Source organism: Bos indicus, chromosome 28 (assembly GCF_029378745.1).
Source record: "Bos indicus isolate NIAB-ARS_2022 breed Sahiwal x Tharparkar chromosome 28, NIAB-ARS_B.indTharparkar_mat_pri_1.0, whole genome shotgun sequence".
In the NCBI taxonomy this organism is placed as follows: domain Eukaryota; kingdom Metazoa; phylum Chordata; class Mammalia; order Artiodactyla; family Bovidae; genus Bos; species Bos indicus.
In genome coordinates, this window is record NC_091787.1 from 26,146,534 (window position 1) to 26,217,590 (window position 71,057).

Below are 71,057 nucleotides of genomic sequence, written 5' to 3' on the forward strand. Positions count from 1 at the left end.
CAAAGGACTTGGAATCCGAGGGAAAGAGGGTAGAAAACACTCTCTCTCAATTTGTTCATTGTAGATGAACAAATGTGACACCTGCCTTTTGTTGTGTTTGGAAAGAGACAGCAAAGGGATAGGCTCAGGGAAGAACTGGCTGGTTGATGAGCAGGAATAAGAGGGAATTAGATGTCTACTCATTAGTACTTGTAGGGGTAGAAGAGACAACTGCTTCTTAACCCTAAATGCTGCTGCTGCTGCTAAGTCGCTTCAGTCATGTCCGACTCTGTGCGACCCCATTGACGGCAGCCCACCAGGCTCCCCCATCCCTGGGATTCTCCAGGCAAGAACACTGGAGTGGGTTGCCATTTCCTTCTCCAATGCATGAAAGTGAAAAGTGAAAGTGAAGTCACTTAGTCGTGTCCGACTCTTTGCAACCCCATGGACTGCAGCCCACCAGGCTCCTCCGTCCATGGTATTTTCCTGGCAAAAGTACTGGAGTGGGGTGCCATTGCCTTCTCCATAGCCCTAAATAGTAAAAGGTTAAACTGAAAACTACTTTGAGTGAGAAAGGCTGATGAAAACTTACCCTGTGTGGATTTCTGCTTTGGGCTATGGGGGAGTAACAGATATTGGATGAACCCCCACCTACCATAAACAAAGAGAAAAGTGGGGAAATTATATGAAACATCTGTTTTCAGACACTGGATAACCAGCAGAACAAGATTGTGTTCCCCGAGAGAAGGAAAACAAATGAGATGAATTCTATGATCAACCTGACTTTTTGCCTAGAGGCATTTACCAGACCATAGCCTGGGAAAGGGGGACCCAAGCCCCACAGAAGTCTCACTGTTTTGAAGAGACAGAGATCAGAATTCAGAGAACTGAGGCAGCTGGAATTGGCAAAGAATGATACTGGAGAAGAGGGAGTTATGCAGAAAAAGAGCTTCAGAAAATCACATAGAAATCCTTGTGAGCTCTTTTGGCTAAATACTAAACTGTGCATGTGTATAGCGGGGCTCCCTGAGGTTGGCCAAAGAACAAATAGTGGAGAAAGAATAATCACTGGGAGTTGTAAACTGAATGACTCTCTGAGCTCAAGCAGTTGGGAAATGTTCAAGTTCAGGACAACCAAGGTGGAGAGACCTCACTGAGCTCCCAGCGTATTTAGTGGAAACTTCAGAAAGGTCACACCTTAAGAGCAGAGCTAAGCTAGTCTACTAACTAGTCTATCAACTACTCGCTCAACTAGTTTAACTAGCCCTGGGGTGAAAGCTATTATAGACTCATCATAACAAAGCATAAAGACAAGCCTTGAAATGATCTAACTGATCTCCAAGTAACTTGCCAGAACAAAAGTTGATACTCTTTAAAGAATGATAACAAAACAAACAAAAAAGAATGATAACAAAATCCAGGGCTCAGTAAAATAGTATTCAAAATGACTGTCTTTCAGTCAAAAATGGCTGGATATGAGAAGCCAAGTAATGACACTCATAATTAAGAGGAAAAAAAATCAATCAATAGAAACTGAGACATGACAGATGTGACGGAATTAGCAGATGTGAATTTTAAACAGTTTCTCCCAAAGCAAGCGATCCAAGAGAGAGAATGAGAGGAAGGCCAATACAGAAGCCACGCTGTCTGACAACCTAACCTCGAAGTGATATTCCCTCACTTCGGCCATACTCTGCTGACCACACTGTCCCACCCTAGCACAGTGTGGGAAATGCTTATGCAACGTAAACTCTAGGAGGTGGGAATCTGGCCACCACAAAGCCCGTGAAGGAAACAGAGAAGAAGACATCAAGAGAGATGGGCTGATATCACAAAGGCCAAGGCAGAGAGTTCCAGAAGAGAAATGTTTAATGGTTTTCCAACAGTGAGAACCGGTAGCTAAGGACCGAGAAATGTCCACTGAATTTGTCAAAGTCATTAAGAACATTAACAGCAATTAAGAGCAGCTTCAGTTAACCAGTTTGCCGTGGACTGAAGTTTAAATAGGTGGTGAGCAATTGGAAAAGAGACGATGTGGACTACTGTTTTGAGAAGGTTGGATGAAAAGGAGAGAAGGGAGATGTGGGCAGAAGCCAGAAGAGGACGTGGAGAATTTTGTTTCGGGGGATGTAAGGGCCTGAGAAGATTTTTACGCTAGAAGAAACAGCCAGTGGACTGAGAGAGGTGAAGATCCAGGAGAGGGAAGGATGATGGATGGAGTAGCCTCTCGGAGGAGGCAGGAGAATTGGAGGTCAAAGACACAGGTGGGATGCTTGGCTTTGAACAGAGAGACACCTCATCCTCTGAGGCTGCAGTGAAGAAGGCAGGATGTCTGGCTAGGGCAAGACCTGAGGGCGCAGATGCCTGGGAATTGAGAACTCGTACCTGATGGCCTCAATTTTCTCAGGAAGAGTAGGAGGCAAGGTCGCAGTGAGCAGAGAGTGAACAATGATGTCAATTACCATGATGATTGCTTACATATGAAGAAAGTCTCAGAAACAGTCTGTTCTCATAGGCAGGGCAAGCCCTTCCCGTGTAATCTAATTTCACTTTATATCTCTCAGCAAACTCATTTTTCATAGTTGGTGATGTCTTCGGACAGCACCTGTCTGAGTTACCACAAGGTATGGATTAATGGGGTTGAAATGTATGAGGGTGGGAAATACTTCTACTCAGTGAGTGTGAAAAATCATGACATCTAAGTAGGGCAGGGACCTCCAAGGTCTCATTGAACGTTCCACACAAAGGTCTGTCTTGTCATCAAGCATTTGTCCACCTTCTGCTTGATCATCCCACCGACAGGGAACTTACTACCTCTAGGGAGAGTCTTCCCACTTTCAGATGAATCCTTAGGTCTTTTCCTTCAGCAGGGCTGAAGTCTGACTCCCAGTGTCCCTCAGGTCCTATAGGAAGTCCCAGATCAAGCTTGTCTCCCACTTGACAGCCTTCAGTGATATTTCTCCCCTAGAATAAATCTCCACTGTTTCTTCACCCTCCCTTATATGGCAGGGTTTTCTGACCCTCTCCTCAGACCCACCTTCTCCAGATTTCCTTCAACAAAAACAATCGTTCTCAAGATTCAGCTATGACCTGGCCCTGCAGCTTTCTTCTGAGTGCCCAAAGTTCATCTAAGAATGATATGTCAGGCAACTCACAACCACCCAGTGCTTGTGGGTGATGGAAACTTCTTCAGTTCTTGCTCTCCCAGGATGGTGGTCTACGGCTTTCTCACCATGGATAAGCATGACTGAATCCTTCATCTGGCCTGCAGAAAGAGGTTCCAGATTTTCCTTTTGGATCTATGGCTGGAATGGCTTTATGTTTATAGGTCACTTAAATCTCTCTGAGTTTCAGGGGAGCCTTGGCAACACCTTAGGTTAGTGTTTTGAGATGTTAAGTAATGTTTCATTTCTGTGGTATTTCCCCCTTCCATACTTGGCTCCTCTCCTCTCGTCCCAATCCAACTTCTGTCCTGTGCTCTTGTCTCGGGGGAGGACTGTGGCCTCAGGAGGCAGGGGAAGAGGTCTCCTGTTTCGAGTTGCAGATGCCTGGCCCATAAGACAGCAGAAAGGGCTCACACCAGCAAAATGTGGAAGAAAACTTGAGCCATGTTTCCACTCCTCAGATTTGCAGAAATTTCCTGCATACCAGGGTGGCCCCACAGAATAAGAATGACCCAAGAGTGGCAGGGAACTAGATGAGAGAGACTGGCTAAGTGGTCTTGTGAGGGGACAAAGGCCATCTCCATGGCAACTTGCAGGGACCATTGAGCCAGGACAAGCATAGTGATGGGCTTCACAAATGATCGTGAAGCCCTGGATGACTGGATACCACTTAAACTTCCGGGAAATTAAAAAGGTGAGGACTCCAGCTTGGCTGGGATGACACAGCTACTGTGTGTGTGTGCTCAGTTGCTCAGCTGTGTCCGACTCTGCCACCCTATGGACTGTAGCCCGCCAGGCTCCTCTGTCCATGGGTTTTCCCAGGCAAGAATACTGAAGTGGGTTGCCATTCCCTTCTCCAGGGGATCTCCCCGACTCAGGAATCAAACCTGCATCTCTTGCTTTGCAGGTGGGTTCTTTACTGCTGAGCCACCAAGGAAGTCCCAACACAGCTACTACTGTGGCATAACAAGGCTTTGAAATAGAAACGGAGTAGTGAAGACTATGGGCTTCCCTAGTAGCTCAGCTGGTAAAGAATCCACCTGCAATGCAGGAGTCCAGGGTTCGAACCCTGGGTTGGGAAGATCCCCTAGAGGAGAGAATGGCAACCCACTCAAGTATTCATCCCTGGAGAATCCCCATGGACAGAGGAGCCTGGTGGGCTACAGGCCATGGGGTCGCAAAGAGTCAAACACGACTGAGTGACTACGTACAGCAAAGACTAGGGACAGTTCTTTCTCTGTCACACCTGACCCTAGGATTCATACTCACTGCTTCATGTCCTTCCCAGTGCTTCACTCTCCCCACTCTCCTTTGCGGTCCTCTCCCCCATGCAAAGGAGCATGTCATCCACTCTAAGAGGTTCCAATATTTTTCTCTCTCCTGAATGAAGCACAGAGAGGTTGAATGATGACTCCAAACCATAGAGCTACCGTGATTCCAGTATTTAGTGTCTACACTCCCAGAGCTCCTGTATCGGCTCCAGTCCTCTTAGCCTTGCCTGTCTTTCCTGGGCCATATCTCTGTTTAGCCTAAGCTCCCATCCCCTACCCATCATCACATCTTTTAAAAACTGACTCATTCCTCTGCTCTTCTCAAATCCTTTGTGCTCAAAACACCAAACGCTTACAATGTGGAAATGGCAACAACCAGGGCTCATGATCTAATGCAGTCAATTTGTGACAGATGAAGTTTGTAGTTATAATATTTGCCTGTGGGTTCTCATGTAGTAGTAGTAGGTAGTTTAGAAACCACCGTAATGCTGCAAGATGTAATTCTTGGCTTTGCTTTCAGCTTGTCAGATTGGTTCAAAGAAAGAAAAGTCCTGGCCAAAAAAGCAAAAAGCTAATTAAGGATGAAGTCGTTATGTGACCATGAAGGCTCAGGTCCTACGGTTAACCCCTTGAATATAATATGATGCTTTCATAAAGCCCTTTGAGTTTTAGATGAAGAGACACAGATTAAGGAAGATGGCAGCAAAGATGAACATGTGGCCTGTATAGTTCTGCGTCTCTGCCCTACTCTTCCCTGGACCCAGACATCCTCCCCCTCTCTCTGGAGTCAGGTTCCCCTTCCCCTTCCGCTGAGGGGTACGTGCCAAGGCTGGCCCAGTGAGTCCTGCCATGCCTGCCTGTGCCCCTCCTCCCCCATTTCTCAAAACACACAGTTCCAACTCCACCTCTCATTCGCCCTTATTTCCTTCAGCCTGTAGAATAGCCTGCCTTCTCACATCCTACCTCCCCCAGCTGAGGTCCCTGAAGAGCAGGGTTGCATCTCATGCACATCAGTGCTTATTGAGCGGCCAGCTGAACCTGGCCCTGGCAGACACTCAGTGATATCTACTGAACTGGACACGATCAAAGCTACACAGTAGGGCAGTGGACACGTGGTCCCACGAGTTATGAGATTCTGTTGACTTGAATTCCACAAGAACGTCTCAGTTGGGTTAAACTTAGCTGCCTGGGACAGACGGGCTGAGCAAATAATATGTGGAATGAAAAATACACAGCAAAGCTCTTCAAATTACTTAGCCATTTGAGGAAGGGCTTGAGTAGGAATTTGTAGCAAACCATGCGCATTCTCTCAGAAACATTCCCACCAGCCAGGCTTCATTTCCCTGGGGAGTGACCCATACCCCGCCTTCCCACCCCTGCCCCATGATGCCTCTGTAGGGGTGTCTTTCTCTTCTCTCTTTGGAGCACCTCTTTCTCCAATCTCATGGTAATGATATCACTAATGATGGCCTGACACTGTGACTTTGACCCATTATAGACAAATGCTTTATCTTCTTAATAGGCTCCATGTTTCAATACCCTCAAGCAGAAGCAGCTAACAGGGAAGGAGTGTCCTCATGGAAAGCCTGGGTTCTGCCCAAGATGAATCAGGCGCTTTTATCCTAGGGTGAGTGGGGGTGGGGCTAAGTTAAACATGCACTCTCTCAGTCAGGACACATTGGGGTGCCAGTGACAGAAAACCCAATTCACCGGGCTTGAACAACAACAATGAAAAGGAATTATTAGGACGTTTTCCTGAAAAATCCAGCGTAGGTCTAGCTTCAGGTGCAACATATTCCAGGGTTTCAAATTGTCACCAGGAAGCAATCTTGGTTCATTTCTCCATCCTATTCTTTTCTGGTAGTCATCATAATTGGGCTCCAACTTGTGGTTAGATGGCCATCAGCAGCTCCAGGCTTTTCCCTCCCAGATTCAAGCTCAGTAAAAAATAGAAGAGATTTTTTTCCTTCTCTAATTAAGAAAAACAAGTGCTTAGATCTGGCTGTCATTGGCCCAGATCCAGTCACGTGTCTATCTCTGAGCCAACCACTGAAGCCAAGAGGGTGGAACTGCGCCTGACTGGCTAATCCCGGGTCACGTGGTACCACCAGGTCAACTTAGGTTGCATGGTCCCATTCAAATCACATGGACAGGGAGTAATAAGGACAAATTATTCCCCCAAGAAAATTTGGGGTGCTAGTTCCATGAGGAAGGTAAGGTGCATCCATGTAGCATGGATTATGGGCTGCTAATAATGTGGTTCTAGGCTGTAATAAAAACAAATATCCACTACACGACTAAAGAGAGAACCACATTATTAGCAGCCCATAACCCATGTTACATGGATGCATAGTTGAGGTCCTAGGAATACCTCCATCTATATGTGTGTGATCAGTTGCTCCTGTCGTGTCCAACTCTGCAATGATATGGGCTGTAGCCCACCAGGCTCCTCGGTCCATGGAATTCTCTAGGCAAGAATACTGGAGTGGGTTGACACGCCCTCCTCCAGGGGATCTTCCCAACCCAGGGATCAAACCTGCATTTCCTGCAGCTCCTGTATTGCAGGCAGATTCTTTACCATGTGAGGAATCACAACGCTTTTTGTGCTAATAAAACATTTTAATGTGTTTTTACTGATAAAGACATTGTGGGGTCCACAGCACCATGAACCATGTGGGCATTTATTGGTTACCTCTCAGGCCCCAGTTGCACCTCCCAGGAGCCCTGTTTTCTGTGTGAAGATAATATTCAGGAGGGTGGACCCTACCCTCACTCCATATCAGGGGTGAAACCACTTAGCACATTCCGTCCTCCTGCCCACCAGGATTGGTCCACAGTGAGCACGTGACCCGAGCCAGTCCAATCAGAATGAATCTTATTACCAGGACTTTTGCCGGCAATGCTAGGATAAGATGCACTTTCTCTTTCACAGGATATGAATGAGAAAGCGTGGATCTGGGAGCTGTGGGCAGCCATCTTGGGACCACAGGGAAGAGAAGCTGAAGCGGGGAGAATGGAGGGAGAGAGGAATAGAAAGTGAAATAAAGAGAGGAAGATAAGGGAAGGAGGGAGGGAAGGAAGGAAGAAAAAACTGAGTCTCAGTGACCCTGAAACTCTATAGCAAACATCACCTGAAGCCAGACCTGCCTATGGGTTTTTCACTCATTGAGTCAATATCTTCACTTTATTATTCCAGCCAGTTTAAATCAGACTTTCTATGACTGGCCATCCAGAACATTCTAAACATTTTTGAGCTTCTTCCAGGTCTGGGCAGTCTGTGAAAGTGGTTGTATACAGGCGTGTCTACCCTGAGTGTCACAAGAAAAGATGGAGGGCAGCTCCCCTCAGAGTCCCTGGCAGACTTCCCTTCAGAGATCCAGTGCTCCTGGGTATCTGGGAGGATGCTTGACATACAGAGCTATTTCAGAGTTCTGTGGCCTGGCAAGAGGGCTAGAATTCCATCGCTGGGCAGCTGTGTGCCTGCACCTCCAGGCAGCCCATGGATGGAGCTCTGGACTCAGAGTGGGGCCGAGGGAGAAGAGAGGAGCTCAGATGCAACCACTGAAATGCCCGTCCTGAATTTCCCTGTCTTGGGGGCCACGTGGATGATGGCAAGGAGTCAGGTGTGTGCTAAGTTACGAGTTCAGAGAGGGACTTGGGTCTTTTCATCAAGAGTCTCCCTCCTACTATACAGCTTTTAACCTTGTATAGTTAATGCTGGGACCACCCTGATCTCCTCCAGGACAGAGCCACGGGTTCCCCAGTAACAGGAGTGTTGCTACTGATGGCTCACACATGGCTAAAGGGAACAGCCCCACCCCAAATTACCCTCCCTCCCTGGGGAGCAGTACTGAGCTAGTGAAATCCCAGGACTAGAGCAGGAGTGGAGGTACAGAGACCAGTCCCCCTCAATCCAGGACTCTCTGCAGGGCATCCCCACTCCCAGCTCTCCATGGAGTTGACAAAGACCTCTTACTACAGCACTTACACTTCTGCCTCTGTCCCTCTGCCCTGGGTCTCTGGTATAACCCCTGCATGCAAATCTCTTTCTCAAAGCCTGTCTCCTTGGGGATCCCACCCAACAAACGACACTAGTGGAGACAGGTAGCTGTCTATATGACAGGGTATTAGAAGCCTGATCCCAATTGCTTCTTTTCCTGAGTGTATGTTAATAGTGCTGAAAAGGAAAAGGAGAGTAAAGGCACAGACAACTGGTTTGTGTTTTGTTTAAACGAATAATTATTTTTCTTGTTAGGGAAGCAATGATGATTTCTTGTGATTTGAGTTTAGAAATATACTTTGAGTCCTTTCTATGTACTAGGTAGCTCATGCCCTCCAAGACCCCATGTGGTAGCCTCAGTCCTCCTTTCTGCAGATCAGACAAGGGAGCCTTTGAGTGGTGTAGTGACTTATTGGGCAAAGAGCGGGTAGATAGTGCTCATGGCTTCTGACTTCAGATTCACAGCCTTCCTCATTGTGTCCCAGACCAACGAATTCATGTCAGAGATTCTGGAGCACATACTTGAATGGGGCAGAGTGGCTGATATGGAAGGAAGTCCCTAGGCCAGGAAACAGAAGACTTCCTTCTAGTCCTGGCTCTGCCGTTTACTTTCTGAGTGGCCTTGGGCCAGTACTTTTACCTGGCACATCCTCAGTATGGGGTCACCAAAGTGCTTCTTCAGATGCTGAGTCCGACTCTATTGCCCTTTCCTTCCCCAGGGGATGTTCCCAACCCAGGGATCAAGCCCATGTCTTCTGCTCCCACTGAGCCATTTTGGAAGCCCTACCAATGTGCTTAAAGTTCTCAACATTCAGAAAACTAAGATCATGGCATCTGGCCCCATCACTTCATGGGAAATAGATGGGGAAACGGTGGAAACAGAGTCAGACTTTATTTTTCTGGGCTCCAAAATCACTGCAGAGGGTAATTGCAGCCATGAAATTAAAAGATGCTTACTCCTTGGAAGGAAAGTTATGACCAACCTAGATAGCATATTCAAAAGCAGAGACATTACTTTGCCAACAAAGGTCCGTCTAGTCAAGGCTATGGTTTTCCCAGTAGTCATGTATGGACGTGAGAGGTGGACTGTGAAGAAAGCTGAACGCCAAAGAATTGATGCTTTTGAACTGTGGTGTTGGAGAAGACTCTTGAGAGTCCCTCAGACTAAGGAGATCCAACCAGTCCATTCTAAAGGAGATCAGTCCTGGGTGTTCTTTGGAAGGACTGATGCTGAAGCTCCAATACTTTGGCTACCTCATGCAAAGAGTTGACTCATTGGAAAAGACCCTGATGCTGGGAGGGATTGGGGGCAGGAGGAGAAGGGGATGACAGAGGATGAGATGGCTGGATGGCATCACCGACTCGATGGACATGAGTTTGGGTAAGCTCTGGGAGTTGGTGATGGACAGGGAGGCCTGGCATGCTGCGATTCATGGGGTCGCAAAGAGTTGGACATGACTGAGCGACAGAACTGAACTGACCAACTGACCAATCTCTGCTGCTGCTGCTGCTGCTGCTGCTGCTGCTGCTGCCGCCAAGTCGCTTCAGTCGTGTCCGACTCTGTGCGACCCCATAGACGGCAGCCCGCCAGGCTCCCCTGTCCCTGGGATTCTCCAGGCATGAACACTGGAGTGGGTTGCCATTTCCTTCTCCAATGCATTAGAGTGAAAAGTGAAAGTGAAGTCGCTCAGTCATGTCCAACTCTCAGCGACCCTATGGACTGTAGCCCACCAGGCTCCTCCATCCATGGGATTTTCCAGGCAAGAGTACTGGAGTGGGGTGCCATTGCCTTCTCCGAGCCTACTATAGATACTGGTTAGCAGGTGCAGTGGTGCTGGCAGCCTGCAGGGGGCACCACCGAGAAGGACAAAAAACACGGGAGGAGTGGGCTACCCCTCCCAAAGCCCACATTCCCTCTGTTGAACACCCCCATTCGGCATCCCCCTTAGGCTCTCAGGGGCACTGGAATGGATGCTCCTGAAGCCTTGGGAGCCTCCAACAAAACAAAAACCACCACATCAGGGTGGAGCCCAGAGCTGGAAACTTCTGGGTCTTGTAAAAGGCTTCGTTTATCTTTTTTAGTTCTCTTTGGCCCAGGGAGACGACAGGAGACTGTTTTACTTTCTTTCTTTTTTTTAAGGAAAATTTTCCATTATGGAAGTGGCACGTGTTTATTTTTAGAAATCCAGCCACTGGGATCTATAACTTCTGTGGGAAGGAGGCGGAAGCGCAGGGGCCAATGCTGACCCTCCTATATTAAAGATGGGTCTGAGTTTCTTTAGACCCTGGGTTCCTCCCTCCTAGGCCTCTTTCATTTTGTCAGCAGAGCAGGAATCTTGCTCATAGACAAGAAAGAGAATGACAAAGATTGAAGTCCAGGGATTACAATAGCGATAGCATCAAAAAAACTGGCTGACATTCATTGAACGCTTACTGTATGCCAGGCACTGGGCTATGTGCTTCATACCTTGAATAATTCATTCCCCATAACACTGAGAAATAGGAACTATTACCTGTACTTTACATGGGAGAAAAAATCTAGTCTCAGAGAAGTAGTAACCAGCACAGAATGGTGAAGTAAGAATCACACACAGGTTTGTCTGACCCCAACACTACTCTGACAGTCTGTCTGAACAAAAGCAGAGGGCTGCATGCTCACTACTACAGGTAAGGGCTCTCTGTTGGGGAAAAGGAGTTGAACCCCAAGGAAGAGGCAGGCAGCTCCAAATAACCCAGCTCACCTCGATCAGGGCTCCACCCTCAATGGGGGTGGCAGGACCAGGCAGCTCCCTAAAACACGTGGCTTCTTCCATGGGACCCACAGAAGTTCACTGCCTCTCCAACTGGCCCCAGGCCCTCCTTCTGGAAAACGCTTTCATGAGTAGAAGGGGATGGAAGAGGAGGACTTCAGGGAAAGGACTGGATCAGAGGCATTGCTGAGGATGGAGTTCACCCTGATCACACTTCCCATTGTGCTATGATAAGTTAGAGGGTGGGACCTGGTGCCAGGCTGCCTGGCTTCCCACTCTGACTACCGTGGGAGGTTTTTTGGCCGTACTTTGAGGCTTATGGGATTTTGGTTCCTCAACCAGGGATTGAACCCAAGCCGTAGTAAGAGCAGGCAGTCTTAACTACTGGACTGCCAGGAAATTCCTCCACCCTGCCTTTGTAATGGTGCAACTTTGGGTGAGTCATATAACCTCTTCTCTCTGAGTTTTCTTCTTTGTTTAATGGGGAGTAGGAATACCTGGGCTTCCTTGGTAGCTCAGCTGGTAAAGAATCTGCCTACAATGCAAGAGACCCCAGTTCAATTCCTGGGTCAGGAAGATCCCCTGGAGAAGGGATGGGCTGCTACCCACTTCAGTATTCTTGGGCTTTCCTGATGGCTCAGATGGTAGAGAATCTGCCTGCAATGTGGGAGACCTGGGTTCAATCCCTGGGTTGGAAAGACTGCCTGGAGGAGGGCATGGCAACCCACTCCAATATTCTTGTCTGGAGAATCCCCATGGACAGAGAAGCCTGGTGGGCTACAGTCCATGGGGTCACAAAGAGTCAGACACAACTGAGCGACTAAGAACAGCACAGCACAGAAATGCCTATAGTTGCAATGATTTCATCATGTGAGGTGAGGTATGGAAAACACTTAAAATGGTCCCTGGCACACAGTCAGTGCTTAACAAAAATTAGCTGCTATTATTCTCCAAAAGTAACTCACTTTCACCAAGTAGATCACAATGAATAAATAGTCACATATAAACAAGGTATAAATGATCAGACAGGAGATAAAGTCCTTTTCTGTTTGTTGTCCCACCTCAGGTTCATCTTGCCTGAACTCCGGAGACACTTGGAATTCTCCAAAGGACCTGATGTGGTTGGAGACCCTGGGGTTTCTGTTCCAGGAGGTTCTAATGCACTTCTGAAGTCCAAGGTGGTACCATCTGGGACTCTTCTATTCAGGTTCAACAAGGATTTATTTAGCTAAGGAAAACCATCTAATGTTCTGGAAGAATTTGTTCTTCCTCCCACCCTAATCCTTTCTTGGGTCTTTTGGGTCCATGCCTTTAAGGTATGTACCCAGATTAGATCGGTAACACCTTAGCATCTTGAGTGACTTAGCATTCAGCACAGCATCCTCAGCAGCAGCACCATGATGGATACTGCCATCATTACCTGTGTCATTCCCATTCAAGTCCCCATCAAATCTGAACCATCCTCGCCACCACCCCCATTTCTGGCAGCACCACTGCACCGCTATAACCACTCCATCACCGCTGCTGTCTTTACAGTCTTCGTTTTCATCTCATCACTGTCAGGCTTCTTCTCACGTGATCATCTTTACTCTTCCATGATCACCTTCTGCTCGGGGGCAGTCAGAACCCTTTGGTAGCAAAAACTCAAGTCAACTAACTTAACCAGAAAGGGCAAAGCCTTCTTCTAGGTGACTATTCCCAAGGGACTCAAAAAAACCGAAGGATGCTCCATCTCTTATCTCCACTTCTTCCTGCTCTTCATTTAATTTTCTTCTGGAGACAGACCTCTGTCCATGTGATCCAGGGATTTGCATCCTGGCTTCTCAGTGACCCTGAAGCAAAATAATATTCATTGCTAAAGCTCAGATTGAATATTCCCATGGAAGGTCCATGATTGGTTCAGTTTGGTTACCTTTTGGGCCAATTACAATGGCTAGAACTGTGTGTTCTTGTGATTAGCCCAGATTGGTCACATGCCAAACACAAATATGGCAACGGGGAGAGATGTGGGGAGCAGGTGGGTAATTTAGTTTGCAGCCACATTCACCTGCCCCACCTACCACCACACCCCTGTCGTCTCTACCACAGCCTTCACCACCACCATCACTACCATTCCTACCAAATCACCCTCGTCCTGAGAATTATAATGTGCAAGTCCTAAACTTCAAATTCCTGAATTTGGAATTTCAACAAATTGGAATTTGATGAAGTCTCCAGCCCTTCAGGAATTTTCCATCTCTGGAAAACAAGAAAGCTGACATGTTCAAGGAGCTGGACTCCTAGTCCTTGGCCATGGGATGGAGCAAAGAGGAGAGTTGTGGGGACAAGTTCCAGCACCTCCGCAGCACTGGCGCTAATCCCTGGGCAGGCCCAGCATAGCAGCAGCGTGTGTCCATCCCAGAGAGGGCACCATTCCTTCAAATGCACAAAATTCCCAGCCCAGAAGCTGTGCTTGCAGGAGCTCTCAGCACGTCTGCCCCCCTTCTCTGGGGGGATGGGGCTTGCTTTTGGATCCAGGCCTCCTGCTCCTGCTCCATCTCCAAGCAAACATCTGTTTCCAGATGTTGTCCCCGAGCCATATAAAGCCAAAGGAAGACTCAAGTTAATATATCTACAGCAGACCCGACTGTCAGCGGCTAGCTAGTGTCGGGAATGGATCACTCAAGGAAAGCAAGAGCCCTCATTTCCTGGTGGGACATATAGGAAAGACAAACAGGGCATTTCCCCCGCAATGTTTAGAAATGACCTTAACAAAGCAACAGACTTCAGGAAAAGGAGAAAGAAAAAGAAGGCCTTTGTAATGAAGTTTACAGGAACAAATGTTCCAGGTGGTTCTGCTTTCACAGCTACTGCTGGCCAAGGAACAAGAGGGAGTGAAGCTCTGTGGGGAGGGCAAAACGTCCTCCGGATTTACCGGCCACCGACTGCGGTCCAGACTCTGGGCCAAACTTGAACCTGGGGGCTGTGCTATACCTGGTGGGGAAGAGACCTGGCCCAGATCCAGTGCCCCCACTGTCTGCTGTGTGACCTTGAACCGCATTCTGACCTCTCTGTGCTCACTTTCTGCAGGAGTCATATACCAGTGGAGCCTTGGGGGATTTATAAAGGTTCTTCTGGTCTAGGGATGGCGATACTCTCCACTTCCCACCAGGAGAGCCGCTCCTAAGACGAGGCTCAGAGACAGAGGTCCGTGGTCAGGGCAAAGAGTTCCGCAGCAGTGGGGGTGGGCAGCGAGCTGGGGATATGAGAGCAGAGACACAACACCCTAACTTGCAGTTCCCAGATGCTGGTAAACAGGGATCTGCTTCAGTAAACGAATTGTGCTCTTCATTACTCGTCTGTCATCAACCAAAAACATCTGTCTCTTAACCCACAGTTGCCTGCTTTTCTGACAGCTTCCCCACCCCTCACCCCATCAGGGAGAGCTCAAGTCCTGGGCTTCTTCTCCAAGCACATGCTTGGGGCGCCCTTCCACCATCCCCACGCTGAGGCCCAGATTCCAATCCCTGTTTCTATGGGCTGACAGCTCAGAGGGGCTGCGTCTCACTCTCACCCCTCAGCTGATTGTTCTTCCTCCAAAAAGCAGCAAATAGAGCCCTAATGGATGCATTTGCTCGAGCCTTCTGACGTCTGGCTGCAGCGTGATCATTCACCATCATCTCATTCGGATTTTGTGCTTTATTAGAGTTTTGCGCACATGATCTCATTTGAGTCTCTCGGTGCTCCTCTGAGTAGGAATTAATATTCTCTTACCCCAGGCAGGAGGCTGAGATCCAGAACAGTGAAGATACTTACTGAAAGGCGCACAGTTTGCAGATGGAGAAGCCAGGACACAGCATTTCTGGATTTCAAAGATGGTGCTTTGTTTCAGCTCAAACCTGAGTCAGCAAATTGGTTTCACCACCCCCCCCCCCCCCGACGCACTAACCTTATTAGATTGATAATAGCTTTCTGCTTTGAGAAGCATAAGCAGAGTGGTTGTGTGTGTGTGAGTGTGTGTGTGAGTGTGTGTGTGTGTCTGTGTGTGTGTGTTAGGAGTGGTGTTCTATAGTTGATTAGTCATGTCTTCTGGTGATGTGGGAATGGGAATGTTGGTGTGTATGCCAAACATGACCAGACCATGCCACCTGAGAAAAAAGGAATGGAAGGGACAGATGATTAGGGTCAGGTGGTCACATGATGTATCTCTGGCAAGATACAAGGGCTTACCACAGAAGTTTGGAACGTGTGCTCTGTTACCCCAGTCCTCTCCTCTGTCTGGATCTTACCATGTTTGAGGCACCTGTTCAGTACTCACCTCTTCCAGGAAGGCTTCCTGCACCCTCACCCAACTCTGACTCCCCACCTTTCTTTCCTTCTCCAAGTCCTGAGTCATCTGCATTTGTTTGGTCTTCAGTTCATTCTGCTGGGCCCTGCTGTTCTCTTTCCTATGTATGTAGCTTCCTACAAAGGCCCCATGGGACTGCACGCCCTGTGAGTACCTGACACAGAGCCCTGTTTTTACCAGGAGCTCAGCAGTAGATGCGGACTATTGATGGATCAGTGACCCATACCATCCCTCCTCTCAGCTGCAGGAAGCCAGGGCTTGGGAAGAGGTGTGAACTCTTGTTTGGTCTTTGTCATACGTCCTGAGTCTCTGCAGCTATTCTCATGGCATTGATGGGCTGTGTTGAGTACTGACAAGGCACTCAACACGTACCATCTCATCCAATCCTCACAACAGGAGATAGGAATTTTTCTCCCCATAGTTCAGATTTTAAAAGCAGGTTCGGAGTGGCTACACAATGTGCCCAAGATCACACAGCCAGTTAACAGTGGAGCCAGCACCTGAAACCACTCAGAACAGCCTCCAAGTGACAGGAAATGAGTCTCAGAGCTGTCCATGCCTGACCTTGAAATGAGGCCAGGTAGAATTCTGCTGAATTATCCTTGATCCTCCTGAGACCAGAGGGATGGGGGCTATTTGGAGCCTCCAGATGTTCCTGCAAGAGGTCATCAGGAGAAAGCTGGGAAGGATCTGGGCAGTAGAGTGGATAGTTGGTCATGGCCCTGGCTAACCACAGTATTCCCCAAATCTGACTTTTTAGAGTCAAGTGATCCTATGGACAGGTCCACTAGGCCACCATACTAGGCATTCTTCTCAGGTTGGGGTAGATAGCTACATTTGTGGATTTCATCTGGAACCAGGTTCATAGGTAAGTCCCTCCCCCACAAAAATCTGGGCTTCCCTCTGTGACTTGTTTTGGCCAGTGAAACATTAGCAAGTGTCACACAAGGGGAGGTGTCATAAGCACTTGCCACCAGGACTGGGTGTCTTGGAATTTCCCTTTGAAAGCCGGCCACCATGCTGAAAAAAGCTCAAGATGTACCATGAGATGTTGAGAGGCCACTCTAGGTGGGGGACAGGGGGACAAGAGGCCATCTTGAACGTTCCACTCTCAGCTGAGCCCCCAGCCAAGTTTCCCCAATGCAGCCTCACGTGTGACCTCAGCCATGTTACTTGGAACAGAAGAACCACTCCACTGAGCCCTGTCAACTCACAGTATTATGAGAAATAATCGATCATTCTGTTAAGAAACTAAGAGTTGGGTCCATCTGTGATACTGCTACAGACGCCTGAAATACTGTCCTTGGTTGCTGCCTGATGACTCCTAGACACAGTTGGGGTCTGGATCACTTAGAAGCACGCACCTGATCTCATATACACATCTTGACCAAAGCAGATTGCTCATGGGCAATTTAGCACACACCCATTCTTGGCACAAGTATGAGTGCACATCCTCATGCACACACTCACTGGAGGTACCTTAGAGACAGCCCAGCCGTACTGTGGGCAGCTCCATTCATCCACTACATTTGCAGTCCTCTGCATGTCCATGCTTATACGTGTGTGCTGAAATGTGCATGATCTATGTACCAAAGCACAAGAGTAGATACACACAGTGAGACCCTAGGTTGAGGGAGCTGGGGGGAGGGGTCACACCCACACACACATGCACACAATCACTCATGGCCTGAAACTGTGAGTCTCTGAACTCCTCTAAGAACCTGCAGCCTGCTGAACAGGGTCCCCCAGCGTTTTCATCAGTGTAGCCTCCACACTTGGCTCTGCTCTCTTCTTAATGAGAGAGTTTGTTTTGGCCCCAGTTAACAAGGCTCCCAGGGCCTCCTGGGCAGGCTGACCCTCCCCCGCACATCTGCAGTCCCTGCTCCTCGACCCCCATCCCCAGCTCTGCAGAGTCACAGCCAGAGAGCTGATTGGCGTGGTTGCGTGGGAAGGAAGTGGGGACTCAGGAAAAGGCATTTCCAAATGTTCGATCTTCAGCTCCAAACAGGGGCTTCAGACTGAACCCCAAAACACTCTTCCCCAAGACATGGCATGCTACTGTCCTCTAACCTGGGGCAAACTAATTTAATCTCAGAGCCTGTAGAAGGGCAAGACTGAGGGCTTGAGCCCGAGGGAATGCCTGCAGTTCTCACCTTATTTCTACCCTGGGACTGGCCTTGGTGCATTCTCTTTGGGATCCCTATCTGGTGCAGGTCAGTACCTCCCGACACCCTGCACAGGGGTACAGCTCTTCCACTGGCTCCCCTTTGTCTTTAGGGGACTATCCTGCTCAGCCCCTGACCACCTCTCCAGCACTTTACACTCCACTCCACTCTTCCCCTTTACACTCCACATTTCAGCCACAATGAACACTGACAACTGCCCCAATCCGCCAATTTCTCCACCATGCTGTTTTTCCACTCCAGGCTTTTGCACAGACAGCTTCCCCCATTTGGCATGCCCTCTCTGCACCCCTTGATCTGACTAACTACGCTCATCCTTCAGGCCTCATCTCCCAGGCATCCTCTCTGTCCTGCTTGGTAGCACTGATCCCTGTTGGCCTCCACCACTAGTCTGCTGTGCTCACCACTGTGTCCTCAACTCCAGCAGGGCCTGGCACTAGAAAGTGCTCCATACATTTTTACTGAATGGATGAATGTTTGAGCTAGGAAGGCCCTTATACATCCCAGTTTTCCTTTCCCTTCTTTGCCCATCAATTTCTAAATCTTACATAAAAGGAACATGTACAGGTTAATATAGCTGGGAGAGAGCCAGAAGTAGAATCCATCCATCCATCCATCCATGCTTCCATTCGCCCATTCATTCATTCAGACCACCATTTCTTGGACATCTACATGGTGCTTAGTGCAGAGCATACAGAGATGAGTATAGTCATCCTGCTTTCTAGAAACTCACAGCCTAGGGGAGGGGACAGAGAGGCACAGGTCATAGTTAGGACATAGTTTAAGCTACACAAGACAGGCCAGTGGCTCAAATGGGGTAAGTTACTTCAATCATGCGAGAGTCTAGGCTTCTCTGACAACTCAACTCCACAAAGTCACAAGGGGCCCAGATTCCTTCTGTCTTGTTGTTCACTACATGCAGGAGTTGGAAGCAGAGCTGAGAAACAGGGCTGTGATGCCAGTGACCATAAAGCCTAGGAGAGAAATAAGGAAGAGTCTATGATGCCTGGAGGAGATTCTGGTAGGTCCCCAGACCTGGCCTCCTTGGGTGAGGTTTCCCAGCTGGGGCTACTATGTGGGAGAGTCGGACCTGTGTAAAGGACTAGGCATGGAGAAGGCAATGGAGCAGAGAAATCCAAAAGGAAGAGCAGATTGGAAAGAAACTCAGCAGGTGCAATCTACAGGACCTGATCCCAACTGGATGGAGCGGGTGAGGGTCAGGAAGGAGACACACATCCAGCCTGAGCCTCAGGACAATGCCTGTGCCCTCCACCAAGGGACTGAAAGGCGGTGTGCTAGGGGAGCTGACTGTGAGGTGAGGTGGAGGGGAGTGCCAGAGGGAGCGCCAGAGCAGCTGGACGTGGGTGAGAGATGCTGGGGGGTGTGGGCTGTGGGTTCTCATGGGGAAGGCATCACCAGAGACGGAAACGAGCTTCAGAGGACAAGTTTTCCCAACTGCCCCGTGGGCAGTGCAGTCACCTTGAATATATATCCCCATCCCTTGGGGAGCTTCTATAAACTGGATGGGAACCTTGGCTTACCTGTGCCCCTACTCCCACCACAAAGAGATTCTGACTTGGTAAAATGGAGTGAACCCCTCTCTGTGGCTCTAGGTTCTTTTATTTGCAAGAGAAGAAACCCAACTCAAATAGGTTTGAGAAAAAATGAGTCCTGTAACTGAAGAGTGCAGACACAGATGAGCTTAAGCACAGTTTGATCACAGAGTTTAAATAACGTTTAAATAAATAGCAGCCTGTCTCCACCTCTGCTTGCCTCCTGTGTTGGTTTCATTCTCAGGCAAGATCTTTAAGAACATAGGCAAGATACCCCCTGTGGTTCAGTTCAGTTCAGTCATTCAGTCATGTCCAGCTCCTTGTGACCCCATGGACTTCAGCATGCCAGGCTTCCCTGTCCATCACCAACTCCCGGAGCTCACTCAAACACATGTCCATCAAGTTGGTGATGCCATCCAACCATCTCATCCTCTGTCATCACCGTCTTCTCCTGCCCTCAATCTTTCCCAGCATCAGGGTCTTTTCCAATGAGTCAGTTCTTCACATCAAGTGGCCAAAGTACTGGAGTTTCAGCTTCAGCATCAGTCCTTCCAATGAATATTCAGGATTGATTTCCTTTAGGATGGACTGGTTGGATCTCCTTGCAGTCCAAAGGACTCTCAAGAGTCTTCTCCAACACCATAGTCCAGAAGCATCAATTCTTCGGCACTCAGCTTTCTTTATGGTCCAACTTTCACATCCATACATGACTACTGGAAAAACCATATCTTTGACCAGATGGACCTTTGTCGGCAAAGTAATGTCTCTGCTTTTTAATGTGCTGTCTAGGTTGGTCAGCCCGCTGTGGTAGCTGATACTCTTTCAGAAAGCCTTTTACAAAGAAATAGCATTCCTTTCCCAATCATTCCAGCCTGATTCTCCTTAGTCTGAGCTTGGCCACAAGCCCATCTCAGGCCCAAACACTGTAGCCAAGGGAGATGGAGATGCTAATTGGTTAGATTAGCTCACATACCCTAGAGAAAGGAATGGGGTCAACGCTGCCAGAGCCACAGGGACTCAGCTTGGCATCACTGGCAGGATTTTAAGGTACAGAAAACGGGTGAAGGATGGACTTCTTGGCAGAGGGAACAGCAAGAGCTAATATGTGGAAGCAGAAAAACACAGAAAATACTTTAGGAACAGTGAAGCTTGTATGCACAGGGACATTTTTTTCTTAGCTCTCCAGAGTATCTGTTTTTATCTCGGAGTGTAATCATGACCACAGATTAAACTCAAACTTTTGCGCTAGCACTGAAAGTCTATCTTCTTGCTCCAAACAAGAAATCCTGTTTTCTAGAGAGGTTGATTAACTCCAACATTGACAGAACATTGATCCAATGTCGACAGAGAATTCCCAAGTTTCTCTGACACCAGAGTGCCCCTGGATGCCTCAGGGTTCATACAGGTCATTTCTGAATGCAGGGGTCAGGCTAGGACTGCTGCACCCTCCCCCTTCAGCTCCCAATCACAGAGGATGCCCCCAAATCTTTTCGATTTCACTGCCTTGGCATTCCTGAGGGCCCCTAAAGTGTTGAAAGGGAAAACATCAGCTTGTGGAATAAGAAAGGGAAGAAACTACTTTCCTAGTTCCCTTCCTCCATGTTCCTTCCCTTGTAGAGGGTTTGGAGGTTGGGGGATGTGAACTACATCCCTGGATCCCCTCCCTGGCATATACCTCTTAGTGCAGAAATTCTCTAGCGCCCCCTGGTGGTCACCAACACTGATGGTTTCTCTCAGGGTTTATTCTGAGCAGCCCAATTGAGACATCCATCACAGGGTAAGGAAACAGGCACACTTACCCCATATCCCATATTAAGGAAATGCTAGAGCTGGAACGGACCCAGAGCTCCTGGCCACCAGTCTTTTCTGCAGCATCACTTTCTATCTGCGGCATCACTTTCTATCCCTGTAGTCCTCCCTAGTGGCTAACTGACCTGGCAGGCAATGTTATAACACTTATTATTTATGATGTAAGTACTTTATTACTATGTTGCTCTATCAAATACACCTGCCACACTTTGAGGTGTGCCATGATACTGGATTATATGTTAACATTGATCAGGTCAATATATAAAATGTGCAGTTGGCAATGCTGTTACTCTAAAATGGAATCACAGAAATGCTCCTGTCACCATACCCACTACCCACCTTTGTTTTACATTTCAGGAACCTGTCTTTTATCCCCCCATCCCTTCTCGATTTTCCTGGGAAGTAAGCTTTCTCCATAAACTCAATCCCACCTCCTCCTCATTTGCAGGAATGTCAAGAGGTGCAAGGAGATAAAGTCTCTCTGGGATACAAATGTTACTTAAAATGGGAGAGGTGGCAAGAGAAGAGAGGAAACTACAAAATAGCCTTCAGGCAGCTTTCTCTACTGGACCGTAGGAAATGATAGCGGAAGGGAGCCAAGGAGAGAATGGCTTACCTTTAATGGCTGCAATGGTTGGGGGAGGCTGGTCTGTTAGCGGAGGGCTGGAATGAGTCTCAGATGCAAGGCAGACAAGAAGAGGAGGGGTCAGGACTGGCAGGCGGGAGGACTGACTGGCCTGTTGGATACCCTGAAATAACCCTCTGCTCAGTTTGTATTCACCTGTATCCTGGACCATGAGTCCTGGCCCTGAAAGAGAGACAAGGGCACCAGTTCTGCTGCCCCACCCCCACCCCCACCTCAGAGGGTTGACTTTTCACCCCAGAGTAAAGCTGTGATGGGTGAAGTGAACCCCACCAAAGGCGCTGGGGCAGCTGGAGGTGCAGAGTCAGGGGTGGAGCTGGTTTGGGGAGGAAGAGAGGGGATGAGACATGACAGGGGGTGCTCAGCTGCAGCTCAAGGAAATCAGACAGTCCTGCTCAGGAGGTAGACATCCATCTAGATCCCTGACAGTAACTCAACTGGGTTCCTTGGAAGATCACAAAGACTGGCTGCGCCGACTTGTCAGAAAGCAGAGTGATGTCTGGACCCGTGACTTAGCAGGAAGGCAAAGAGGACCCTCAGTGTGGATTGGGAGAAAGGGAGAAAAGCAAGCTCCAGCTCCACTCCACACCCCCTTCCTGCCTATAAATAACCCCAAGTGTCACTTCAAAGGGGACAGGGAGCACAGGAGAGGGGCTCCCGTGGCCAGTGGGTTGGGGCAGCGGGCCCTGCACACCACGCCCCCCACCCCGAGCGAGTTTGCATAAATAAACAAACCCAAGCCGTCGGCCCCGCAGGAGGTGGAGGAGGAGAGGGGAGGAGGAGAAGGGAGGGGGGCGGGAGAGATTAGTTTGGGAAGTAGCACGGATTGCTCATCCGATCCGTGCAGCCGCGGCTAGTGTGTCAAGTTACAGAGGCGCCGGAATCGGCCCCAGCGCTCCTCGGCAGCGGCCACGACCCACCTCTGCCCATGGGGCCCTCCATGTGCACCCCTTCGCCCCGGGACTGAAACTGGCTCGCCCGGGCGACGGGAAACACCAAGAAGGACAGACAGTGCTGAACCCACTCCGGACTGCAGATACTTGAAGGGAAAGACGGGGCAGAAAAGAGAGCCGGCCAGATTTCCCTAACTTTCCTGGACTTGGAACGTTCTTCGAAGCAACTTTTTTTTTTTCACCTGGGTGTACCCCCCGATTACTGCTGGTTGTTGTTGTGTTTGTTTGTTTTTTTTTTTTTTTTTGCTCCCCCCGTTCCCCCTCCAGCTGCTATTTTTTCCATCCTCTTTGCCGAGAGCAAAGGAAAGGGACATTTTTCCAGCGACACAAGCCTTTTCCCTACTGCCCCGGAGCTTGAGATCGCGCTTTGGGGCAGCGGCTCTCGCCTTTATTTATTCTATTTATTTATTTATTGGTTCTCAAGACGCGAGGGGATGGTAGCGGAGCGCTCCCGCAAAGCGACAGCCGCCGGTGCCCGCGGCCCTGCGGAGCTGGACGCACCCGGGACAGTGGCGCTGGCGGTGGCGCCGGCGGAGCGCTGCGCGCGGCTGCCGAGCCCGGGGTCGTGCGGGCTGCTGGCGCTGGCTCTCTGCTCGCTGGCGCTCAGCCTGCTCGCCCACTTTCGGACGGTCGAGCTGCAGGCCCGGGTGCTGCGCCTGGAAGCGGAGCGTGGGGAGCAGCAAATGGAGCCGGCTATTTTGGGACGAGTCAACCAACTGCTGGATGAGGTCTGTGCTCTTTGTTGCTGCCTTTTATTCCTTCCCCGCGGCGCCCCCTCGCGCAGCCTCCAAACTTTGGACCAGCCAGTGCCCGTGGGCTTTCCGCCGCGCGGTGCGCCCTGGCCTCACCCCATTTGTCTAAGGGAGGGATGGGGCCAGGGACGGACGCTGCCCTGCCAGCGGGCAGGAGGACCTGGGCGGCTAGCGCCGGACCCCCTCGGCTCCCGCCTAGAGCAGGCGTCTCCCACGTTCCGCGCCGGGAGCGCCCTGAGCGCGCGGGGCAGGTGGAGGAAGGCTAGGCGCGGAGGCGCGCAAAGGCGGCCAGGCTCTGTTTCTGCCTCCCGGCTCCTCGCCAGGGCAGTGTGAGAGCCTCCCAGCGCCCACGCGGCGGGACTTGAGCCCGGTGGCCCGGGGCCGAGGCTTGCTGGGCCCCCGCAGCCCTCCCCATCCATCCCTCGACGATCAGTGCTGCCTTTTATTGCCATATTCTGTTGGGAAGAGAGAGGGAGTGAGTTATCTCAGGGACTGAGGGGCACAGGGAACAGTCCTTGCAGGAGGTGGTGGGCTGGCCTTTGCCTAGACCGCTAGGGCCCAGGTGTTGGTGGTTTCGGTTCTGCTGTCCTTGGGCACAAACAAGCCCTCACTGTCTTGTTCTGAAGCTGTGTTTCTTGTCCCTGGTCTCCTGGAATGGTCCCCAACAGTTTGTGTCTGTGTGACTTTCTGGGAAAAGGATGCTGAGTTTTCTCCCATTCCCAAAATGTCCTTGAAGCTCAGTGTATTAGAAGCCACTAGTGTCTCTTAGCCAGGACAATCCTGAGAGTCATGAAGAGACCCACAGTCCACAGAAAGTAGGGACACACAGTCTCAGGGGTGCCACCCGACTAAGCGACTGGCCAGGAGACCATGAAGCCAGGTGACGTCTGAGGATGTGGACAGCTCAGGGGACCCAGGGCCTCCTATGAGGGGAGGATCCACAGGTAAAGGCCACGGCTGTCTGGGAAGAACTCCTGGAACAGGCTGGCCATGGACAGTTTCTGAGGGGAAGAACTGGGGGTGCATCTCTTACTTAGTAGGAGGTGGTGTGTGAAACAGTGAAGAGCGCGAGGTAGAGCCCAGCAGGCCTGGCTTTTATCCCCACTCTGCTACTTAGAAGCTGTGCCTCCTGAGGCAAACACCCTAACCCCCTAACCCCCTGAGCCATCACAATGGTGGTGCTGATGGTAAACGTGAGAGCCCAGCTCTGACTGCAGCAGTGCCATGGCCATACTGGCATGATGCCCCAGTACCCTACAGCCAGGCCCTTGGTGCCTCTACCAGGCAAAGGCTGGCACTTGCCGAAGCGGCTCTCCGGGGCAATCACGGAGAGCGAGGTCAGAGGGCCAGAGCAGAGCTAGTTTACTGGTGCTAGAGGTGCACCCGTGACTGCTGCCGTTAGCTCATTCCCACGCCCTGCCAGGCCCCAGGGAAGCCAGAGGGCTCCGTCAAGCCACCCACGGTCCCCTGGGACTCTGAGGGAAGCCGGTGGAATCCGCAGTGCCGGCAGACAGCCTTTGCTGGCTGGTTGGCAGTACACAGGGGATTGCTGCGTGGTAGGGAGGGTGTTGGGATGTGATACCCCAGGTATCCCTGGGGTCTTGGCTGCTGAGGGACAAACGTCTGGCCCTGAGTGTCCTGCCCAGTTCCTCTCTCCATCATCTCCCCTTCCTGGCCCCTCCTTCTGGCCAGGGCGTGCCCCTGCCCTTTCCTCAATCCTGGCTTCCTCTGCTTAAGACTTAGCCAGGCCATGTCTCATGCTCTCAGGACCTTGGGGCTGACAGTGTTATCTACCAGGCTGAGCCTTCCTGTCTAAACTTCTGACTGTCAGACCCCCATTTTACAGATGGGGGAACTAAGGCTCAGAGTGGAGCAGTAGGTTTCCCAGGGTCACGTGGCGAGATCCAAAACTAGAACAAGCTTCCAGGGGCTCTGCCCCCAGTGCTCTCCCCAGTCTGTCTGCCACCTTCCATCGTCCACCCTCATGCGCTTATTCCGAAAGTGAACCTGAGAGCCAGCTGTGGGTCAGGCATTGTGGGGTGGGGGGCACATTTCTGTCCTCTCGAACTTACAGGCAAATAGGACACGGAGAAGGGAGTGGACAGGGACCGTGTCATGTGAAAAATGCTATGAGAATGGAAGCAGTAGAGGTCTAGGGCTCCTGGTGGCGGTGGCTCCCTGGGAAAGTGATTTTTCAAATGAAGACTTACAGGGTGACTAGGAGTTTTCCAGGCAAATAGGGATGAGTGTGGGGCAAAAGGAACAGCTTCTGGAAGCTGAAAACCAGAGAGAGAGACAGGTAGCCGAGGTCAAGAGGGGCCTTAGAGACACTTTGATCTTTGTAAGAGCAATGGGGAGCCATGGAGGGGTCTTGAGGAGGGCAGTGATGTACACAGAATGAGATGAAGAGCAAGGAAGAGCAGGGATGCCAAGTAAGAGGTTAGTATGGACCAGAGAGGACAGTGGCCTGGCCAGGGGCACTTGTGGAGAGAGAGAGGAATGAATGGAAATGGCAGCCTTGGTGGTGGGACCTGAGGTCATAGCAGAGGGCATTGGGACAGAGGGAGGGAGTGGTTCTGTGGGGGGAGGGGCAGGTGACCTGGTCTAAATGGCGATGACCTCAGGAGCCCTCTCCTGGAGGGGCCTGCGGGCCAGTGGCTCTGGAAGGGACTCTCTCAGGGCTGCACTGTCTAGTATAGTAAGCACTAGTCACATGTGACTCATTAGACTTAAGTTAATTACAATTAAATACAATCTAAAATATGGTTCCCCAGTCACACTAAGCCACCTTTCATAGAACTGCTTGATATTCAACTGAACTGTCTGAGTGGCCACCAGACAGGACAGTACAGCCTTAGAACATGGATGTCACCACGTAAAATTCCATGGGATGACGCTGTGCTTGGAGCAGGCAGGGTCTGGGCCAGCAAAGGTGTCCAGGAGCAGCTCCACTCTTTCCCTCCTCCACCCTTTCCCTCATCCACCCTTTCCCTCCTCCACCCTTTCCCTCCTCCACCCTTTCGTCTCCTTGGTCTGTTCTCCCAGGTCAGAACAAAGAGCAGAGGTGAGGAGAAAGGTGAGAAGTGGGGCCACTGGAACCTCCCAGGTGAATAGAACAGGGGAATGGTTTTGTTGCAGAATGAGTCTGTGAAATGGGTATGCAGAGGATTCCTGCCCACGAGGGCCCAGAGGCACCCCGTGTGCCAGGATTCCAGCTGGGCCTTGCCAGCCGTGTGGCCTCAGGCAAGCCATGACACACACCCTCACCTCATACCCCTTTTCTGTGAAGCCCTGGCCCTGCCTTCCCCTGGGGGTTGCTGTGGGGCTCTCAGGTGATGGCAGATGGAACAACACCCTGAAAGGTGCCACCACAACGGGTCACGAGTGCCTCTGGAGAGCTCCCTGGAGCACGGGGCAGCCAAAGGCAATCCGTTCCGGAGCCAGTGAGCCTCGGTCACTCCCCGAAGGATGGAGGAAGGGCCATGGGCAGGGCCGTCCTGGGGAAGCACACAGCCTGAGCAATGGCCTGGAGGCAGCTGTCCAGGGGCACATGCTCACTACCCATCCCAGGGGGGAAAGCAGCGTGCTGGGGGTGGAGGCCGTGTCTGGGAGACAGGAGGGAGGGGACTCCATAGGAGAGAAGCCTGGAGTGAGGTGAGGCGAGGGCAAATGTGAGCAGAGGCTTCGATCCGAGTGATCTGAGCTACTGGGAGGGGGGTGGGTCAGGGCCAGGAGAGGAGTGTGGGGGCGGGCACCCGCTCAGGGGAGTTGGGAGTGTGGCTTCCAGACCGCAGCTCCAGCTCTTCCCCCATCAGTGCCTCTCTCCCAGTCTGGGACCCTTAATGAGTGCTCCAGCTGCCCGTTAGTTGATTTGCTTGCTGTGAAAAGAAAAAAAAAAAATGGAATGTCCCAAATGGAGGAAATCTGATGTCACCTAGGGCTGGGCAGACAGTGTGCGATGACAGAGAAGAGGGTGGAATTTAAACTTGCCAAATCCATTTTGCAGGCTGAGGGGGAGCAAGGGGGTGTCAGCAGCCACCTTCAAGGTGAATGCTGAGGGAGGCCAGGCTGATTCCCCTTCCCCAACCATAAGAGTAACAGCAACCCTGATAGGAGGGTATGTACAATGGCCAGTGCTATGCACATTATCTCTTTCAATCCTCATAACTTCCCTAAGGATTGACACTCTTATTACCCCATTTTACAGATGAGAAGACTGATGTCACTGTACCTCCATCCCACTGTCTCTGATTCAGTCCTTTGGGTATTGATGGCATTTTCCACTCCAAGAATCCCCTGGGAGAGGAAGTAATTGAAACTCCCAGGCTAAAATGTCGAGGAACCCCAGGCAGACTCTTTCATCCCTAAAAATAATAATAACAACCCTTACAAGAGCAAAGCCTCACATTTATAGAGTGTGTACAGGAGCCCCTTATTGAACTCTTTCCAGGGGCATTGGGAGGAGAGATCAAAGCAGTGGCTGAGAGATTAGGGCTCTGGATGGGGTCCTCTAGGGATGAAGTACTGAGATGAGACAGGACCCGGCTCTTAAACAGAGAATGTATGTGTGGCATGACCTGTGTACATCCCAGGAACCTGGACCTCAGTTCATGGACAGACCTTAGATCCAGGTGTCCTCAGATATCGCCAGTGCTCCCCTGAGTCAGTCTTAAAACTACTCCTCTTTTCATGCTGCGAGTACATGACTGGTCTTAAATGACTAGTTTTAATAGAGGAAAGACCCTCAGAGACCCTGAAGTCTAGTCCCCTCACTCTACTGATGAGAAAACAGGTCCAAAGCTTCACCCCAGGCATCAGATGAGCCTGGAGGTAGGACTTCTGTCTCTGGTAGGCATCTCTCTTCCACACCACACCTCCTTTCTGGACAGTAGTGTTTGTCTGGCCAAGTGGCGGCCAAGACAAGGCAAGCGTGTGCTTCACTCTGCACTTCTCGGTCCTCAGCAGACCTTATTAATCACTTGCCACACACTTTCTCACTGAGCTTACGTACAGCCTTAGAATCCTCTTTAACACAGGAAACTACCACCCCGCTAGCAAGAGCTGACATTCAAGACAAAGAGCTATTGGGGAATTCCCTGGCAGTCCAGTGGTTAGGACTCAGTGTTTTCACTGCCAAGGACCTGGGTTCAATCCCTGGTTGGGAATCTATTTCCTGACTCTAATTTTTTAAAAATATAGAGCAATATTTACTGACTCTAATTTTTTAAAAAAATACAGAGCAATATTTACTAGAGATAAAACTAGGGAGAGTTGTTAAAGTTTCATTACTTCTCTGAAAGCCTTAAAACTAGCAAGTAGCTCCAAACCACACTGAGGACCCCCAGCCCTCATAGGAAGACGGTGGGAAAAAGTCAAAGCATCTGAAACAAAATGCCGTCTGCCTTATGCATAGTCTCACAACTTGACACTCTCAGAGAAATGCCTATTCCCCTATTCCAGACTTGCCCCCATGCCTCTGGAAAGGCTTCCGAAAACACCCTGACCCAAAATGGCCCTCCCCCCTGCTGACTTCCTGAAGAACTGCCTGGCCGTGCCAAGTATCTAACTCAGAGAAGGAAAACAGGGCACTTGCTGACTTCTCTTACCCCAGAACCACAGCAGGCATTACTAATCACTCAACACACGCCCAGGGAGCCTACCTAGGTTTCAGAATCCTTCTCAACACAGCTCTCCAGATGACCACTCCCAGTCTACTAGAGTTAATGCACAAGATAAAATCTGTTGCCAACCATGGCTTAGCTTCAGACACATTGTGCAGTGAGCCCTCCTCTCCACTGCCTTTCAACATCTTATCTCTCCATTTGATCACATACAACCCAACGGGCGAGGGCAGGAGCTCGCTGGTCTCCAGTCCTTCACTGAAGCTAGCCTGGGGCTTTGCACAGAGTAGGCAGCCCTCACCAATTAGCTGCTGATTTAAGGTCCCACTGCCACAGGCCAGTTAAGCCATCTCAGAAGTCAGCTATCTTCCACCCACTCCCCCAACCCAGACCCGGCTGTCTGCCCAGAGTTTGCTCAGAGGGTTGTGCCCTGGAGCTGGTGTTTTGCAGGAGTCAGAGGCTGAAGTGAGGAACTCCTCCTGAGTCAGAGCTGCACCACAGGTCCCAGCTGAGAGTGGGGATGGCTCAGTGTGATGTGTCCTCACCTGGACAGAGCAGCTGGGAGCACCCCTCCTCTGCCATTACCTACTTGTGTGACCTGAGTCTCAGTGCCCCAACCTGAAAAATGGGCACAACATCCTCTTAATAGTGTTGTTGCAGGATTCAGATAATAACAACTGGAACAATTACAGCCTCATCACTGATGAAGACAAAAATTAGGCTGCATCGTGTCCACAACTTTTTTTTAAGTGTAAATAGAATTTTTGATAAAAGTGAAGTACAATTTTGAACACACCAAAATGGTTAGTTAAACTTTATAAAAATAAGTGTAATGTTTGCTGCAGAGCAACTTGTTCTATGCGGAGAGCCAACTCTTTGGAAAAGACCATATCTATTAATTAATTTAATTCTCACAATAATCCTATGAAGTGGTTATATTTTTACTTTCGTTTCTTACAGAGAAGAGTGTGGAGGCCCAGAGAAGTTGCTTTACTTTCCCAAGATCACACTGCTTCTAGTAAGTGGCAGAGCCTCAAACCCAGGTGGTCTGGCCCCAGAGCTGGCATTCAGAGCCACATGTGTAGACGATCTGTATAAAGTACCACGTTGCCCTAAGTCAGCTGAGGCAGGTCACAGAGGCCAGGCTCAGGGACTGTTCACTTCAGTTTGGTTTGTCACAGAGGTGGCATTGACCGAGCTGACTTGGTGTCAGCTCACATTACCATCTCTGCTTTAAGAATGGCACCGAGGCTTACATCAAGTCTTGGTGATAAGGACCCTCAGGAAAGTCCCTGTCCAGCCTTGGCTTCCAGAATGTTTGGGCTTCCAGGAGGGAGGGGCTGGGTCTTGTCCTTTGGACACTGAACTGTCCTCTAAGGAAGCTTAGCCCCAAATCTGGGAGTCATCCCCAGGCAGAGCAGAGTTGTTCAGGCAGAAGATTCTGCACAAGCCCCAGTCTCAGCCCTGCTGTGTCACCCTGCGCTCGCTTTTGTTTCTCCCTCTTCTGCCCTGCTGCCTTCCTATAATAACGTGCATCTATCTGTCTGCCTATGCAGTTTCTTTGAGTGTTTCCTCACTTTCTATGAGTGTTTCCTTTTGGATCAAGATAAGGATAAAAGTCCTCTAGAAACTTAACTTTTAAAAGTGACTCTCCCTTCCTTCTCTCATGTCTGCACACCCTTAAAGGCCTGCCCCTGGACTGGTGATGGGTCAGCTGCATAATGGTACCTGCAGGACTTTCAAATATACCAGGGCTGACTCCCCTTCCCTAAACCCTGATGTGAATCCCCGTGGGCAGGGTCTGGCAGTGGGTTGTCTAACGAGCTCCACAGTTGACAGTCCCTCCCAAGTTGCTCTGCAGCAAACATTGCACTTATTTTTATAAAGATTTCTTTTAACTAACCATTTTGGTGTGTTCAAAATTGTACTTCATTTTTATCAAAAGGGACAGAGACAGAAACTGTATCTGTTCCCCTGAGCTAGGAGCACCCTGTGCAGTTTACCCAGGGCCCCTCGCCTGAGTCCAGAACAGTGCTTCAGGGGCTGATGGTGGCAGAATCATGAGGGTCACGGCGAGATTCAGTAACAGCCCTACCACGCTCTGCACGGTTTGAAAGTATGGGAAAGTTAAAGAAGGGGAAGCATTGGGGTTTATTTTTTTTGGAGCCGGGTGTTGGGTTTTGGTTTTGGTCTTGTGTGTCCATGCTGAATCACTTCAGTCATGTCTGACTCCTTGCGACCCCATGGACTGTAGCCCACCAGGCTCCACTGTCCATGGGATTCTCCAGGCAAGAATACTGGAGTGGGGTGCCATGTCTTCCTCCAGGGGGTCTTCCCCACCCAGGGATCAAACCAGTGTCTCTTAACATCTCCCGCATTGGTGGGCAGGCTCTTTACCACTAGTGTCCTTTGTTTTTATGTATATATATATATAGTTGTTATTTTTTTTCCTTTGGCTGCAGAGGCTCTTCTTTGAGGTACACAGGCTTAGTTGCCCTGCAGCATCTTAGCAGTGGGATCTTAGTTCCCGATCAGGAATGGAACCTATGTCCCCTGCATTGAAAAGTGTGTTCTTAGCCACTGAGCCACTTGGTCTTAGTTTTTCAAAGAATAAAATCAGCTGAGAGCTTGCCATCCATCCAGAAGAAAGGAGGTTACAGGAGAAGCCTTAGGAATGCTTCTCCCATCTCTTTTGGTTGGATTCTTCCCCTCCCAGAAGCACTTATTGAGTCCTCAGTAAACTGGAAAGAAAGTCAGTGAGCTCCTCCAAGGGAAACTGAGGCCCGGGTGTAGAGAGGGGCTGGGAGGGCCTGAGGAGGCTGGGGTCCTGGCTCTTCCACTTGTCATCTGCTTGGCAGGCAGGCCTCAGCAGCAGCCGCAAGTGGGCACTCCTGTCTCGTGTCTACAGACCTCCTGCCCAGGGTGCTGGCCTCCCTGCAAAATCTCTTTGTGCCCCACAGGGCGGGGATGTGGCTGTTGGCAGCAAGGACTCCTCCAATCCTTCAAAGGGTGAGGGCAAGCCAAGTACAAAGGGGCGGAACTGCCCTCCTGAGAGGCTGGGCACAGCCTTTCTGGGAGACACTGGACCCCTGTCTCCCCTCCTGGAGATTATTGTGGGTTTTCCCAAAACCCTGTGTGGCTGGAGTCTACATAGACTGGGCCTCCTCAGCCCCCTTTCTTCATCTTTCCCTCGTCCCCACCTTCCCTGGCCGCCCCGATGCCCACAGTCCAAAGCGAAGTCTCTGTCTTTCCTTAGCTCAGCTCACAAGCCGCCACGGGCAGCTCTGGTCCACCCTGCCCCCTGCCAGGCAGCTCATTCCTAAGTTCAGCCAGGGAGGCCCTACTGCCTCCGGGGGACATCTTCCCCACAAAGGCTGTCACAGGACGTGGGACTCTGCCATCCTCGGGACTTTACACCTGAGGTCTCCTGGTACACTACAGACGCCCCGTGAAGGTGCCTCTTCAGCCACCACTTGGAGGTTTTCTGCATCGGATCATGTTCTGACAAGGTGGCCTGTGAGGCAGGACAGGAACAGGGATGAAGAAGGGGCTGGTTAAAGGGGCATTAGCTGGGGTTCTCCCAGAAACAGCCTAAGTGACTTTCCTGGGAGCTGGGGAGGGGGAGACTTTGAAAGTGACATGGGAAGTGAGGGTGGTCCTGCCACCTCCAGCATCTCCCTACTCATGGAATCAGAGTGTTAGAAGGAAAGGAGTCATGTGCTGGAATGAATCCCCAAAACACCCCTGGTTCTCAGACTTACACACCCTCAGTAACGGGGAGGTCACTGCCTTATGCAGCTGGCTGCTCCATGATTAGACAGCTCTGGCTGTAATGTGTGTGTTCTTCATGTCCTCAGAGCTCCAGATCCATCCTACACCTGCCATCCCACCCCTCCAGCATGTCTTGAAAGCACCTCATATTCAGCGTCTCTCAGCTAAGCAGGACGTCCTCCCCTGCACACCCAGCACCGCACGTCCTGACTCCAGGACAGACTGAACTTTCTCAGCCCCCCACAGAGCCATCCCCTTCTGTGCATCATGCCTGCCTCGAGCCCCCCTTGGCTCTCCCAGGCCATGGGAGACCCTCACCCATCTGCCCCTGTTCACTCTGCCCTGCCCCCTTCATCATCTGCACAGCAGCCAGGATAATCTTTCAAAATTTCTAAGTATGATTACCCCAGTTCTCTGATTACAGCCCTTTAGTGACTTCATACTGCTTCTTACTATGATCCATGACGGGGGCCCTTGCCACCCTCTCTAGCCTCATGGCTCACCTTCTACTTTTAGAGTCCAGCCAAATGGCTGGATGTGGTCATGGCTAAGAGCACAGAACCTGGACCCAGATTGCTGGATTCAAGCCCAGCTCTGCTAATTACTGGCTGTGTGACCTTGGGCAAGTGGGTTAACCTCTCTGTGCTTTGGCCTGTATCTCTATAAAATGAGGTTAAGGATAGTAAGAGTATCGCCCTCCTTTGAGTGTTGTTTTTAGGATTGAAGAAAGTTAAAACAAGTGCTTTGAGCAGCGCCTGGCACTCCAGGAATAGAAGTTGCAGTCTCCTGAAAAGAGTCAATCTCCCTACTCACCCCCTCACTTAGGACAGGCACAAGGAGAGGCTCATGGGCGCAGAGCCACGTTCAGACCTTGCCTCTGCTGTTCTTGGCCGTGTGCTAGTTAATTCACCTGTCTGTCTCAGTTTCCTCGTTCATGGGTGGGTTTCTTTGAGCGCTGAGTATAAGACTACTGCCTGGTTTCCGAGAAGCACCTTATTATATCAGATCTTAGCTGTTTCCCCCATACCTGGGCCCCTCCCCTGATAGGTTGCTGCGCATCCTCAGATGTCAGCTCAGCTGTCACTTTCCCATGATGAACCAGCCTAGTAAGTGCCCCTAGACTGGCTCTCGACATCTCACCTCTCCTGCCAGAGCTCTGATGACAGGGGCTGCTTCACGGTGATGTGTGTGGTTTAGAGGCCCTTAAGTGCCCTTCCCTAGAGAGTAAGCCCCATGAGGGCAGCCTCCATGTCTGCTCTGCTCACATGTGGGTCCCCAGCACTTTGCATGGAGAGTCGGAGACAACTGAGCGACTTCCCTTTCACTTTTCACTTTCATGCATTGGAGAAGCAAATGGCAACCCACTCCAGTGTTCTTGCCGGGAGAATCCCGGGGACGGGGGAGCCTGGTGGGCTGCAGTCTATGGGGTCGCACAGAGTCGGACACGACTGAAGTGACTTAGCAGCAGCAGCAGCAGGAGCAGCAAACAAAGATGCTTGATACCCACTCGTGAGAGGGAGAGAAGTGGGGGAGAGGGTCTGATCTCCGTCCCAGCACTCTTGCTCCCAGCCCCTCCCCACTCTACTTTGGGGGACCCTGCTTCATCCTGCACTGGGTGCAGGGATGATCTCAGGCCCCCCGAAACTGGAGGTTCTAGGCCTCGTGCTAACCCAGTGCCCATCCTGTTTCCTGTCTCCTGAGGCTGCAGCAGAGTCAAAGCTGAGCTGGAAGAACTTTCTCATATGAAGGCTGGAAAGTTCACACCGGGGCATGCACCTCTGTCCCCGAGTTTTCTGGCCTGCAGAGCCTGGAGCAATATCTCTGTGATTCTGGTGAAATGGGGAGGCAGCAGCAGCTCATGGCATCTAGAGAGTCCCCTGTTTTGTGGCCCTGGTAGTCTGTGATCAGACGCCAAGTCCCTTGCACAAAGAGAACGGGGGAGGAAGGAAGAAGACAGTTCTCAGACTGCCCCAGGGCACCCGCTCCTGGCCCCCAGCACACAGGCTCCCAGATCAGACAGGGCAAGTCCAGTTTGGGTGGGTGTAGGCTGAGTGTCTCGGTTTCCTCCACTTTGATTTCATCCCACTGAGCTGCCTGCGCTCAGGGGCAGACAGCCACATGCGGGCCCGTCCCCTTAACAAATCCCTCTGTTCCTCTCCTGCCTTCTCTGGGATCCAGCCTTTGCTTCTCCCTGGATTGCCCTCCCTTGCCCTTTTTTCTCGGAGAAGGCAATGGCACCTCACTCCAGTACTCTTGCCTGGAATATCCCATGGACAGAGGAGCCTGGTGGGCTGCAGTCCATGGGGTCGCTAAGAGTCCGACACAACTGAGCGACTTCACTTTCACTTTTCACTTTCACGCATTGGAGAAGGAAATGGCAACCCACTCCAGTGTTCTTGCCTGGAGAATCCCAGGGATAGGGGAGCCTGGTGGGCTGCCGTCTATGGGGTCGCACAGAGTCGGACACGACTGAAGTGACTCAGCAGCAGCAGCAGCAGCAGCCCTCTTTTCTATCTGAAAAGGCCAGAGCCCACGTGGGACCACAGGGATGAATCCTCGGGGGTGGGGGAGGCAGGCCTAAAAGTAAGTAATTTGGTTCGAGTGTGGATCAGTGACACTGGACCAGGCCCTGCCCTCAAAGGGCCGCCTCAAGTCTCCAGCAGGGCACCAGCCCCATAGCAGCTATAGCATGAGGTAAGGAGAATGCTCCAGCAGCTGGGATGGTGCACACACTCTGTGCCAGGCATTGTAGTCAGATGCTGGCACAGAGCTTTGCCCAGCCTGGTCATTTCAATGGGCAAATCCTTCTTTCAGCTTCTCGTTCTTGTGGTCAAAAGGCAGGGCGGCAGACAGGTCCCTCACTCACCCTCCCCCTTGTAGGAAGAAGGGGTCTGAGTTTCCCAGGAGGTGGAGGGGTAGGACCACGTGTCGGCAGCAGTACATGAGGCCAGGCCAGCCTCACTGTGGCAGGTGGGAGGAGGCAGGCCTGGCATCAGCTCAAGAGAGAAGTGGCCTTCATCTGGTCACTAAGAAAAACAGGCCGGCATAGCAGGTGTTCGCCCTTCCGCACATCTGGAGCCCTCTTTCGATTTTCTGGTCTCATCTCATCTTATCCCTCCAGCTGTCCTGTGTAGTCCAGTGGTATCTAGTAGTATTCCTGTTCTATGGATGAGGAAACCAAGGCCCAGAGGGGTAACACCTCTTGCTTTGCAGTTAGTGGGAATGCTGGGACTAGACCCCAAGGTCCTAACAGTCCCAAAGGTAGCTCCAGTCTGTATCAACACCACATGCTCCATACAGAGTGATATTTCGGCAGGGTGGTGGTGGTGGGGTGGTTGGGGCATGCACCAACCCCAAATAGAATCCCATTGCAGCCTCCAAGGGCAGTGGGTTTTCATGGGAGTCATACACTAATATCAAAAATTAATTATTAGATGCTAAAGCACTTAGCAGAGTGCCTGGTATATACAACTCCATACGGATAGCTATTACTATTAATATTACTCCTATTTAATAAGTCTACCTGTTAAATACTTCTTGGTTTCCAAGGCACTTCCCACAGCAACACTTGAGAGGTTACTGTTGCTCGATCATGTCCAACTCTTTGCGACCCCGTGGATTGTAGCCCACCAGGCTCCTCTGTCCGTGGGATTTTCCAGGCAAGAGTACTGGAGTGGGTTGACATTCCCTTCTCCAAGAGATCTCCCTGACCCAGGAATCAAACCTGGGTCTCCTGGCAGGTGGCTAATATCCCCATTTTGCAGATTCTCTGGGGGGAGGTGCCAGGCTCAAGGTCATGACTATTATGGAATTCGGAGCTCACCTGGCCTCTGTTCTGGGCTCCCTCCCTCACACCATGTATTACATGGACACACCCATGTATTACAAAGGCCCAGGCGGAGCCTGATCCCTTTAAGAGCCCTGGGGCTGGGCTCAGGGAGGGAATGGGCCCTAAACCCCAGGCCAGACCGGAGCTGCATTCTCTGGGGAGAGCGAGTGGCCACTTGGCATTTTCCCTTTGATACTGATACAGGCATTTTAATAGCTGCAATGATCAGGCAGGTGGTATTTCAGCTCTGGCCATGAGGGGCATTCCAGGAGGCCCTAGCTGCCAACGGGTGAACCAGGAAGGCTTCTCTGTCCAGGGCGGCTGGGGGTCCACCCCAGGGACTCTGAAAGTTTTACACCTGCCCCAGAGCCTCAGCGTGGGGATTTCAAACCAAGAGTCTCAAACTCAGATGCCTAGAGGGGCCAGGCTAGTGGCCTAAGGCAGTGAGGCAGGCCAGGGGGAGGGTACTGTGGTGGTCTGGATAGCACATGCCCACCTGAAAGGGGCAGCCATCCTCCCATTTACAAGACAGATCAGAAATCTAGAACTACATGAGATCTCCTGAGCAACACGTGTTTACTGACCACCTATCATGTGCCGCCGGGCCATGCTGTAAGCACTGAGAATATATTAATAGCAATGAATGAAACAGATCAAAATATTCATGTCCTTGTATAGCTTGCCTTCTAAGGAAAGGGGAAGCAATAAGTAAGCTAAATAAGACAATGACAATGACAACAAAATTGGAAGGAGAAAATGAAACAAGGAGGAAGGCTAGCAAAGCTATTACAGAAAGGCCTCCTGGAGATCAAGCCAGGAAAGAGGCTAAGAGCCTGGTAGGAGTGGTCCAGGGGAGAGCAAGGAAGATACCCTCCATCAGGGAGTTTTTCTAGGAAAAGAGCTAAGTAGAGTCCATGAGGATTTTTCATTTCTTTTCTTTTTTTTTATGATGGGAGGAAGAACAGCATGTTTGCATAAAGATTGTATCAGAGGTGAACAAACAAGCACTGAATCCCATTGGAAAGCTGTTTTAGTAAATCTGTTTTTATGGGAACACGGCCGTGCTTATTTTGTCTTTCACCTACACAGTATAGCTGAGTGGTTGTGACAGAGGTCGTATGGCTTACACAGCCTCAGATATTTAGTAACTGGCCCTTCACAGAAAATGTTTGCTGAGCCCAGGCCCTACCCCCACACCAAGTTCATCCTGTGCCCTGTCCATTCCTTCTCCTGTGTACCCACTTCCCTTCATCCGCCGCTCTCTATCAAGCTGCCAGGCCATAAACACGACCTCCAGTGTCTCTCTGTTGGATGCGTGACTGACAGCCTCCAGAGAGGAACCTCAGCCTCCAACCTTCTCACTGTCCTGGTCTTTCTCAACATGCTGTCAGACCACCCAGATTTGACCACATGCTTCCTCTGCTTCAGGCCCTTGGTTGGCTGCCTTGGGCCAAACCCTTACCCGGGCACAGAACCCCCATCACCCACTCAGCTCTCAAAGTCTGCAACCAGCTGGACACTACTCAACACGTGTCCCCCACATAAAGTTCAAACTCCTTTGGTGATGGGGACTGTCTTGTGCTCTGTTTTGTAGTCTTGCAATTAGTAGGAGCTCCATATGTACAGGATGAATTGAACCAAAGTATTGAACCAGGGCTTTCCTGGGGGCTCAGCGGTTAAGAGTCTGCCTGCAGTGAAGGAGACCTGGGTTCGATCCCTGGATCGGGAAGATCCCCTGAAGAAGGGCATGGCAACACACTCAAGTACTGTTTCCTACAGAATCCCGTGGACAGAGAAACCTGGCAGGCTGCAGTCCATAGGGTCACACAGAGTCAGACACGACTGAAGCGACTAAGGAGCAGTAGCCATATATACAGGATGAATTGAACCAAAGTATTGAACCTGGCTTCGCTGGTTAGCTCAGCAGTAAAGAATCCTCCTGCCAATGCAGGTAGACGTGAGAGACACAGATTTGATCCCTGGGTCAGGAAGACCCCCTGGAGGAGGAAATAGCAACCCACTCCAGTATTCTTGCCTGGGGATCCCATAGACAGAGGAGGCTGGTGGGCTACAGTCCATGGGGTCGCAAAGAGTCCAACATGACTTAGTGACTGAACAGCAACACCACCACAACATTGAACTTGAAGGTGAAGGACCTGGAATTTAATCCCTCTGTGGCTTACCTGCTCAAAGCAATCCCCTTTTCTCTCTGAGTCTCAGTTTCCTTTATTATTAAATGGGGCTGTTTGTGGCCTGCCTTGCTGGGGAGCATGGATATGACCCTGGTCAAGGCAGCTCCTTCAGCTGAGAGTGGTTCCTAGAGAGGGGCTGAGCTGTCAGCAGCCACTGTACCCCACAGCTCAGGATGAGCCTGACCGAGAGAGCTGGATGGCTCACCACAGCATCTGTACTAGCTCTGGAGTTTTATGGCTGTCAAGAAGCTGTGGAAATGTCACGAATCTGTGTCGTAAATTTCAATGCCTTTGCCAGCACCCCAATGATCTGCCTTTCCCACCACATTCCTATCCTTCCTTCCTTGCCCGAGTCACTCCTGCCACACTGTCCCTTCTCCTCTTCCTTGAAAACTCCACATGCAGCCCTGTCTCTGAGGCTTCGCTTCTGCTGTTCCTTCTGCCTGGAACACACTTCCTCCAGATCGCTTCCTGACTCGTTTCCTTACTTCAGCCAGTTCTCTCTTTTCAAACGTGCCCTGCACAGAGAGAACTCTGAACCCTGAGTTTACAATACCACCTTCTGTCACTCTCTGTCTCCTTACCCTGGTTTACTTTTCTCTATAGCACTTATCACCGCCTGGGTTATACATTCATCTGCTTCTCTGTTCATCATCTCCTTCACTGGAAGGTGAACCCAGGAGGGCAGGGCTCCTGTCCACCTTGGGCTGCTCGCTCCATCCCCAGGGTCCAACCTGTGCTTGTCATCTTGCAGTTATTGAATGAGTGACAGCCCTAATGGTTGCAACCTAGAGCCAAAATGCTGCACACTCAGTCAGTGGCTTGTTAGCCATTGACCAGCTCCTTCATTTAGCAGAGTTGGGTCACACACCTACTTGTGTGCCATGCACTGCCACAGAGAAGCCCCTTGGAGAGCCTTCCCTTGGTGGGAAGGGATGTGGAAGTGGGTATGCACAGTCCCTTCCTGAAAAGTGGTGCTAGTGAGCTGGGTTCAGAGCCGGGCATCACAGGGCCTTCCGCCAGACCTCATTCTGGGACGTCCTCGATTTGCCCAGTGGCCACTCTGTGCCCACCTCAGTGTTCATCTCCCCAGTATTTGTGTGCCAGCCTCCCTTTCTGAGTGAGGGGCTCCCCTTAGGGCTGTTCCTGCCTTTCTCCTCCTATATGCATTGACCTCCTGTCCTCTTCTGCCCTCCCCTTCAACACAGCGTGTCTCTACCCCAACACACACACACACACATACACGTACGCACATGGGGGCTGAGCTCCCTCTGCCAGGGGAATGTGTATACATCAGCATGTAGTAGACTTTGCATCAAAAGGCCTGAGTTCTCATCCCATATCCACCACATACCAGTCCAAGTTCAAGTCACTTGGTCTGTCTGAGCCTACTTTCCTTCATCAAGAAATGTGGTCACTATTTGGCTTCCCTGGTGGATCAGAAGGTAAAGAATCCTCCTGCAATGCAGGAGACCTGGGTTTGATCTCTGGGTTGGGAAGATCCCCTGGAGAAGGGCATGGCAACCCACTCCAGTGTTCTTGCCTGGAGAATCCCATGGACAGAGGAGCCTGGCGGGCTACATTCCATAGTGTTGCAAAGTCGGACACTACTGAAGCAACTTAGCATGCACGCAGAGTTTGATTATGAAAACTAGATGAGATTCCCTGTGTGAAAGCACCCAGCTCAGTGCCAGTACACAGCGGGGGCTCAGGAGATATTAGTTTGATGGGAATCCTTGGGAAGATTTCCTGACCTTCTGTCTCCACCGCCAAACTAGAGGTGACACCAAACCTACGACACCTTCCAGGTGATTTCCTTTACCCTCTCCCTGAGTGGCAGAACTGCACAACAGGGAGGAGGCCAGTGCTGGAGACGCTTATGAGGAGCCAGCTGGCATCATAACTGGTCAGCGCGTTGGAGTGGGGACCACAGCGCACAGGACGGTCAGTCACAGCCAGCCATGCAGTAGAGGCCCCGGGTGGCTAGATCTTCCAGTTTGTTCAAAGGAAGTTAGAAACACGGACTTTCATGTGAAATCAGCCTCTTCAAAAGATTGGTGACAAATTCATTGAACAAAAATCACTTTGGAACCAAATAAAATATATCTAGGGGCCAATTTGACTCTGGGGCTACTGGCTTCTAACTGCAGTCCTAGCTGCAGAGAAACGGGTCCAGATCTCAGCCTTCCTCCACCATGGTTTTGACAGGTCAGCCTCCTCTCTGAGCCCAGGTCCCTTACCTATAAAAGGAATGTAATTATTGTTGTTGCTCAGTTGCTAAGTCGTGTCTGACCCTTTGCGATCCTGTGGATTGTAGCCCTCCAGGCTCCTCTGTCCTGTACTATCAGCTAGAGTTGCTCAGATTCATGTCCATTGAGTTGGTGATGCTATCCAAACACCTCATCCTCTGCCACTCTCTTCTCCTTTGTCTTCAATCTTTCCTAGCATCAGCGTCTTTTCTAGTGAGTTGGCTCTTCACATCAGGTGGCCAAAGTTTTGGAGCTTCAGCTTCAGCATCAGTCCTTTCAACGAATATTCAGGGTTGGTTTTCTTTAGGATTGACTGGTTTGATCTCCTTGCTGTCCAAGGGACTCTCAAGAGTCTTCTCCAGCACCACAGTTTGAAAGCATCGATTTTTCAGCACACAGCCTTCTTTATGGTCCGACTCTCACATCTGTACATGACTATTGGAAAAACCATAGCTTTGACTATACAGACCTTTGTCAGGAAAGTGATTTCTCTGCTTTTTAATATGCTGTCTAGGTTTGTCATGGTATTGCATCCAAGGAGCAAGTGTCTTTTAATTTCATGGCTGCAGTCACCATCCACAGTGATTCTGGAGCCCAAGAAAATAAAGTCTGTCACTGCTTCTACTTCTTCCCCTTCTATTTGCCATGAAAGTGTAATCATAGCTAACACTTATTGATGCCTCCTGGGGATCAGGCACCTTTCTTTCTATGCACCAAACTCTTTGATCCTCTCAGTAACCTATGAGGTCAGAACTGTTAACAGCTTAGGGTCTGAGAAAGGCCACGAGTCCAGCAGTCTGGCCCCAGAGCATACCTGTTAACCTCTGGCTTCCCCTCCAGCTCCCTCCCTTGGTGGTGGCGAGGATGAGGGTGCTCAGCACCTGCCCTTTCCAGGTGTCTGGACTGGCAGCTGTGTATGTGTCATCCATTCATCTCCACGGAAATGGCAGCTCCTTGGGCAGGCATCTCAGTCTGCTTGTTGCCATGTCTTTGGTGCCTTCCAGATTGGCTGAAGGGTAAGGAAGCTGATGAGGAAGGGGTCTGATGGAGGGACAGGGGTCCTGCCTGTGTCTGGCTCTGTGAGTGACACCAGAAGAACAGGGGCCACTGTCCCTGCCCCCGGGATGCATAGACACTCAGAAGTAGACAGGAAGCAATTAGCAGAAAGCCGAGAAGCACAGGTTGTTGTGCTCATGATGGTCGGGTGCAGGAAGGCCAAACTGCTTTACAGGGTCTTGTGCTCAAGTTAATTTTCTTCAGAGCTCTCCAAAGACATCAGACCCCGAGGTGACTGAGATGGGACCTCTCCATCTGCTTCTGATTACCCAGATGCCTGGTGGCCAGTGTTTGATCCAGGATCAGTGCCCCTGCCAGACCCCCTGTCCCCCATCCCCCTCACTAGCCCCCTCCCCTCCCCTCAGTCCCTAGTTGCTTTCCAGGGCTTGGCATTTACGACCCCCAGTGACCCCTCTTCTCTGTCTCCTTGTGCAGAAATGGAAGCTCCACTCACGGAGGCGCCGGGAGACCCTGAAGACATCCCCAGGATGTCACTGCCCGCCAGGTAAGGAGCCCTATGCAGGGGTGACAAGGACAGGGACACATACCAGAGGCCCTCTCAGTGGCCAGACCACACTCTGTTCAGAGCGTCGCTTTTCATTTGGAAAATGGGAATGACAGTCTGCGATGTTCGCCTCCCGTGTTCCCATTGATTGGCCCCCCATCCCCATCCATCATTCATTTACTTATTCAAGCTTCATTTATTCCTCAACTCTTCGATGGGCCAGATACTGTGCACACCAGGCTGTGAGATCATATATGATAATGAAAATGGCAAATTCTGCAATGTCGCCCAGAGTTGAAAGAAGCCCCTGAAGACAGGGACCCAGCTCCTCTGATTCACCTGCGCCCGATAGAATCAGTTCAAAGACACTTATTCCCAAATGAATGAATTACCCCATGATTGAAAACCTTTCCCGGTCCCACCTAGGTTGCTTAGGGGGCTGTGTGTTCACTATCTGGTGTCTAGGCTACACACGCACACACACACTCACCAAGAAGGTTGAGGTTGCTGGGTGATGTGGTGTGATCAAGCTAACCAATCTAATGTGGATTCCGAGTCATGGTCCATGAAGACTTTTCCAGGTTGCCCACCATTGTTGTTAAGCTACAAAAATGACAGATGGGCAAGTTTCATTATCCCCATGAGTAACTGGAATGGGCAGCACCCCTTTGGGGGTAAGGGAGGAGGCTCCAAACAAGGGTGTGTGAGGCAGGTAACACTTGCAAGGAACTGCAGAGGGTTCACCCTGCTCCAGGTCTCTGCTGGCTCAGAGTCAGGCCCCTAGATGCCCACTGTAGCAGGACACTCCCTGGGTGCTCTGGCAGGCCCTCCGCTGGGCACAGGGGCTGAGGAGCTGGCACTCATGGGTCCCAAGCCAGGGAGGAGCAGCCAACAGATGCTGAGCTTGTGGGAAATGGAGAGACCACATTTGCTGGCGGGTGAGTGGGCTGAGTCACAGCTGGGAGTCACAGTTCAGGTGGCACGGGAGCTGGTGAGACCGTGACGGGCTTCAGCTGGCCTCAGTCAGAAGAGGGTCGTCTGGGTTAATTAAAAGGGTGTCCAGGAGCCCTGGGAAGCGCCTTCCCTCCCTTGGGGTCCTGGAGATTGAGCCCTGGGATCTGGGATAGCTTTTGGGAAGAGAATGCCAAGATTAATGAGATGAGATGAAGATGAGGCTGTGTTGACGGGGCCTGGGCAGAGCGACTGTGTGCAATGGGGTTTCTGAGGCAGCCCAGATTGCAGATCATGGTGTCTGTCGTCCTCATAATTCCTGTCAGTTGCAATTGTTCTTGCTTGAACTACAGAAAGCTGGTGAATGGCAGGAGATTTGGAGCCAGGGAACATAGAGATTTGGATTCCAGCTCTGATATTTACCAGCTGTGTGATCTTCAAGGGAGTTATTAACCTCTCTCTGCCCCGATGGTCTTGTCTGAGAAATGTGGGTAATACTCATCTTGCAGGCATGTGGCGGAGGTTCAGGGTTCCGTGGAGAGTACTTAGCGCTTTCCTGATTCCTAGTTAGAACTACTAGTTTTTTGTTTTTTTTTTTTCTGTTCAATTCCTCTAGCACTTTAAAGATCACTGAAATCCTTATCAGACACTGTGTCCTGGTGTCAGAGGCACATTTACAGGCAGAAAGAGGCTTGGCTGTTTCCCTTCCGTGCCTGATAGGGTGTCTCATATCCTGCCTGCCGTCAAAGTGGGGACTTAACCAAGAGGGATCCATTCTGTGCTTGGGAGGGTCCGGCTCAGGTGGTCCTGGGAAGCTGGGAGCTAGGAAGGGATGCCACAGGAGGGAGGATGGCTCAGGTGGTCCTGGGAAGCTGGGAGCTAGGAAGGGATGCCACAGGAGGGAGGATGGCTCAGGTGGTCCTGGGAAGCTGGGAGCTAGGAAGGGATGCCACAGGAGGGAGGAAGAATCTAGAAGAGTACTGCTTCAGCTCTTGGCTGGTGAGGAGGAAGCCCGTGACGCAGCGTGAGTGGCTCAGGGATTCTGGAGACGAGGAAGGGCGTATGCAGGTCCTTGTGGGAAGGGTCCCCAGCAGGGACTGATTCGGCCAGGAGATGGGAGGAGAGTGAGCAGGGACATGTTCAGGGGGTGTCCTGAGTGTTGGGAAAGTCCCTAGAGGGCAGTTTGGCCCAAAGTACAGATCAGAGCCAGGTGGGCAACACCAGGAGCATTTAAAGGCCCCGAACTGAGGCAAAATCAGAAGGAGAGTAAGGTGTGTTCACAGCTTTTTGGAGAGTCAGTAGAGAAGGATGTGAGGGCTGCATAGAGGTGTCTTGGACAGCAGAACTTCAGAATACAATCCATCTCCTAGGACAGGCTGGGTCCCGCTCAGTCCCTGGACCTGTCTCCCTGCCCGACCTGAGGCTTCCCGCCCCATGGTAAATGTATCTCCTCTGCACGCAAGCCTGGGCCACGTGGCCAACCTGTGCTGAGTAATACTAGTCACTGCCCCTGCCCCTCACTGGGCAGCCAGGCTGTACCGGGCACAGTACTGAACACTTGACGTGGACAGATGACCTTCCCCAGAACACTGGAAGCTGGCACAATGGAGTTAGGCATTCTGAAATGTCTGCAATTCCCATAGTCAGTAGAATACCGCTCTCATTTTTGTACCTGAATCATGCCTCTCCGACTATTTCCTTAAGGTCAGAGTTTATAAACCACTTTACAACCACTTTTAGTCTCCTGATACTTGCAGACGAGGACTTACGTAATTGTCAAGTGTCACATACAAGGCAAAACATTCACTTTTTTTTTTGCCAGTATCTAATATTGTGCTCCACATATAGTAAATGCTCAGTGAATATTCACTAAATTATTATCAATTATCATTCCTGGATGATTAGATTCTTTCTGGTGTTCTCCATCTGACCTCCCGTTGGTTTTTGACACCTTCTCTGCTCCGAGACCCCTCGGTGTCTTGCCTGATGCCAAAGTCACTTGCTGTTAGGACACAACAAACAAGCACACACTCCCTCTGCCCACTATGGCCACAGGATTTGGAGCCCCAGACCTGTGCCTGCCCTCAGTTTGCCTCTGTGGCCAGCCGGGCCGAGGCTGGAGCCCTGTGGTGGGTGTGTTCTTCCTTGTGGCAGCCTCGGGCCCCTGGGCGGCATCCAGAGAGGGCTTGGGACACACAATCATGGGCAGAAAAGCCACCTCTTTCCCTTCCTACTCTGACCTCGCCAGCATCCTCCCAGGATCCTCCCTGTCCCAAAATAGCCATCTGCTGCCTGAGATCTGGCCGCATCCTGCTTCTGGGCTGCGTGTACTGGTTGCCCCGGGAGTGATGGGCCTGCAGCCTGGGACGGGATGCCAGAGGTCGAGCCTTGTTAGAAAGGTCACAGTGGCCAGAAGTTCAGAGGAATAGGTGTGGACAATTTGCAAACCATATTGCCTGGTGGGACAGGAGGAGGGTCTCAGGAACAGATACAAAGGCCGTGGGACTTCCTGGGCCACTTGAGAAGAATACACAGCTCAGGCAAACTCCCCTTTCTCTGTCCCTGTTCTCAGTAACAAACCAGGAGCAGGACAATATAGGCTCCAGTCAGCAAGGAAGCAGCTACTTGAGACCCGCCACGCTGGGGCTGGGCGGGGCGGGCAGCGGGTGGGACAGTCCGCGGTCACACACACACACAGAGGGAGCTGTGACCAGCTGAGCCTCTGGATCAGATCACTTCACAGGCTGGGCCTCATCTCTAAGGCTCAGAGTAGGTCAGAGTCACATGTTGACCACCAGACTGAGAGGTGTGCACTTTAGGAGCAGGGGCAAATGGGTGATACGATCAGGTTTGGGCATTCACGCCATCACCAGCACTGGTCCAGGGGAGGGATGGAGGAGAGAGAAGTTGCCTTCAGCCAGGATGGTGGGAGGGGCCACAGACATCCTGCGGTTTAGGACTGCCAACGGGAGGTGTGCATGAAGTGTGGGGGATCCCAGAGGAGCCTGGGGCTCTGGGAAGACTCCACTGAGGAGGTGGTGCTGGAAGGTGGTTGTAAAGAACAAGAAGCAGATGGGAGGGCACATAGAGTACAGACTCAGCTGCCACCATAACCGAAGACACCCTCCCCACACTCCCCCACCAAATACAGAGATTTCAACGAGGTGGAGGAGGATGACTCTTCCCTAGCAGCCAGGGGATGGTGGTCCTGGCTGGAAGGCTGGCCTCCCATCTTCATCATGTGGCTTCTGTCTCTGGGCCGCTGGCACTGCTTTGTTCTCACCATCAAATGGCCATTGTGAAAGGGAAGGGGCCCAGGAGAGTATATGCCCAAACCCTTAAAGGCAAAACTTGGGGAAATAGTTAAAAATGCATCACTTCCTTTCATATCTCATTGGCCAACACTTAGCACATGGTTGCCTTCTGGTCCAGGGGAGGCTGGGCAGTGTTTAATGCTGGGCGGCTGTGTGCCCAGACACAGATTTATTGTTATGGGAGAGCATGTCCTGGGGAAGCACTAATAGTCTGCACAGAGGGCATTCCAGGCTGAGTCATGACATGGACAAAGACTCAAGGAGTGAGAAAAAGACATGTCTGTTTAGAAATGGCAAGCAGTTGAGGGAAGCCAGAGCATAGAAGTAGTGATGGGAAACACAGGTGGAAAAAGACAACAGAGAGACAGGCTGAGGCATTCTGGCTCTCTCTGTTCAATGGGAGGCAAACGATTGTCATCCTGAGGATGGTAGTTGATTGGTAATGTCTGCCTGCAAGACTGTGCTGAGTTAGATCCCGAGGCTGCATCCAGGCCCAGCAGAAAGTGTGGAGGTCATTTAATGATGTCTGGCATGGGTATAGGAGTCGTAGGCAGTGAGGTCTGTGTCCTGGCTTTGTTACCCACAGAGAGTAAGATGTAATGTCAGAGAAAGTTTGGGGACATGGTGATGTGACCTGGTACAATTCATATTCTGGAGCCCAAACTAGCAAGGATGTGGAAGGCAGAGAAACCCCTTCCAGCAACACAGTCTGTGATTCTGTGGACAGAACTTTATTTTCTCATGTGCTGCTATTTGTGTTGAGGTTGAAACTGCCTCTCGGGCTTGGTTATTTTCCATAGGTGCTGAGGACTGGCATCCACATGTCCTGAAGTCTTTCCTTTGTCTAGCCTGGCCCTGTCTGTCCTGGCACCAGATTTCACCTACAAGAGCCTCATGGTGTTTACAAGATCAGAGCTATGACCAGAGCTTCTATCCCAAACTGGACTGCAGTAGAGCAGATCCATCACCTCCTGTCTGTTTCTTTTCAGTTCTCCTTAGGTCAGACTTGGCTAACCCAGAAAAGGGAGAATTCAGACCAAAATATTCCTTGCTGCCATTGGTGAAGAAAAGGATTAAAGAGCTGATGGTTAGGGAGAACATTTAAACTAAAGAAATACTGTTGTCAGAAACTCTGCTTTACATGCCAATCACTGATGGTTAATTCTGAGTCATTTTGGCTATTCTTTAAAACACATCCCTAAGGACCAGTCTGGGAAGAGACCCCGCTATTCAGTTCAGGCTCTCCCTTGTTCTGCTTTCACATGCTGAGTCAGCTTCGTTCTCCCCACCCCCGTCCCACCTCCTCCTCCTGACTTTGCAGGTTTGACTTCCCACTCAGGCTCCAACCTCTTGTGGCAACATCAATGCTCCCTTTCCCATGCCCACTGCTATCCATCGGTGGCTGGGTTCTGTCAGTTCCACTCCTCTGCTCAGAAAGTATCCATGGCTGCCTAGTGCTTGTAAACACCCCCACTCCAATGGTAAGTCCACATTCTCTCTCTAGCCTAGTCTCTGATCAGCATCCCACGTGCTGTACTCCTTTTTGTTCAGTAAAATCGGGCTGTTCACCTGCCTGTATACCAGTGTCTCACCTGCGTGTATCTGCTCATGCTGCCTCTATAACTTTGTTCTCCATTTCTACCTCCAGACCTGCTACAGTATCCCCACAGTTCCTTCCATCTTTCTCTCCCACCCTAGTTCTGCTATTAAGTTACTATGGTAACATATTGCCTGGTGTGTGCTCAATGTATAATCCAGGCAAAACCACCTACTGGGACAAGTCATTTGTCTTCCAATGAGAAGTGAAAACAGACCAAGATGTGTACACCTGTGAAGCTTTCTCCTTGGCCATGAGCGTCAGTGATTTGATTTAGATTCTACAGGTGCAGTCCTCAGTGTGAGGCACTTACTCAGTGAGAGGAGCCTTTGTGGGTTTCCCGCCAGGGAGAACCTTCCCTGCCTATGAACGCCACCAGGCAGCCTGCTTGGTATCTCCCCCTGGATGTGTTCCAGGCCACCCATCCTCAAAAGACACACAGCTGAAGCCAATGTCTCTTCCCCACACCCGGCCCTTTCCCAGTATTCCTGCTCCTGGGGAATGGCGCCGTTAGCACACCTAGGCCAGAACTTGGGCGCCAGCCTGAAGACTACCTGTTCTTTCCCACCCCCTAGATCACTAAGTCTCAGGTTACCACCCTGCCAGTCCCTCCACTTCCACTACCACCATCATCGGTCTGCCACCATCTCTCACCTGACTTGCTGCGATAGCCCCTAACAGGCCTCCTCCAATACCCTGTCACCCAGAAGTCGGCATGTGCTGTGCTTGTTGTGCTTAGTTACTCAGTCATGTCCCACTCTTTGTGTGACCCGAAGGACTGCAGCGCGCCAGGCTCCTCTGTCCATGGGGATTCTCCAGGCAAGAATACTAGAGTCGGTTGCCATGCCCTCCTTCAGGGAATCTTCCCAACCCAGGGATCGAACCCAGATCTCCTGCACTGCAGGTGGATTCTTTATCACCTGAGCCACCAGGGAAGCCTGAAGTCAGCATGGTCTTTTTTAAACTTAATGCATCACCCTACGGCTTCCCTGGCAGCTCAGGTTCAATACCTGAACCCCTGGAGGTCAGGAAGATCCCCTGGAGAAGGAAGTAGCAACCCACTCCAGTGTTCTTGCCTGGAAAGTCCCATGGACAGAGGAGCCTAGCAGGCTACAGTCCATGGGGCCACAAAAGAGCTGGGCACAGCTTAGCGACTAAACAACAAGGCTTTAACTAGGCTTTAACCTTCAGCGCTTTCTGTCCCTTCCAGTATAAAGGCCCAAACCCCTAATGTGACCTGCCCACCCCCCAAGTCTCCCCTCCTGCCAGTCTTCCAGCAGGCTCCCTCGTGACACCCAGCTGCCACTCCTCTGATGGCATTTGGATGGAGAGGCTGTAGATGAAGGGAGCTGCAGTCAAGCCAGAGCAGCGATGCTGTGCTTTAGCTATTAGACAAGTAGTTCAATAAAGCCTGGATGCTGGGCTTCAGACAAAGGCAGGTCCTGGAGTCTCTGTGGCCTCTTTCAGCTCCAGGTTGTCCCAGAAGAGGGCTGGCTGTGGCCTTAGAAAGGGCACCGAAGCCCCTGGCCCTCACGAGAAGGGGAGGATCAGGGAACAGGCTTGGGAAGGCCCACACAGCTGGGATCCAGGTGCTGCCCTCTAAGAAAACACTGCCCCCAACCCGCCCCGGCCCCCTGGAAGCGCCTCCCCTCTCAAGACCTTCAGCAGGAGGTTTAGAGCTGCCCAGGGAATTCTCTAAAGTTAATTTTTTCCCCATTTCCTCTCGAAAGCACTCCCAGACCCCCAGGCCGCCTGGAGGATGCTGATAATGTGTTTCTTCTAGATGGGCTCTGATAACACCCACCCGGGTGGTCGCGGAGATTTGTAGAGAAATAAAAATAAGGAAATGGGGGTTCCAGACAGGCAGTGTGCTGCGCCCAGAAGGGCCCTGGACTGGGAACAGGTCCTGGACCCTGAGAGCTCCAAGCAGGCCACTGCCCTGTCTCTGGGCCTCAGTTTCCTCACTTGTGAAGAGAGGTGGACATCCGTGAAGAACAATTTAACCGTATCTGGTCAAGTGTAGAAAGCCGCCCCGCTCTTGCCACACCCTAGAGAAACACTCACACGTGCATACAAGAGGAAAAGGGGTCCACCTCGGCACTGTGTGTGCCGCTGCCCAAAGGGAAAGAAAACCTAAATATTTGTCAGTAGCAGAGTGGAGACTCGTGGGGTATTGAGTAGTGCTACACTTAAGTCCCGCACATACGAACGAGTTATGTCGTAAGAGCACGTTCCTAAGTCCAGTTTGTTCCTAAGTGCAGCACAGTTAGCTTAGGTACCCAACTAACACAATCGGCTATACAGTACTGTACTGTAATAGGTTTATAATACTTTAAACACAAACGATACATGAAAACCACAAAAAATAAAACATTTAAAAATTTTATAGTACACTACCTTGGAAAGTATGTAGGGCAATAAATTAGCTGGCATACAGGGGCTGGCATCAGGTGAACAGGCTGCCTGTGGGCCGCATCAGCGAGGGGACACTGGCCCACTGAGGGTAAACGGGGACCTCACTTTGTCCAGGGTTAGGTAAGTGCCCACAGAGGCATAAGCATCACATTTGGAAAGTGAGGGAGTGATGCTTTTGAAGAGAGGAATCCGGAAAGGCTTCCTGGAAGAAGTGGCATGTGAGGCAGGCCTCGCAAGACCAGTGAGATGTCAGTAAATGAAAACCTTTATAAGAACACGGTGAGTGACAGAAACCGTGTAATACAAGTGTAGAGACAGTGTTTCCCACTGTGGGAAGGGAGGAATAATCTAGAATGACTATAGCAAGCTCGTGTGGAGGGATGGAGGAAGAGAAAATGATGGGAAGGCGGGATGGGGGAGATGGGCTATGGAGGGAGTTGGCTGACATGCTGAAGATGCATGGTAGGTTTCTCAGATAGGGTGTGACATGAGCCAGCTGAACGGAGCTGCAGGGGGAGGAGAGTTAGTGCTGAGGAGCCAGGAAGAGGCAACACCAGTCCTGCTGAGAGAAGACACGGAACATCAGGAGGTACAGGTTGAGAGGTGGTGAGACTGCAGAGGCAGAATGGCAAGTGTAGGCTTCTGGTTAGGCGCAGGCAAAGCAGGGGTCGAGGCCATGCTGAACTCGTGAGCCCGGGTAACCAGTGACGACCCTGGCATGAATTTCTGCTAACAGATGGCATTATACCTCAAGCTTAGGACAGTATTACTTATATTCCCACCAAGCATTTTGGGCTGTCGGGCTGTGGTAATCCCTAGTTCAATGATGAGGAGACAGGATCAGAGATGTTCAGAGACTGTTCAAGGCCTACAGCTAGAAGACAGAGTCCGAGGCTTCCAATGCCGGCCCATTTGCACTCAGGGACAAGGCAGAACAGAAGGGAGTAGGGTGGAGAGGAAAGAGGTAGGGCTCTATTTTGCTTTTTGGTTTTTTATTTTTTGGCCACTCCATGAAGCATGTGGGATCTTAGTTCCCTGACCAGGGATTGAACCCGTACCCTCGGCAGTGGAAGCACAGTTTCAACCACTGTCAGGGAAGGCCAGGGCTCTATTTTGGATAAGCTGGCCGGGGTTGGCGGGGGAGGGGTAAGAATGCAGGATGTTTCTGTGGAAGTGCTGAAGTCCTGGGAGGGCTCCCGGGGGTGGGAGAAGGAAGCTCTGATTCTATGACCTTACCTGTACCGGCAGCCGTCTGGCCGCTAAAGCCACTGCTCAGGGCAGCGAGGGCAAGGGTGCGCCTTGCTGGAGACTTTGTGCCCTGGGAGTTGTCGCCTCTCCCAGGGTGAGCTCTGGCCCAACGTGTGCCAGAGACACAGGGGCTCCCTGCCCCCCACACAGTGGAGTCCGGTCCTCCTCTGCCCGCTCTGTCCTGGAGGACCCCAAGTGAAGCTTCCAATGCAGTGGTGCTGAAAGAATGCCGGTGCCGCTCTGCTGGAAAGGAGAAGTAAACGGGAAGGGCCGTGGCCCGCATAAGAGACTAGGAGGTCAGACACCTTGACATGTGGACACAGCCCTCAGGTCTTCCTAGAGCCACCCAGCCGCCCACTCCCTGGCTGGTGCCCCCACTCCTTCTCAGCCCCACCAGCCTCTCAGCTGCTCCCCAGCAGATTCCTGTCCACCGTCAAGTCAGCTTGGATGGTCTCTGACAGCAGCTTGTCTGACTGCTTGCTTCGTACCCTGCACACCTCACTCCATCCTCCCAGCCTCTCTCTGAGATTAAGACTCTCACATGACCACGTTTCCAGATGAGGACTTTGAAGCTCAGAGCACATCTGTCAAGGATACAAGGCTAAGAAGTGGCAGGGTTGGGACCTAAAACAAACTGTCAGAAGTTATGTCCTGACGGACTTCCTCCAGCCACGGGAGTGAGTACTTCCTGGGAGCAAACTGCGGACTTGGCAATGGCCATAATTCTTGTCCAGGGCAGTAGTATTGGATAAGGCTGGAGGACATAAATTAATAATGATAGCAACAATGTGTATCAAGGACTTACTCTGTGCCAGGCACTGGTGTAAGCTCTTTATCACTTTATCTCATTTAATCCTCATAATTACTTAACGTGGCAGTTCCTGTTATCTCCACTTTACAGATGAGAAGACTGAGGCTCAAAGAGGTTATGTCATGTGACAAAGGTCGCAGAACTAGCATGTGCTGGCACCAGAATTATTTTAACCTAAGAAGTATAGGGTCTTTCCGAGTGGTCCAGTGGTTAATAATCCACCTTCCAATGCAGGGTTGCAGCTTTGATCCCTGGTTGGGGAGCTAAGATACTGCAAACAAAACAAAACAAAAAACCAGAAGCAATGTTATAGCAAATTCAATTAAGACTTTTAAAATGGTCCACATAAAAAAAAAAAATATATATATATATCTTTAAAATAGTCTGACTCCAAACAAACCAGAACAGTGTCAGAAGGCAGACTTGCTCTGCCTCCCTCTGTCTCTGTCACTTTCACTCAGTCACTCAACAAACTGATGCCATGCTCTGTCCTCAGGAGGCTCAGAGGAGCTCAGGTGAAGCGAGTCCAGGTAAAGGGAAGAACAGGCAAAGCAGCGGCTGCTGCAGAGTCCGAGGGCTCCAGTAGGGGTGTGCCTACTGGAGATAGTGGCAGATAGTGGCAGATGGGTCCCCTGCATGGGGCAGTCCAACTGCAGTCCTGGGGTCACCTCTGTGAGGCGGGCCACAAGCAAGGCAGGGATCAACACTGTTGACGATGGCCTGCACAGCTGGCGTTTGTCCTGAGTCACTAACCCCGGGGGTTAGAAGACAGCCAGTAGCCCAGCTGCACTGGGCTCCTTGGTGAGGAGAAGGAGAGGCCCCCAGATCCGCCTGAGGGGGTGAGGCCGAGGTTGGTGGGGGCTGGGCAGGCAGAGAAGGGAAGGAGAAAAGCATCCCCACAGTCTGACCCTCAGGTAGCTGAGTGGCAGCAAGACTGCCCTGGGCCTGCCTGCTCATTCTTTCCAGCTCACTTCACCAACTCAACCCAGCGCTTCTTCCTGCCCCGCCCCCCCCACACCCCCCACACCCCTGTCTTTGCCATCCGCTTGTATATGGCAGACATGGTAGGCAAGGCAAGGGGGAAATGTCCCCAGTGGGCAGAGGTGCAGTGAGAGGAGCTGGGTCCAGTGCCTGTGTCACCACATTCCTTGGCACATGGATACCTCTGCCCAGTGGAGACCCTGGGCCGGGGGCGGGGGTGGTTTGTGGGGGTCAAGCACCAGCAGGGGGCTCCAGCAGAGGGGTCTGCCACTTCAGCCAGCCCAAGTAGGGGAGGAAATGCGTGAACCCTGGCGTGGAGACGCAGGAGCGCACCCAGCAGGTACAGGGGGCTGAGTGGATGCCAGCTCCCCACATAGCTATAGGCGCTGTCACAGGGTAGCCGGGCACATGGTCAGGGAGGCCTGGGCTTCTGGGGGCAGCGTGAACAGGGCAGGGGGCAGTGGGTTCCTGGCATGTTGGCCTGGAGGGAGCTCCCCTGGCCATACCTCCAGACTCCCTCCTGGACACCTAGGGGTGCCCCAGGGCTTTGGGGCCCAGAATGTCCCCTTCATCGCCCTTCAGACTTAAAAGCTGGTGTCAGCCCTCCTGGAATGAGACTTTCCTCTCCCTCAGGTGCTCATGAGTTTGCACACTGTGGCCGCAGGGACATTGCTGTGGCTTCACCCATTCAGCAGTGCACCGGCGTTGGTTCTGATCGGCGGGTCTCCATGTGGCTCTAGTTCCCAGTACCTGACTGCATCACCCCCTGCTCTGCTCTTTGCTGATTGGAACTTGGAGGTGTTGACAGGAGCATGATGTTCTGTTTTTAACCTCAGGGAGTGGGATGAGGAAGGGGCAGATGACTCACTGGACTAAATGTACACTGACTCTGGGAAACAACACTGGCAGTTCACGGAGATATTTTTTAAAAATCTATATCATGTTATTCTTTTGAAGTCATGTGCTCTTGCTCTGGAAAATCTGTACAACTCTAGAAGAATCTGGCTCCCAACTCTTACAATTATAATCCTGGCTTCTGCCAAGTGCTCCCCAGCTTGGCTGAGGAAGGAGCAGGAAGGCAAGCTGTGCATTCAGAGAGGAGAGTGAGGAGCCTTTAAGGTGTGGGGAGAGATCAACCATAACCCTGGATCCTGACCAGGTGCGGAGGGATGGAAGGGGGCACGTCTCCTCCTTACAGTGGCCGGATCCAGACCGCAACACCAAATGGACATCAGAGGCTACCTTGACGGGGAGGCAGGGTCCCACCCTTTCTTTGAAGGGAAGCTTCTGAGCAATGCAAACTTTGTGTGCATGCTCAGTCATGAGTGCTCTGTGCAACCCCATGGATTCTAGCCCAGCAAGTTCCTCTGTCCATACGATTATCTCAGCAAAAATACTGGAGTGGGTTGCCATGCCCTACTCCAGGGGATCTTTCCAACCCAGAGGTTGAACCTGCGTCTCTTGCATCTCCTGCATTGGCAGGCAGGTCCTTTACCACTGAGCCACCTGGAAAGCCCAGATGCAAACTTTACCTGTCACGTAACCAGAATGGGAAAGACTAGGGATCTCTTCAAGAAAATCAGAGATACCAAGGGAACATGTCATGCAAAGATGGGCTCAATAAAGGACAGAAATGGTATGGACCTAACAGAAGCAGAAGATATTAAGAAGAGGTGGCAAGAATACACAGAAGAACTGTACAAAAAAGATCTTCACAACCCAGATAATCACGAGGGTGTGATCACTCACCTAGAGCCAGACATCCTGGAATGTGAAGTCAAATGGGCCTTAGAAAGCATCACTACGAACAAAGCTAGTGGAGGTGATGGAATTCCAGTTGAGCCATTTCAAATCCTGAAAGATGATGCTGTGAAAGTGCTGCACTCAATATGCCAGCAAATATGGGAAACTCAGCAGTGGCCACAGGACTGGAAAAGGTCAGTTTTCATCCCAATCCCAAAGAAAGGCAATGCCAAAGAATGCTCAAACTACCGCACAATTGCACTCATCTCACATGCTAGTAAAATAATGCTCAAAATTCTCCAAGCCAGGCTTCAGCAATACGTGAACCGTGAACTTCTTGATGTTCAAGCTGGTTTTAGAAAAGGCAGAGGAACCAGAGATCAAATTGCCAACATCCGCTGGATCATGGAAAAAGCATCTATTTGTGCTTTATTGACTATGCCAAAGCCTTTGACTGTGTGGATCACAATAAACTGTGGAAAATTCTGAAAGAGATGGGAATACCAGAGCACCTGACCTGCCTCTTGAGAAACCTGTATGCAGGTCAGGAAGCAACAGTTAGAACTGGACATGGAACAACAGACTGGTTCCAAATAGGAAAATACGTCAAGGCTGTATATTGTCACCCTGCTTATTTAACTTCTATGCAGAGTACATCATGAGAAACGCTGGACTGGAAGAAACACAAGCTGGAATTAAGATTGCCGGGAGAAATATCAATAATCTCAGATATGCAGATGACACCACCCTTATGGCAAAAAGTGAAGAGGAACTAAAAAGCCTCTTGATGAAAGTGAAAGAGGAGAGTGAAAAAGTTGGCTTAAAGCTCAACATTCAGAAAACGAAGATCATGGCATCCGGTCCCATCGCTTCATGGGAAATACAAGGGGAAATAGTGGAAACAGTGTCAGACTTTATTTTTTGGGGCTCCAAAATCACTGCAGATGGTGACTGCAGCCATGAAATGAAAAGACGCTTACTCCTTGGAAGGAAAGTTATGACCAACCTAGATAGCATATTCAAAAGCAGAGACATTACTTTGCCAACAAGGGTCCGTCTAGTCAAGGCTATGGTTTTTCCTGTGGTCATGTATGGATGTGAGAGTTGGACTGTGAAGAAGGCTGAGCGCTGAAGAATTGATGCTTTTGAACTGTGATGTTGGAGAAGACTCTTGAGAGTCCCTTGGACTGCAAGGAGATCCAACCAGTCCATTCTGAAGGAGATCAGTCCTGGGATTTCTTTGGAAGGAATGATGCTAAAGCTGAAAGTCCAGTACTTTGGCCACCTCATGTGAAGAGTTGACTCATTGGAAAAGACTGATACTGGGAGGGATTGTGGGCGAGAGGAGAAGGGGACGACAGAGGATGAGATGGCTGGATGGCATCACTGACTCAATGGATGTGAGTCTGAGTGAACTCCGGGAGTTGGTGATGGAAAGGGAGGCCTGGCGTTCTGCAATTCATGGGGTCTCGAAGACTTGGACACGACTGAGCGACTGAACTGAACATAGGAGCAGAGCCCCACAGGTGGGACTGGGGTGTCCCACTGGTGACCCCTCCAGATACCTGGATGCTCTAGAAGCAGGATACAGGATACACCACTGTCCTCCAATCTGCTTATTTTTATAATTGGGAAAAATAACTCCAGTACTTTGGCCACCTCATATGAAGAGTTGACTCATTGGAAAAGACTCTGATGTTGGGAGAGATTGGGGGCAGGAAGAAAAGGGGACGACAGAGGATGAGATGGCTGGATGGCATCACCGACTCGATGAACATGAGTTTGAGTGAACTCCGGGAGTTGGTGATGGACAGGGAGGCCTGGCGTGCTGTGGGTCATGGGGTCGCAAAGAGTCGGACATGACTGAGCGACTGAACTGAACTGAAGAGGAAAAAAGGAACTTGCCTCAACCTGCACAGTTAGATGGGCACGGCCAGGTTCTCAGTGTCTTGTCCTCCAAATGAGTCCCCAGAGGCACTCCTGGGGCCACAGGAAGGGTGGACTTTTACGGAAACTGAGGCAAGACAGAGGAATGTAAATAGCCCAGTGGCCAGTGTTGGCCAACACTGTGATGCATCCTGAGGCCAGGAGCTCCCACCAAGATGGGCAGCTAGTTCCGGATTCATCTGTCCATTTGACAGTCTGTCCTTCCTGCCAGAATAAACGATGATGTCATGTCCCTAAAGCTGATTGGCCCCTGAAGCCACCACCCCCCCGCACGACTATTTCCAGGGATGAAGTCAGGTCCAGTCTTCTCGACTCCTCCCCTGGGCATGTCTCACTCACCCTTCTTGGTTCTGTGGTGGGCAGTAAGTCCTTTGAGAGTTAGACATCAGCCTTGACTCTCACTTCTTCCGCATCCTGTCTGCCCAGCCCCCTGTAGGGTGGACAGCCAGGGCAGTAAGATCATGTTTCTGTAGAACAACAGACTCAAAGATTCTGAAGAAAGAAAAGGAAGATACAGAGAAGGAATGTTATTTTTATTGTCCAAAGGAAGCTCAGGCTTGGGCCCATTTCTGATGCTCATTCTAACAGCTGTAGTAGGGCTAGCTTACTCACAGCATTTGCCCACCATAACATCCCCTGTGATATAAGTCACTCTCTTAGTCTTGGGAAGCTCCAAGGTCCCCCAGCCCTTCTGTATTCCCACGCAATCTGGTCTTTGTCATCCACCAGCACAGGAGACCAGGGCCCTGTGGACTGACTACCCTTAGGCACTCTACCCACTAAGTCCTGGGCAGGCAGGGTGTGTTCCTACTCCAGGGCATCCAATCAGCCCCTTCCTCATGTTGCCAGGGCCACATGTCTTGCTCTTGTCCCTCCCCAACTTGTGTCAGAGCTGGACAGGCCAAGACAGGTTTTAGTTTGAACTTTGGCTTTATAGACAGAGTCTAAAACACAGAGCAAGAGGCTTCTTCAGCCGTGTGTGGAGGCATCTGGCAGGATTGTGTGCTGGCTGAGTTCCAGGATTTGACTGTGTTACAACGGGCAAGTGACTTAACCTCTCTGAGCCTCAGCTTTCTCATCTGTAAAATGGGGATAATGAAGCATCTGTCTCATTGTACTGTTGTGGGCACTAAGGAGATGTAGGTAAATCTTTGGGCACAGTGCCTGGCACCAGGAGGTGCCTACTACATGCTGCTCTTCAGCTCTCCTGAAGCCCCACCTGGGACTCTTTTGACTGCCCATATTGCCTCTCCTCCTGAGTTTCTGAAACACCACTGCCCTGAGACCAGTCCTTCCAAAGGACTATGTTTGAACATCTGTCTGTTATCCACAGCAAATACAGAAATCTCCACTGAGGCCCTGCTATACACAGAGCAGCAGGCACTTATACAACCTTCATAAAGTCTTCAGATCTGCACTGAGTCACTCTCAGGATCCCCAATTGATTGATTAATTGGGGATCAGGAAGATCCCCAATTGATTGATTAATTAGTTCAGAGGATGGGGTGTGAGCATTCCAGTCAGTAGGAATAGCACATGCAAAGGCCCTGAGGTAAAAATGAGCTCAGTGTCTGAAGAGAAAGGGTGGAGCCACCTGGTGGAGCTGGTGAAAAGGAGGGAGGTCATGCCTCCAGAAGGGCACAGCTCTGGCCTGTGGGGTTTGTAAATTTCATCACTGGTGAACCAAAAGTTTTAAAGGGGGAGCCGCACACTTCATGTACTATTCATGAAGCCGCACACTTCATGTACTATTCAGGTAGGGAGAGAAGAGCCTACTGTGGGGTCCAGGTGAGAGGCGGTGGTAACAGAGGATATAGGAGAAGAGGAGAGGCCTGGGCTGTGTTTTGGAGTTGACATTGGCAGGCCTTGCTGCTGGGCCGTCTGCACTGAGGGGAGACGGAGAAGCAAGGCAGGACGCACAGCTTTTCAGCTGGAGCACTGGGTTGTGTGGGGCGTGGGGCTGGAGCGTGGCTGAAGCCCTAAGTGCCGGGTTCCTGGAGGCACGGCAGCAGACCTGGAAGAAGAGACTGGAGGGACAGTCAGTGGCATTGAAGGCGCCGGCTACTTAAGGATCTTATCATTTTCACACCCCCAGCTGTGGCATCTGTTGACTGGAGTGAGGAGTTGGTTGAATGGCCTGGTTTCACTTCCAGTTCATCAGTTCATGCCCGGGTTTATCAGGTGCAGAGAGGGGCTGGGTTTGGGAGGAGGGAGAGACGGGCCTGTCTGTATAGTTGTGGAACACAGCTTGTTGGCTGGTGTGATGCAAAGGGCCCCCAGAGTAAAGATGTCCTGAGTTCCCCTTCCCACCACACGGCTCCTGGCGCACTTCCTTCTCCACTGACTCCCGCCTGGCTAGGATGAGGGGCCCCCTTTGAAACTTGAGCAAGGTAAATTTAGGACAAATTCAGGAAGTCCTGCTTCTCACAGTAACTCGGGAGCTCAGGGACCGGTTACCCCTCGAGGTGCTCCAGGCTGGGAATGTCACAGGATCCCAAAGGGATCCAGGGGAAAGGACAAAATACAGAGCCCTATATGGCTCTGGAGAGGAAACCTGGGATCTGAGTGACCTTTAAGTTGACATCACGGAGGAAACCAGTCCCTCGAGGCTTGTGCTGGCAATGCAGTAGGGAACTTTCCTCATCTAGCTCCGAACCCCCCGAGCCCCAGGGCTGGAGGGACCCCACACTCTGCCCCATTCAGCCCTCTCCTTTTACCCAGGAGGACAGTCCTCTGTCGTCCCTGCCAGAAACCCCAGGGGCACCACTGCCTTCATGTCAGAGTCCAACTTGGCCCCACCTGAGTCCATCTCGTCCCCTGCCCGCCTTGCAGTCTCAGGAGGGTTCTCCCCCATCCCTTCCTCTGCCCTCTGCTGAGAACACTTTCTTCATCTTTGCCTGTTAACTCTCTCTTACCCTTCGGATTGGACCTTAGTTGTAATTCTGATCCAGGGAGTCCTCCCTGGTTCCCAGCCCCTCTCCACATCAAATGCCTCTGCTAAAAGCTTCCTCACAGCCTGCTGGTCTTCCAAGCATACCCTTATCCCACTGTGTCATCATGGCCTTTTAAAATATCCATCTCCCCTCTGCACAGCCAGCTCTGTGCCCTTCCCAGCACCTGGCATGGAGTCCATACTCTGCAAACCATCATTTTTAAGGTGTCAAGCCCAGAGAACAGAATTGCCTTGCACACAATCACAGTAGCATCCTTTTGTTCATTCATGCATGCGTGCATTCAACTCGTGTCATAGAGCACCTGTTCCACGCTAGGACCTAGCAGGGTGCTGGGGACCCCAGGGCGTGCAAAGCAAGTCCCAGAAATTACAGTCTAGTGAGGGAAGCACCTCCATGAATCCCACTAGCAGATGTGCAATTGCAGGGGTGACCACTCCTACCAGAGTATAGGCTTCCATGACAAACTGGGGAGAGTTCTCAGGGTAAGAAGGTCCAGGAAGATTCCCCTGAGGAAGTGACCCTTGAGGAGTAGAAATTAACCAAGCAAAGAGGGGAGGGAGAACATTTCATTCCGGGCAAGGGAACCAGCATCTGCAAGGATCCTGAGATGGGAAGGAGGCAGGCGGGAATGAGGAACAGGAGCTGTGTGGCCAGAGCAGGGAGCTTGTGGGGAGAGAGTGACATGAGACGAAGTTCATATTAAGGTTTTTGCCTTTATCTTGAGAGCAATGGGGAGCCACAGAAGGGTATTGAGCAGAGCTGTGACCTAATCATACTGGTTCTTTGAAAAGTTCAGACTGACTTCTGTACAGAGCAGGGACAAGAACCCGGTGTTCTCACACCCAGCCCCCACGTGACATTCGTATTCTGTACACCTGCCCCCTGAGGTCACTGCATCTCTAAGGACTCTCTCCCTCTCCCCCACCTCCTGAGCACTCATCTGCCCATGCTCCTTTGGGCACTCTTTTATCCCTACGCCGAATGCTGGCCCCACAGTCTCTACACCCTTGTCTTCAGCAGCCACAGCAGGCAGAGGGTACCCAGATGCTGGGGGTTCAGACAAAGCCCACAGTGATTGGCCAGTGGCATTTACACCAGAGCAGTGGCCCTCACAGGCCCTAGGTCTGCAAACGTTGGAAGTCAGTGCCAGATACAATCTAGGTTAAATCTTCCCTGTTGCCTGGGCTGCAGAAACGCAGTGAGAGTAAACTGTTTATATTCTCCAGCTGCAGAGCCTGGGACCAAAGGCCTCCTGCAAAGAAATCGTGGCTCGTAGGATGTGGGAGGATGTGGGATCATCTCCTCCAGCACTCACTGTCACAGCAGGAGAGGAGGGGCCTGGGGAAACCCTGGGTCTCACACAGGGCAGTCATGCTGCATAAACTGTCAGGGGATTCAACCGGTGGTCACAGAGGTCACCAGCCTGCGTGGGGGCTCGTGTGATGATGCTAAACTCCTCCCCATCACACCCACAGTCTGGGGGGTGAGAAAAGGAAATGGAGTTAAAGCCTGGTGGCTCAAAGCATGGGTTTGGGGCCAGACAACCCCAGTTGCAAGTCTTGCCTTTATCCCTCCTTCCCTTTGTCACTTGGGCAAGTTTCATAATCTCTTCAGTCTGTCTTCATTTACACTGAAATGTCGATTACGACTGCCAGTAGCCACGTGTGATTGTCGTTCAGCCGATCAGTTGTGTCTGACTCTTTGCGACCCCATGGACTGCCAGGCTTCACTGTCTTCCACTATCTCCCTGAGTTTGCTCAAACTGAAGTCCATTGAGTCAGTGATGCCATCCAACCATCTCATCCTCTGTTGGCTCCTTCTCCTCCTGTCCTCAATCTTCCCAGCATTAGGGTCTTTTCTAATGAGTCAGCTCTTCACATCAGGTGGCCAAAATATTGGAGTTTCAGCTTCAGCATCAGTCCTTCCAATGAATATTCAGGACTGATTTCCTTTAGAATTGACTGGTTTGATCTCCTTGCAGTCCAAGGGACTTTTGAGAGTCTTCTCTAACACCATAGTTCAAAAGCATCAATTCTTTGACACTGAACCTTCTTTACAGTCCAACTCTCACATCTGGACATGACTTCTGGAAAAACCATGGCTTTGACTATATGGACCTTTGTCAGCAAAGTAATGTCTCTGCTTTTTAATATGCTGTCTAGGTTTGTCATATCTTTTCTTCCAATTACACTTCCATTATTTAAAATTAAATAAAGTTTAAAATCCATCTCCTAGGCCCAACCTTATTTCAAGTGCTTATGTGGCAACTGTGTTGCACATCGCAGAATCATTTCCATCATTGCTGAATGCCCTGCTGGACAGCTTTGATCTATAAAATGAGGATGATGAGGAGACTTACCCTGTGGATTTTGATGAGGATTAAATGAAATAATGAATGTTGAGCAACCTGACACAGCACCTCTCGGGCAGAGTAAATGTCAACCAGGGTTCACTGTGATGGTGAAAGTGGAGACAGGGTTGGTGACAGTCTGTTCATTTCCACGTACTTTCTCACCATCCTTCTGCATCTACCAGAGAGGAGCTGCCATCCACTAAAAAGGTACTAGAGTTCACTCAAGTACCTAGCATCAAGAAACCTGGGTTTATTTATCAGTACAGGGGTGCTGATCCTTTGCTCTGGGCCAGGCTTTGTGACTGGTTTTCAGTGGGTCACAGACTGGAACAAGAAATGGTCCTTATCCTCCAGGAGTTGTTGTTATATGTTAGTCACTCAGTCGTGTCTGACTCTTTGTGACCCCATGTAGCCTGCCAGGCTCCTCTGTCCATGTGATTTTCTAGGCAAGAACACCGGAGTGGGTAGCCATTCCCTTCTCCAGAGGATCTTCCTGACCCACGGGTTGAACCTGAGTCTCCTGCATTGCAGGCAGATTCTTTACTGTATGAGACACTAGGTAAGCCCCATCCTCCAGGACAGATGCCCACAAATGAAGTGCAGAATGTAAAATGCACCCAAGGAGATTCAGAAGCAAAAAAAAGGGGGGGGTGACTAGCAAACCCTGAGGGTGTCATTGGATCTCAGTCTTAAAGGAGATGTAGGGCTTGATTTTGGGAGGGGAAGAGGACAGCCCAGGCTGGGAGCAGCACATGCTAACACGTGGGGTATGGAAAGCTGTGTGTGCAACGGAAGTGACGGACAACTCAGCATGGCTGGTGCAGAGGGCATGGGTCACAGGCCCTGTACTCAAATGCCAGAGACTCTGGAGTTGTGAGGTCAGTGATCCGAGGGAAGCTTGTAACTGTGTCCCGCCTGCCTGGGCCTCACTTCTGTTTCAAGTACACCTCCTTCTCTACCTGGAGTTACTGGGTCCAGAATGACATTCCCCATTTTCCTCTTGAACCAGCTCATTTCTCTTGTGTCCTCAAGCCTCAGGGAGAAGCAAATCTCACCCCTGACTACCAAGACCAGAAACTTGATCATCATCACTGCTTCCACCCTGTCCCTCACCCACCCCCACACCTCCTGGCCCCCGAGGCAGCAGGCATCTTGACCTATACCTGGGACTCAGCCTCCTTGGCATTGTCTGCCCCCACCCCACTCCATGGGGGGAGGACTTACTCTCCCCATTAGTCCTCCTCCTGATCCTTGCCGAAGCTTGCTACCAATTGCTTCCCTTCCATTTTGGTATCTTCTCCCTCCTCTCCACCTCGCAGCAGTTTCTCAAAACTGCAAACCCAATCGGCATCTCCATTGCTGAAGACATTAAACCCCCCTGAGATGCTCCCAAGATTTTGCTTCTTGCTCAGCCTGGTCTTTTTCTACGTTCCAGCCACACCAACCAAGGCATTCCCCAACCTGCAAGCCTCCTTCACCCCTTCCTGTCCCTCAGCCTTGCCCACCCTCCCCAGCAGGAATCAACTTCAGGCCACTTAGTCTGGAAAACTTTTTCGCTTCCTGCACCCACTTGCTTTCTCAGTGTTATCCCTGCTCCTTCCATTTCAGCCTTCCTCCACGTTGACTCTGACATCCACCTCCACAATTATCACCCACTCTGCTTCAATATGCAGATAGGTGCCCAGAGCCCACACCAGACCTACAGCATCAGGACCTCTGAGGGTTTAGATAGGGATTCCAGGTCATCATTCTGTCCACTGACTTCTGAACACCGCTGCTGTCTATACTAGGGGTCTCCAACCTCTGGGCCATGGACCAATACCTGCTGTCAGATCAGTGGCAGCATTAGATTAGAAATAAAGTGGACAATAAATGCAATGTGCCTGAATCATCCCCAATCTCCCTGCTTCCAGTCTCTGGAAGAATTGTCTTCCATGAAATCGGTCCCTGGTACCAAAAGGGTTGGGGACTGTGGGTCTGTAAGTGTCCTTTGGCTCGCTGTTTTGTTCTCCTCTCTTTCCCCTGCTGGACCGCACGTTCCTGGGGACAGGAGCTAAGCCAGGGACAGGAACGGAGCCTTGCTATCTGTTTCCCCAGTCCCCGCCACAGGACCTGGCCCGGAGCCCATGCCCAGTTGGTTCTGAATGAAGCATTCCTGGATGTGGCATGCTTCCCATACCCTCCTCCTTCCAGCTCGTGCCGGAAATAACCTTTTATGAAGGCTTTTGTGAGTGGCTTGTGATCTCTCTGGGAGGCCGTGAAGGTTTCCTTTGGTTACAGGGGAACTGAGATGAAGGGTGGTCCAGCCCTTGATGACAAGGGGCTGGGGTGGCCCCGGGACAAGGAGCCTCGATGAGGTGGGGGTCTGGCCATGTTTGAGGGGGGTTGGGGAAGAGTGTCCTGGTTCCTAATCAACAGGAAGGGCCTTCTTCCTCCAGGATCACTTTTCAGCCCAGCTGCTTGGACATAACCTGAGCTGGGGTTGGGGCTGGGGGGGAGGGGCAATGACAGACAGGCAGATGGGAAGGCCAGTGTCTGGACAGACAGCGCATGGCCCTGCAAGCCTGCCCAACTCCCGCACACCCCCAGTTGCTGGGGGAAAAGCCTGTCCAGGGAGAAGGCTCAGCCGGTCAGCACAACACCCTCTTGCTCCCCTCCCCCAGCCCTCTCCTCCCCTCCTTCTGCTCTCTCCAACCTCAGGGACATTCAATCCTTCCTTTGATGGACAGCCAAAAAAAGACTCCTTCCACATCCTAAATTTGTTAGCACCAGCTAATCATCTTAACCTTCCTCCCTCCTGCGCTCCCAACAGGCGCCTCCTTAAAGACACAGGGTGCTTTTTTTGAATCTCAGCAAGGAGCCCCAGAAGGGACCAAATTCCCCACCCCCACCCCCAGGTGTCCCTCCTCTGTGTAGTCATTTGTGCAGTCATTTGGGGTGGGAGCAGTCATTTGGGGTGGGAGCAGTGGCTGCAGCTCTGCTGCCTGGAACGCTGATTCCCGCTCCATCAGTCTTAGCTGGGGCTTCTCAGAGGGAGCTGCTGGTCTCCTTAGGGGCTCACCTGCAGGGAGCTACCTCAAGACTGAAACCAGGCAAATCCCAGGCGAGCAGATGGATTCTCTTGCTCAGACACTCCTCCTCACCCCTTTCCTATTGTCTCCACTCTCTCTCGACCCTATGTCCTAGCCTCTCCCTCCTTCTCCTAACAGCTACCATCTCCTGTATGCCCAACAGTGTACAATGACCCATGCTTGGGGCTTGACTCCAGCTCCTTCAGAACGCCAGGAAGTAGATGGTCTTATCCCCATTTTACAAATGAGAAAACTAAGGCTCTGAGAGGTGGAGGAATGTGTGTGTATGAAATCATCCCAAGAGAGTCAGGGCTGGAGGCTGGACCCAGGCCTGACTCAAGAGCTGTGCTGTTGACCATCCTATCTCCAAACACACACGTCTGCATTGCTCACACATGCACGCACTTCAGGTAAAAGTGACCTACTATGATCTGCTCAATGAAGTCGCCCAGGACCAGGCACACAGTAGGTCCCCAACACACAAGTGCCCCTTCCTCCATCCTGTGCCTGTGCCTCCCTCTCTCTCCTTCTCTCCCTGCTTACAACCCAGGTGAGAAGAGCCAGGACAGCAGAGAATGTGGCTCCGACCTCATCCTGGCCCTAAGCCTCCCAATAAATAATGGGTCTGTATATAAGCCTCAGGCTCTGCAGCATCTCAGCCCTGGAGGACAGGCGTTTGCAGGCAGGGGATTAGGAGCCCTGAGAGGGAGGGATGGGTGCTCCAGCCAAGGCAGGAGAGAGGCCCCGAATCACTCTCCACCCTCCCCGTCTGTGACCTGTAAAAGCGACCAGGCAGGCCCCACAAAACCAGCCAAGAACTTAAAGAAAGTTCAAAGTCCTCAGTGGGGGTGGGGGTGGGGGTTGTTGCTGGGGAGGGGGTCCTCCCCCTGCAGGGGCTGCATCCTGACCCACAGGAATGGGAGCACCTTCTGAGCACCAGTGTGTTTGGAACTCAGATGAGAAGCACAGCCCTTCTAGCCCCCTGGCTCCACCCTCTTTCCCCCTTCTAGCCTGTCTGGGTTCTAAGAGTAGGCCCAATGGATTCTAGGATCATTTGCTCAAATTCTTTAAGTCAGGAGGTGAGGGAGCCCTTGGGAACAGCTGAAGCAAGGGGCTCTGGGGGAGGGGGCAGGACAAATGCAGAGGTTGCCAAGAAGATGGATAGATGGCAAAAGAGTATCACAAAGCTGTACAGCTGAGGTTCCTGACAACATGTGAGCGAACTGTGGCCTGAACTGAACTAAAACCACCCTGTAACAGACATCTTGAATGCATGTGATGGCCAAGCAACAAGAAACAAAGCTGCTGTTTAGCGAATGCTTATTCAGCGAGACACTTGCCTCCATATGTCCTGCCGTCCCAACTATTGCAAATTGCTACTATCAGCTCCACTTGTAAATAAGGAGACTGAGGCCCCGAGAAATTAAAAGAAACTTGTGGGGGGCTCCCTAGCTACTGAGAGTCACTGGCATTTGAACCCTGGTCTGTTTTACCAAATCTCATATACAGTGGCTCCCAGTGTTATAGGAAATGCTGGAGGGACTTCTCTGGTGGTCCAGTGGTTGAGACTCTGCCTTCCAATGCAGAGGACACTGATTCAATTCCTAGTCAGGGAACTAAGATCCCACATGCCAGTCACAACTAGAGAGGCCTATGCCCTGCAGCTCCTGAGCCTGTGTGCTCCAGAGCCCATGCTCCGCAACTAGGGAAAGCCTTTGCACAGCAACAAGAGTGCAGTGCAGCCAAAAAAAAAAAAAAAGGCGCTGGGAGTGTAAGCAAAACCCCGCAGTGAAAGAGGGAAAAGCCCACCAGTTGTGAGCTGATTTTCTGTTTCACTTGGCTGGCATCTGACTCACCTGTCTCCCCTGCCCCAAACTCCCGTTGTATCTTTCTGGAGGCACATGGACAAGGGTGTTTCATTGGAGCAGAAGGGAATCCTCCTCTTCTTATAAAAACCGAATGAAGCATCTCCCTCAGAAGAAAGAGCCAGCACCAGGGGGGAGCTTAAGGCAAGAAAGGCTCCTCTATCGCCTCCAGTGTCCTCCTCTACAGCTCACCTTGTCCCTACACATCATGGGCAGTGCTGACGTCTGTCCAGTCAAGGGCTACTACATCCAGATGACATTTGCTCCTGCAACACCATCCCCAAGGGGTACCCTGTATTGCCTTTGTCCCCAGCCGCCCAAGGTCCCTTTACCCTCCTCTGCCTGAGCCATGCCGACAGATCGTCTCCTTATTCTCCTCCAGCTCAGATGGACTCAAACTGCCTTAACAACTTTGCCAAAAACAAAGAGAAGTTTCCTGGCTGGCAGTCCAGTGGTTAGGATTCTGTGTTTCATTGTCAACAGCCTAGGTTCGATCTCAGGTTGGGGAATTAAGATTTCTGCTCCCCCACTCCCCGCCAAAAAAAAAAAACAAAAGAGAAATGTTAAAACCAATTATTATTATTATTTTTTCTTTCAGTTGTGCCATGCGGCATATGGGATCTTAGTTCCCCAACCAGGGATCGAACCCATGCCCTCTGCATTGGGAGCACAGATTCTTAACTACTGGACCATCAGGGAAGTCCCCACACCAATTTTAAAATGTCTTAGAATGTTCAGTTCAGTTCAGTCGCTCAGTCGTCTCCGACTCTTTTCGAGCCCATGAATCGCAGCACGCCAGGCCTCCCTGTCCATCACCAACTCCTGGAGTTCACTCAAACTCATGTGCATTGAGTCGGTAATGCCATCTAGCCATCTCATCCTCTGCCGACCCCTTCTCCTCCTGCCCCCAACCCCTCCCAGCATCAGGGTCTTTTCCAATGAGTCAACTCTTCGCATGAGGTGGACCAAGTATTGGAGTTTCAGATGTTAAAAGGTTCTTAAATTGCAGTGCCTACAAGGAACAGTTTCCTGACCCTAAGCATCCAGAAAGTCATATGCAGGCTTTAGCACTGTTCCTGGTCCCACCAGAGAGAAGAAGGGTGTTTGCTCCCCTTGAATCTCTTTCCTGCTTTCTCCAGGAGGGCAGCTGGGGGCTGGCAGAGATGCCCTGGTCGCCTGACCAGGTGCTCAGGAGGACTGGGGTCACAATGCTAACTCACCATTTCTGTCCATCCCCCCATGGAGACCACGGGTGGGACTGAGCTAGGCAGCCCTTCTGCCCCATCTTTGGGAAGGGTTGTGGGATTATTGTCTCACGATGGCAGGTTTCTATTCTAATTTTTTCCGAATAAGAGGAGAGGATATTGTTTCTCTTTTTTGCACATCTCTTTTTGATCCTGGCTTAGCCCTAGCCCCCCTCCCACCAACCCTGGCCCCAGTCCTGCAGCCGTTCTGACCGTAGTAGCATGGGAGGGCCTGTTTCTTCAGAAGCCAACTGTGTAGTCTGGTGTCATGTCCAGGGCCTGGTGATAAGGATGGTGTCTTCTGACATCTTCCCAGGCGGCCTCGACCTGTCCCCAGGGTCAGTCACCACTCTCATCCCCAAGTGACTCTTTTATGGGTGGTGGTTCTTTTTTTCCATCTGCTGAAGTCACAATGTTCCTGGATTCTTTCCAGGCCTTGCCCACTGTGCACTGCCTTCAGGGGATTTCAGCTTCCCCAGATTGTTCTGCCCCAGTGCCTGGGATATGCCTTCATCCCCCAGCCAGCTCCCAATGGAGCTCAGAGGTCAGGAGAGAGCTGGATTGACCATCCTGGCCTCCACTGAATAATTTATTAACCACTGTCTCCATTAGGGGCTGTTAGCACATCAAAGGAGTATTTGTAGAGCCTGGGAAAGTAGTGACCAAGACATTAGATGGTAGCTGCAGCTATACCGTAAAGTCTCTCTGGGTGAAGTGGAAGTAGAGGGAAGAGGCTCACGTTTGTTCTTGATTACAGCAAAGGCGAGATGAGCCCCAAGTGTCCACATTGCCTAACACGAATGTGTGCTTTGACTCATGACATCCCTGAGTTCAGGACTTTCTAAGTTTGCATTGCCCGGCGCAGTACAGCAAAAAGAGTAGATTCCAGAATCAGCAAGACTGGGGTTCACATCCCAGTCCTGGCATCTGGAAGCCGTGGGAAACCTGGCTCACTGTGGAGTGTCACAAAGGCCGGGCTTTACTCCCAGAAGGATGAGAGCTATGGTGCCGCTCTTAGAGGCCTGGGGAGGGGCCCTAGGGCCACGTGCGTAAACTGCACGGCACAGGAGGGCACTCCGTGAATATCATCCCTCACCCTTCAGGACATGTCCCATCTGGGGACCCTTTGGGGACCTTCCGGTGGCCACCCTCACTCCGAGGTGGCTGCCTTCTGATCATGGCTGTACTTGACTTAGTGCTGTCGTCATAGCGACTGTGTGCTGACTCCTCCACTGTCTCCCACCAATGGGCGAAAGGACCAGCTATGCTCCTATGATATGATGCTCAGGGGCTGAGGCCGATGGGGTGCCCTGGGAAGCTGATTTTGAAACAAGGGAAGGGAAAGGGAGGAAGCAGGAGTGGGCAAAGGGAGAAGCTGAGCTGCAGTGCAGTCTCAAGGAAGGCCCAGCCCACCCCAGGAAGCTCTGGCGCTGGGATGGCCCTTCAGTGGGCTCGGGGGCAGGCCCACCGTGAGGGGCCTTGGACAAAGGGATTCTGTTCAGCCAAGGCAGTTCATGCAAAGCACTGACAGTGAGGGCTGCGTGCCGGCAGCACCTCTGCCTTCACTGGGGGAGCCACGCATCCCCCGGGGGAAGGCCAGTTCCCAGGGAGTCTCTGCACTGTTCCTGTGTAGAACTTAGAGGTTGGGCAGATTCAGCAAGCATGTCTGTTCCCCTTCAGCTCTGACTTGGAGGATTCCTCAGGTTCACAGAAGTGGGAGAATCAGCAGGTGCGCCTCCCTACCCCTAATCCGAAATCTGGACACCTTAAGGATTTCCCAGAGCACTTAGGACAAACACCAAGCACCTCCCTCTGACCTCCAAGGTCCTCTGGGGTCTGGCCCCTGCTTGTCTTTCCTGCCTCATCTCATGTCACCATCTCTTTTTTTTTTTTTTTCCCTCCCAAAGCTCTAGGGCAGAGACGCTTAATAGAATTTTCCACAATGATGAAAACATT

At 51.2% G+C, this 71,057-nt stretch overlaps 1 protein-coding gene across 1 annotated transcript; it reads left to right on the forward strand.

Annotated features, from left to right (window-relative positions):
* The first annotated feature begins 22,466 nt into the window (after nucleotides 1-22,466).
* LOC139180412 (collagen alpha-1(XIII) chain-like) lies at nucleotides 22,467-49,733 on the forward strand. Its single transcript, XM_070782196.1, has 2 exons — nucleotides 22,467-23,360; nucleotides 42,538-49,733. The coding sequence occupies exons 1-2, from the start codon at nucleotides 23,067-23,069 to the stop codon at nucleotides 42,718-42,720; spliced, it is 477 nt and encodes a 158-aa protein (XP_070638297.1). The 5' UTR covers nucleotides 22,467-23,066; the 3' UTR covers nucleotides 42,721-49,733.
* Nucleotides 49,734-71,057: the final 21,324 nt, after the last annotated feature.

What these genes read in the sequence shown, in the direction of transcription:
- LOC139180412 (XM_070782196.1), top strand. Translation starts at nt 23,067, where the DNA reads ATGGTAGCGGAGCGCTCCCGCAAAGCGACAGCCGCCGGTGCCCGCGGC. An exon ending in TCAACCAACTGCTGGATGAG is followed by an intron (nt 23,361 to 42,537) that starts GTCTGTGCTCTT and finishes CTCCTTGTGCAG; the next exon opens with AAATGGAAGCTCCACTCACG.